This window comes from Panicum virgatum, chromosome 2N, assembly GCF_016808335.1.
Source record: "Panicum virgatum strain AP13 chromosome 2N, P.virgatum_v5, whole genome shotgun sequence".
Taxonomy (NCBI): domain Eukaryota; kingdom Viridiplantae; phylum Streptophyta; class Magnoliopsida; order Poales; family Poaceae; genus Panicum; species Panicum virgatum.
In genome coordinates, this window is record NC_053146.1 from 49,302,983 (window position 1) to 49,373,821 (window position 70,839).

The 70,839-nt window shown below is 49.4% G+C and overlaps 4 protein-coding genes and 1 non-coding gene across 5 annotated transcripts; 1 reads left to right on the top strand and 4 right to left on the bottom strand.

The window, feature by feature from the left end:
• The first annotated feature begins 1,564 nt into the window (after window positions 1-1,564).
• On the top strand, window positions 1,565-3,017 carry LOC120660937 (GLABRA2 expression modulator-like). Its single transcript, XM_039939601.1, has 4 exons — window positions 1,565-1,888; window positions 2,001-2,102; window positions 2,216-2,508; window positions 2,598-3,017. The coding sequence occupies exons 1-4, from the start codon at window positions 1,792-1,794 to the stop codon at window positions 2,784-2,786; spliced, it is 681 nt and encodes a 226-aa protein (XP_039795535.1). The 5' UTR covers window positions 1,565-1,791; the 3' UTR covers window positions 2,787-3,017.
• A 16,640-nt stretch (window positions 3,018-19,657) lies between these two features.
• On the bottom strand, window positions 19,658-21,366 carry LOC120660938 (zinc-finger homeodomain protein 1-like). Its single transcript, XM_039939602.1, has one exon. It carries the CDS (start codon window positions 20,958-20,960, stop codon window positions 20,133-20,135), a length of 828 nt encoding a protein of 275 aa, XP_039795536.1. The 5' UTR covers window positions 20,961-21,366; the 3' UTR covers window positions 19,658-20,132.
• Window positions 21,367-39,015: 17,649 nt separating this feature from the next.
• Window positions 39,016-40,701, bottom strand: LOC120658876. The gene is made up of 2 exons (XM_039937017.1): window positions 39,699-40,701; window positions 39,016-39,555 (listed from the first exon to the last, which is right to left on the bottom strand). The coding sequence occupies exons 1-2, from the start codon at window positions 40,686-40,688 to the stop codon at window positions 39,157-39,159; spliced, it is 1,389 nt and encodes a 462-aa protein (XP_039792951.1). The 5' UTR covers window positions 40,689-40,701; the 3' UTR covers window positions 39,016-39,156.
• Window positions 40,702-44,325: 3,624 nt separating this feature from the next.
• On the bottom strand, window positions 44,326-46,113 carry LOC120658877. Its single transcript, XM_039937018.1, has 2 exons — window positions 45,061-46,113; window positions 44,326-44,952 (listed from the first exon to the last, which is right to left on the bottom strand). The coding sequence occupies exons 1-2, from the start codon at window positions 46,030-46,032 to the stop codon at window positions 44,557-44,559; spliced, it is 1,368 nt and encodes a 455-aa protein (XP_039792952.1). The 5' UTR covers window positions 46,033-46,113; the 3' UTR covers window positions 44,326-44,556.
• A 13,865-nt stretch (window positions 46,114-59,978) lies between these two features.
• Window positions 59,979-60,085, bottom strand: LOC120663132. The gene has a single exon (XR_005670355.1). It is a non-coding gene; the product is annotated as a small nucleolar RNA R71 (small nucleolar RNA).
• Window positions 60,086-70,839: the final 10,754 nt, after the last annotated feature.

A 70,839-nucleotide genomic window follows, 5' to 3' on the forward strand; every position in this document is an offset into this window, starting at 1 on the left:
GCCGCCACCTTGACAATCGTTATAACACATCAAGTCTTGAGGATGAATCGCTAGGCGTTGTTTTATGATCATAGAAGGACCAGATCGCCCTTGGCAAGCTCTCCATTGCCAATGACGCCATTGTAAACACTCTTAGCCCCATGGGTAGGGATGTACATTACCTTCTTTGAATAAAATAAAAAAACATGCTTAAGGATGACTCACAAGTGTTTTTTTTTTGGCACGGGGAGGGGGACGTACGTGTTGTTTTCATTCTCTTCTGCTCTGCCCTTTAGATAAAGGAATGATAATCCAACCGCTGCATAAAAAAAGGGATGCACAATAGCCCTTCAGTACAATCTTAACCATAGCATATAGAAGACACAATTATAGATTTTACCCGTTAAGCACTAATATGTTGGAAACGACTTTGAATTTTATAGGCTGCATATGATTACAACTAGGAGCGGCTTTAAAAGCAAGCCCATACTAATCAACTGGTTGAAGCCTTTTTTAGACGACAGCCCGTGTGGAAAGCGGCCCACCCAGGCATCCACGGGCTGGTGGGCCTTCTTTCCTCAAGACCACAAGTAAGTCTGCCTATTTTTTCTTTGCCAACCAGACACAGATCATGAGATCGACGTCGTTGTTGAATGAATAGTAACTGAACATTTTTTTTTCCTTTGAAATTTCGCTCTTATCAAGTTTCAGACCAACGATATAGAGTCATGTAGTTTCAAGAGAGAGTTTGGCACTGAGCTTAGGAAATCAGCTTTGCTTCGTAAATTCCTCCAGTCAATCACAAAGGGTTATGCAGTAAATAATACTCCGTCAGTCCAGAAATACGAGAAGTTATATTTTGGAAAAGGCATCCTATGTGTTTTTGGACCAACACCGAATCAAAATGTATTTATGCTCATTGTATAAAATTTACAAGACTTCCATCAAGTTATAGAAAACAAACAACATTTGCAATTCAAACCAGTTTTCTTAAATCCAATACGAAATGTGCCGTGACAGTCCATTCATTTGGCATTATGGTTTTATTATATTTTCCAAAATTTAACCTGAATTATATAAGCTTAACTTAGGACAAAACTAAGATCTTACTTTTTTTAGGGCGATCTCTTACATCTTTTAAGAAGGCACACTATATTGATTTACTAGTATATTTGGCAAGGATGAAGTACATATAAAAAAAATCAAGCATCAGCAGACAAGATGATGCCAAATCCTGGCTTTCTTGAACCTGGCCGAGTCACGTAGCGTGTGACGTGAACAAGGAACGGTGGCAATGTCTGCCCTCCGCAACGTTGCATACGTCTCGACCGGCGCCGATCATTTTTTTTAACACAACAAAAGGAGCCGTGCCGTGCCGTTCCGGCCGGGGCCCGGGGGGCCGCTGCGCCCGTCACGTGGCGTCGTCCGCTTAGGTCCGAACGGCCGGCTCCGTCGAATCGGCCCGCGCCGCTCCGGCCGCTGCTGGCTGCCGAGCGCCGACCCCGGCCGCTTCCCTCGGCACATGCGGCCCCACACCCGCCTGCACACAGATACAGCCATACAGGGGAGCCGGTGCAACCGAAGCAGCGCAGCGAATGGGGTGGTTGATGGAAAGGTGGCTCGTCGCCGTCGCGCTCGGTAAATAGTGGAGCGGAGCGGGGCACCCTCCCTCAGTTTCCTACTCCGCCGTTGCGTATCCGTCGCGCCGAAGCAACCAGCCAGCCAGCCCATTTCGATACGCGCGAGGTGAACGGGAATCGGGAAGCGACGAGGGGACATTCCAACCAGCTGCTTCCTGCGGCTGCGCGAGCGATGCAGCCGGCCGCGAGAGGGTGGCGGTCGCCGGCGGCGGCGGCGGAGGCCAGCCCTTACGCGATGCCCTCGCCGGTGCAGCCGGCGTCGCCCAAGGGTGGGTGCGCCGTGCGCGTGCAGCGCATGACTCACCGATCGGTTTGGGCTCTGTGTTCTTCGCCGTCCAGCGCTTGGAACTTACCCGGTTTGGTTGCTGTTCCCGCGCCCAGGCACCAAGGAGGCGGTGAAGAATGCGCTGTCGCGGTGGGGGCGGAAGGTCGGCGAGGCGACCAGGAAGGCGGAGGACCTGTCGCGCAACACATGGCAGCACCGTGGGTGATTCTTCCTCGTTGCCCCGCGGCGCTAACCATCGCCGCTTTTTCTTTACTAGCTGAATGATCATCAGATTAGCACTGGTAGTTAACCATGCCTCCTTGGTCACCAGTGAGGACGGCGCCTAGCATCGCGGAGGCGGCGTTGGGGAGGATCGCGCAGGGGACCAAGGTCCTGGCGGAAGGCGGCCACGACAGGATATTCCGGCAGGCCTTCAGCGCCCCGCCAGACGAGCAGCTGCGCAAGTCCTACGCCTGCTACCTCTCCACGGCCGCCGGCCCGGTGGTGGGCGTCCTCTACCTCTCCACGGCCAGGGTCGCCTTCTGCAGCGACGGCCCCCTGTCCTACGAGGCCGCCGCCGGCGGCGACGGCGACGGTGACCGGAAGGAGTGGAGCTACTACAAGGTATCGAGGCGTTCTGCGCTGGTCTGTATGTACTCTCTAGTCCCGCGACGGTTTCTCCTTTGTTGGCTGATACGGCGGAAGGCGTGCAGGTGGCGATCCCTCTGCACCGGCTGAGGGCGGCCAGCGCGTCGGCGAGCAAGCTCAACCCCGCGGAGAAGTTCATCGAGCTGGTGTCGGTGGACAGGCACGAGTTCTGGTTCATGGGGTTCGTCAACTACGACGGCGCGGTGGCGCACCTGCAGGAGGCGCTGAGCGGCTTCCACAACCTGCAGGCTTGAGGGGGGTGGCTCTGTACTCTGTACTCTGTTCTCGCTCCCGTAGCACCATTGTTTTGCAGCGTGCTGTTTAGCTGCGCTTTAGTACAGTGTACCCATCTCCGGATTTCATGGCATATTTTGGTACAGTTAGTCAGCAAAGAGAACGATTGAGCATTTTCTATTCAGAGAAGGCCATGATTATTCTGGAAGATGACCTTGAAGGTGATCACGGACAAGATTAACCTCTGGCCCTCACGATTCTTGTCTGAAGCGATCTTGTCGTTGCAGAAATAATGTGCCAATATTCGAAGTTGACACTTTGTTGTGGATCGTTGAATGCAGTTGTGGGCCAAATCACTTCCGAAGGAAACTGGGCTATTGCTGTCTGAGCCGGCCCAACGAATCGTCAAGCAGAGAATGAGATGCTCGGCTGGTGGGCAGCAATATTAGTGGCCTGGTCCAAATCTCTGCATGCTCCCCTAGTCCCTGTGTACGTACACGAAGAATATACCCCTACAAAAAACGTACACGAAGAATATGCCTCTGAGAGAGAGAGAGAGAGAGAGAGAGAGAGAGAGAGAGAGAGAGAGAGAGAGAGAGAGAGAGGTGAGAATCTCTGAAAGCTTGAATACTCTCGTAAGAAAAAAAAAATAATGGGAGAAACATCGAGCAGATCATTGTTCTCGATGGAGCCACATTAGCAGGCGGAATGGTTACTCCAACCAGACCGTGTTATTACAGCCATTGCGCCGCCACGCAACCAACCAAATTCTCGGACTCACTTTTGGCAGCGGCGAGCAGTACGTACCGGGAGTAGGGGGCTGGGCGGACCACGAATCCGCGCCAATCATGCGCGCACGAAAAAGCCCGGCCACGCACGCACGGCCGGCCCACACGCCCGACCCCGGGCGCCACAAGCAAAGGCAAGCGGCAGACATAGCGCCAGCGGCAAGCAACCAACCGGCAACCCGACGCCGGGCGCGGCAAAGCGGCGCGACGCAAAGCCGAGTCGCAAGGCCGCGCTGCCGTGCCGGCGGCCCGCATGTGACGCCTGCCTCTCCCACTCCTCATCCGGGAACCTCCAGCTCCAGCCTCGCGATCCAGAGCGACGCCTCGTTTTGTCCCTCTCACGCGCGCCTTTCCCCGCCGATACGTCCCCATCGGAGCGGCGGATCGAGCGTACCCGCGGCCGCGACCCGGTCCCGGCCGGCCGGTCGCGGCGACGGGCGCTTTCCCCTTTGGGTTTGGGAGGAGGGAGGGATACGGGTGGTGGCCGGGTGGTGGCCGGGTGCGCCGGCGGCCCGGCCGGTCCCAGCCCCCGTGCGTACGTGCTCGCATGTGTTGGTTGGTGCTGGATGCATGGCCGTCCGCGCGATCCTGGCTTTGGCGCGGGCGGTGGGCCGCCGTGCTTTCCCCCTGCCGACGACGGAGTTTTTTTTTATTTTTATATTATTTTTTTCGATTTATCAAAAAATATATGTCGTTATATTTTTTTTCAAATATGTCATCCTGCCGCCGGTTCGTTTGGCGGTAAGGAGATACCGCCGGATGAACCGGCGATAAGCCCCGCCTGACAGCATTTCGCCGGATCAAATGGCGGTAGGAGGCCGGCCGATGGGCCTTGGTGGGCCGGAAACTTACCGCCAGTTGAAGCGGCGGTAGCTGGAGCTTACCGCTGGCTCATCTGGCGGTAAGTACCTACCGCCGGACCAACCGGCGGTTAGACCCCCCACTTATCCCCGCCCGGCTCCGCAAGTGCCGCCGCCCAGCTCGCCACCCGCGCTGCCGCCCGCCCGCTCGCGCCCCCGCCCGCCAAGCGCCGCTGCCCGTTCGCTCCGCCGCCCGCTCCTGCGCCCGGCCCCCGCGCGCCGGGATTTGGCCGGCCGGTGCTCCCCCGGCCGCGGTCTCGCCACCTTGCGTCGCGCGCCTACTCGTGTCAGGTATATTTTATAATTTAGTTTTATTAATAATAATTGGTAGATTAGTATTAGAAATATTATTGATTTAGATATAGTTTTAGGTGTAGAAATAGTTTTAATAAATATTAGTGATTTACAAATAATTGTTTTTAATATAAAATCGTAGAACATGAAATTGAAAATATTAGTTTACATACGAATATAATTGAAAATATTAATGAGTTCAAACAGACATATTAGTCTCATAAAAATATTATTAATTGATATTATATTACATAAAAATAGAAATTGTTGTCAGTAATAGAAATTGTAGAGAGACAATTAAGATAGATGTAAAAATAGCAGAAATATTTTTTAGCGTTGATTAAATTCTAAGGACGAGTAATTATTGTCGTAAATATTGGCAGGTATGTCAGATAATTTGTATTTTCAAGTGTTTTATGGGTTAGGTGAAGTTAGATATGGTCATGAAGGGGTAGATTTGTCAGAGTTTAGCTCGATCACAAAAAAGTACCCCGAGTTAGAGTGAGGACTTGGATTTCAATATCCAATTGACTATTTAAAACTTTCGGCCTTAGTCGAGATGAACATGAGATCTCTGTCATGACAGTGGTCAGTCGAAGGGAACCAATATTTTGGGAGCTATTGCCGCTTGAAGGGACGCAAAACTAGAGGAACTATGTCAATATAAGTAGTAGCCGAGGCTTACCGCTTGTGTTGTTTGTTCAAGCATTCGGGAAGATTAGTTTTAGAACTGAAGCGGGTGGAGATCATGAAGGGCAGGGAGATATAGTATCGGAAGAAACCGAAACGATGCATGAACCTCATGAAGAAGGTGGTGAACTCGAGATTTTAGAAGATGATAGACATGCTGCACACGAACCTCGTCAAGCAACTGGTCAGGCTGATGAAGGGGAAAACATTCCAGAGATAGTTGAAGAGTTTCAGAGGGAGGGTGAACAACAGCATAATGCAATGAATGATGACTCCTCGGATGATGATGATGATGACGATGATTATCATGTCCCACACAACTGGTCCGGGTATGATTTTTCAAAATTAAGTGTAAATGAAGGTGAAGCGGTCCCTTGGGAGTACAGACAAAATGAGGTATGCATCGGTTCGGTGTATGTCAACAGTGACAATATGAAGAAAGCTATAAAACGTTGGTCGACTCTCTCTTTGCAAAGACAGTTCAAAGTTATCAAGAGCAGTCCGAGAACATATGACGTGCGTTGTGTGAGAAGCTAATGTCCTTTCAAGGTGTACGCTTCTATGGCCAAGTGGCAGGATTTCTGGGAGGTCAAAATAATTGTGGAGCACACATGCCTGCTTGAGCAATTAGAACCACAGCACCGCAACCTCAGTGCAGGTTTCATAGCTAACTACATGTACCCTTTGATCATGGACAATCCTAGTTATGAACCTAAGTCAATCATTTGTGCTGTTGAGTAGGAGTTTAAATATAAAATTAGCTACAACAAAACTTATAGAGTGAAACAGAAAGCGCTGCAGATGAGGTGGGAGACGTATGAAGCTTCGTATCACAATATGCCGGCATTGCTGCACACTATTTGTCTTAGAAATTCTGGTAGCTACTACGACTTGAAAACGTATCCATGTGCCCAGAAGCCTGGAAAGCAGGTACTCCAACGGTCGTTCTTGGCCTTGGGCGCTTGCATTGAGGCTGTCGGTACCCCAGGACTGGGGTACCCCGTCTTGCTGTGTCTAGGCAAGAAGAGCTTTGTAGTTATCCTTAACTATGTCCAGCAGCCGAACCCCTGCGGTCTGGAAGCCCTGTTCATCCGTCAACGATTCGGGACCCGTCCTCTGGTTGGGAAAGGTCCGGGAACACCACGTGTTCCGGAAGAAGCAGACGCTCAGCCCGAACAGCCGGAGGCCCCGGACCTCCCGTGGAGGTCCGGGACCCCGCGGAATCCCGGACCCCCTTTGGGGTCTCGGACCCCCGGTATAGTAACCGGACCCCTCGCCAAGGGAAGGAATCGACACCCCGCCTCGAGGTGGTCCGGGGCCGCCACGTGTCTACAAGCGCAGAACTCGTATATAAAGCCGTTTGGTCTCCATATTAAAGTTCACCTACCGCCGTATTCATTGCGGTAGGAGGACGTCCACATTGATGTAGCAGAAGCTGAGGCGATTCTTTGACCAGGGGGTACTATTGATCGCGTATTACCAAGATGCATAGTGGGGCTGCTGGTGCCGCCCACGCCGCTGGCGCCGCCCACGCCGCGCCTGTCAGTCTGCTATAACTGGTGGATACGACGGCTCGGCTTCACCTATTATGACGCCTACATAATAGCCTCAACAGGTCACGCCGCAAGCTACGTTCCCCCAACGGGCACCTTGCTGACGGGACAAGAGAAGACCACCCTTCGTCAGAGGGCTAGCAGGGCATGGAAGCGTATCAGAGGAAAGATTCGTAACCACTGTAGCCATTTGACTACTCTGCGCAGTATGCTGCACAGTCACGTTGGGCCCACTTGTCGGGGCCCCAACGTCCTATGTATCCGCACCCCCTTGGTCTATAAAAGGGGGCGCCCGCTAGAAGAAAAACTCAAGCTGGTTAAGAGCTAAGACCTGGCAGAGGATAGATTCATACACAACAGAGATCAAAACCTCTTCCAGTGGACGTAGGGTATTACGCTCCGGCGGCCCGAACCACTCTAGATCGTGTGTTCTTGTGTGCCTATCTCAGAGCTAGATCAGCCAATCGCCTAGTACCTTCCCGAGCACTCCCTCTCTGGGAATAGGCGGGTGCGTTCCGCCACCCGGCTGTGGGTACCCTAGAAATCCCACGACAGAGGCGTTTCCGCACTGCCGACCAGTCATTTGTATAGATGGGACATTTTTGACAGGAAGGTATAAAGGCACAATCCTCACAGCTGTTGCAGCTGATGGTAACAGACAATTGTTGCCTTTGGCAATTGCCTTTGTGGAGAAAGAATCAGGGGATACTTGGTATTGGTTTTTGCGGAGGGTGAAGCAGATGATTGTCAAAGATGTAGAGAACGTGTGTTTGATTCATGATCGGCACAAGGGTATATTACAAGCAATCGATGACATATAGAATGGTTCTACTGAGCGTAGTAGGACTGCACTTTGGCAGGACCTAAAGACTAGGTGGTGCATGAGGCATATGGGGGCAAAATTTCATAGCCAATTCAAGAACAAAACTCTTATGAAGCTATTCAAGCGGTTATGCAGTCCGAATCAGGAAAGGAAATTCAACTTCCTATGGAAAAAATTGGATGAGCTAACAAAAAAGCAAACGGCGGAGCTAGCGAAGAGATCTGTCAATACAGAGGAGGACGACCAGGTCTCACTTGAAGACGTGGGCTTGGACGGTCCGATTGTCAAGCGCAAAAGGAGAAGGGCAATTAAGATATTCTCGGAGTGGATTGAGCACGAATCAAAAGAGAAATGAGCTTTACTGTTTGATGAAGGAGGTGCTAGGTACGGTTTAATGACTACGAACCTAGCCGAGGTATACAATTGGGTGCTGCGTGGTGTAAGATCATTGCCACTTGTTGGGATCGTGGAGTTCTTCTTGTATCGCACTTGCGAGTACTTTAGGGACCGTTATGCTATGGCACAAAAAGATATGGTCGATAATCGCAAAGTTTACGGATACAAGGTTACGGAGTATATGGAGGAAGCTTTCAAAAAGGCACGTTTACATCGAGTGACTCCAGTTGGCTCTATGGAACGTCGGTACGAGGTGATGTGTAGGGACAAAGGCCGAATGGGGGGCCGGCGTGAGAAGCATGTGCAGGAGTGTGTTCTCCGTCCTGATGCTTGTATTTGCTCATGTCATAAGCCAAAGCTGCTGCACCTGCCGTGCACACATGTCATTGCTGTCTGTTTTGAAGCTGGTGGACTACAGCCTCGTATGTATGTCTCAAATTACTTCATGAAGGAAACTATTTGGATGACTTGGAGGCACGATATTTATGGGTTCCGCATCCTGTGAGACTTCATAACTGATCCTGGACACAATGCAACTTACATTCCGGATCCAGATCCAGAAATGTTTCAAGGGGTGGGCCGACGCAAGAAGAAACGCATTAGAAATAACATGGATCGATTGGAGGCTGGTTGAGACGTCCGCCTCTGCTCGAAGTGCCATGAGACGGGTCATACGTATAAGGGTTGTATGGCATTGAGTTATGGTGGCCGCACAGATGGAGCGGGCCCATCAGAAGTTGCTCCAAATCCGGCAACACAGGCAACGGGTCGTCGTGGCCGCCGTCCGAACAACGATGGCCTTATGTGATCGATGACGATTGTCATCTGTGTCATTCGCTATTGAATCATGTTTGATGTTAAATTATGTATTATTAAGAACTAATATGACGTAAACTGATTTCATCTTGGCGTACGAATATTTGTTGTAATGTGTGGCGCAAACGTATGTTCAACTTTGTTGCTGTAATTGGAAATTGAAGTTATATGATATGTAATTTGTTGTGCATCATTTATTAGTTTATTACATTATGTTTTATTTAGTATTTTATTAAGTATTTGTTATATTACTTCATGTTATTATGCTTAATATTGTTATTTATGTTCTGAAATTTTTTCTAATAAATCTTATTATACAGGTATGGCGCACGAGGAAGGAGCCACCCCTGAGTTGCTCGATGCTCTCGTCGACAAGCGCCACCGGTCGTACATGTCTGCGGTCCATGGCATAAGCTTAGGGACGTTTCGGGCTCGTGTGCCCATGTCGACGATGCCGATACACCGTCGCATGGTTCCTAGGTATGGGTTACATTTGTCACATATTTTAATTGTTTCCGTAACCGTTTGTTCTAACTTGATGTTTCATTTTCGCGATGCAGGCTACGCGCTTCATGTCTTCACCCGATTGTGCGACTTGTGGAGGGAGATATGACCGACCCTGCACGTCGACCTATGGACAGGGCTCCACGGTTTCAGTTCGACATGTCCCTCCTCGCGGCACGTCGTTGTTTAAAGTGGGATGAGTGAGCGGTGTTGAGCGTGCGAGGGTAGAAGTCAGGAACGAGAGGTCGTGTCCGTGTTTAAAGTCGTAGCAGTGAGCGTTGTGGAGCGTGCGAGTACTGAACGTAGGAGCAGTGAGAGGTCCTGTTGTGGTTTAAAGTGCAATGAGTGCACGCTGTGGAGCGTGCGAGTGCAGAAGCGTGGACGACTGTGAAGCTGTGAGAGGTAATATCTGTGTTCAAAGTGCTTGGACGATGCAAGCAGCCCTGCGTGTATAAAAGACCACCTTGTGGTTGACGAGAGCACAGACTTGCAATTCAGGTTTCACTTTTTTTAATTAGCCCAAACAAACAGTTATGAACTCCTCATTCTCCCGGGCAGCTTTCCGTCGGGAAATGGAGGCTAATTTAGGACCCTCTCCTAACGATCCCAATAGATGTATTACAGATTGCAAGGTATGGCCGAATGATGTAGAGCCACCCGATTGCTATTGCCAAATGCATTGTGTTCCGAACATATCTCGTGATTATGAGACTTTTGGCCAGAGGAATTGGTGTTGCAAGAATATCGAGGAAGTCCAAAAAAGAGGTGCAACATCACAGGTATAGATTAATTTATAAATATGATTTTATTATTTTTAATAATTTTGAATCGTTTCTTGTTTGTAAAAGTACGCTGGTGATGACACGCATACTCATTGGTGTCATTTCCATGAGTGGATTGACACGTGGATCACTCGTCGTGATCAGCAATATATGGAGTGGTTAAAGAAGGTGAATGGAGATTTACGCAAATGCGAGCGTGCAAAAGCAGACATGGCGGGACGTGATAAGGGTACTGCCCATGAATGATTGATGTTGTACTGCTCCGTCTGAATAAATAATATAACGTTTGTTCGAATTATCTAAGGCATGTTAGGTTTAGTCTTGGACCTCGTTACAGTAGCTTGCAACAGGTCCTGACATGCCATGTCATGTGTTGTGTGCGTTGAATTGTGTGGACCACTATTTTATTTGTGTTCAATGTATGAACGGTGATTGTTTTGTTTGTTTTTATTGTGTGTACTGGCCGATATATGCCCATGGAGTTGTCATCACGTCGGTCTGAAAAGTTTATTTGTAGAGCAATGCTTCTGAAAAATCTAGTTGTAGCTCATGTTTTATGAAATGGGTACTTGTAGTAGAAAGTACACAATGCAGATTAATTAGACATTCAAATTACAAAAACAAATGCACTGGCATGTACATGGAACACGCTAACGTCGTGTTCCATCTATACCTAACATGCTTTAGGGAATATGAAATTCAAACATTACAGGATAGTCATCTACTGAGTGCACCGAGGATACTTCCCCTTCCTAATAGCCTCGTGCCCCGCCTCCTTCGCACGGCGGGCCCTCTCTCGCTTCCTCTCCTTACCAGCTTCACGCTCATCCGCCTGCCGACGTTCCACATCTGCGAACCTCTTCTGGATCTCTTTATCTTTCTTGCGCTTCTCCTCTATTTTTTCCTCTTGCAGCATTCGCTGCCACCTTTCCGCAGCCCACCTTGCTTCGCGCTCAACGTGTTCCTTAGCTTCGGTCGATTGCTCCGTGTCCAGCCACTGTATGAAATCACAAAGAGGTGGTGGACTCTATTTCCAAGCCGAGTTAGAATTAACTTACTGAACTCCGAAGGCGCAAACTAGATAGGGCGAGGTGATACCTTCGCTTTGTCCTTGTCGTAACGCTTTGGCGGATCGTACTCGTAGTTCTCACACATGAAGAACCTCATGCCGAAGTCATCGCCCAAAACTTTGGACTCCATCAGCTTGCAAAACGAACCGCAGAAGCATATTGAAACCTGCACTCCTTGAGGCACAGGTTCTCTAATCTTGTTCCACAAAATATAGGTAGAACCAGAGAAAGACATGGTGGTAGTGCGGGGATGGCTAGTGACTTCGTATGAGATGGGGCGATGTTCTATTTATAGATGGAGCTATTTGGTCTATAGGCATGGTTCACGCATGTCTATCGCCGTTTCGAACGGCGGTAGGTCCTCCCACATTTTTAATTATAGTGGGGGTGCAGAAGAATCTGATGCAAGGTGACAGGACATCGAAATCGTAATTGAAACTTATGAATATCTCATAAAAATATATTTTCACATTCTATTAGAGTTAAATCTAATTTGTATTAATTTTTTTAAAAATATTACCCTAACCTCCGCTATCTCTATTATTTTCTGAAATATCTCTAAACGTAAAGAAAATATTTTCTGAAATATATCTAAACGTAAAGAAAATAATTAAGTTCAGACAGCCTATAAAATAATTAAATAATTATTTACAACAGTGAGAGCATATAAAATAATTAAAAAAATATGGGAATACCTACCGCCGTTTTAAACGGCGATAGGACACTGGGCGTCTACAGTCCGGCTATAGCCGGCTATAGCCGCGCTGTAGCCCGGCGGTACCACCTACCGCCGGTTCATCCGGTAGCTACCGCCGGATGAAACGGCGGTATGTTTGATCGGCCGTGGGCCAATGAACTTACCGCCGGTTCATCCGGCGGTATCTCCTTACCGCCAAACGAACCGGCGGCAGGGTGACATATTTGCAAAAAAAAAATATAACGACATATATTTTTGATAAATCGAAAAAAAAAATATATAAAAAAAAATCGACGACGGATCGTAATCATGAGAGGCCGCGACCGGCCCGGGAAAAGGCTGGATGGATTCTCCGGCCTGCCACCGACAGATCTTACCGGCCACGGTCAATCGGCCCGGTCAAGCGCCCCAAGGATTGGGTGGTTGACGCGTGCGTGGATAGCTCATAGATGCCACCTTGCCACCCGATCGGCACAGCATACCGACCTTGATATAGCTACGTTACGTGCGTGCCTGGCCGCATCCGTTTTGGTTTATGGATCGCCATGTTTCATCACCTGCCTCTACATTTTGTAATCCGGCCGAGCCCCTGTACGCGTGTTGCAAAGTACCATACTGCCAAGTCGACAAGACGACAAAGATACTAACCGTGCGAATGCGCGATAGATAGTGGGGGGGGCATGATCGTGGCCAGGGCACGCACGCTAGCGCTCGCAACGCGACGACGCCTATCGTGGAGTGGGTGTGTGCCGCCTAAAGCTGCCGGCTTTGCCGAAAAATCGATCCTAACCGGCCTTTTTACAGCCCCGCCTAGTGCTCCGATCAGAACTCCATCGGAGAGAACCTTGCGATGACAGGGTGATGCATGCAAGCTTTTGCAGCCAATGTGTGTGTGCGTGACGAGTCCATGTCGAGCTGCTAGTGCTCTCCCTTTCCCCGTCGCTCGCTTTTACAGTTCCGCTCGAGGCATCAGTGGGCAGCGTCGTCCCAGCAGGCTGCCGCTGCACGGAGACGAAGCTCATTATCCAAGGCACGCGCGCACGCACGCACGCAGCATTATTGCCATATGCCATGTCTGTGGCAGCGTCGCCTCTGTTTCGCTTTTGCACTCCTTCGACCAAAAGAACAAAAGGAAGAAGGCCATGCCCGTGCATGCATGCACGCACACAGTCTTTTGCACTGGCAGTGGCAATGCTCCAGTTCTCAGCTCTGCACTGCTTGTCGCCTCCAAAAGACATCAGCAGTAGTTCTGTACCGGCCGTGTGTTACCATTTTATCTGTGTTTATTTCGACGGCCAATAATCTAGTACCCGGGTGATGGGTCTGAGAGATCGGGTGTTTTAACTCTCATGAACGCTCGATTTTAGTTCGGTAAGCATCCGGCCGGACTGAGGTCGTCCAACATTGAATTGAAAATCCCAAATCAAAATCTCAAACCCCAAACCTCACCGGAGACTTGACGGAGTCCTCGAGGAAGATGACCGGAACTCAAGTGCTGGTGCAGTGCAAATCAGACGCGTGGCTTTTGAGCCCGGCAGGAATTGAACCACCAGAATTCCTGATATCGGGGAGCCTTAAAACGCTGAGGTCTGAAAACTTGTCGGCGTCAGTCCGTCAGAGTCCTAGCAAGTACAGATGTTATTAGCATCGTATTATTAGCAGCTAGCAACCCAAAAACCATATCAGAGATGGGATGGGACTACCGACCGATCCATCTGGGGAATGGCTCAGCCATGACACCTGATGACCCACCTGATGCTAGTGATTAGTAGGGCCTGTGACGGGACATCTCGAACTCAAAGCAGCAATGAGTACTGTAATAGCATGCCCTAGCATGACTGTACGCTTGTACCCACCCGCATCAAAAGTTGACCAGCGCACAATGGTTGACTTGCTGGCTCTACCACATCCACATCATCTACCAGCGTGCAGCAGCAGCAGCGGCAAAGTCATGCACTCGGTCAGAGATTCAAAAAGTCAGAGACTCACTACTCAGGCTAGCTGACCGACCGACCGTCGGCATCAAGAGGGTTTGGGTTTTGTTGGGAGCTAGCCAGTTAGCTAGGCCCGTCCGGACCGAGCTCTCGTGACACTGTACACTTGTACAGGATGAGCGACCTGCACAAAAGTGGCAACGACGCGTGAGCGAATTCGTGCTACGACGCCCCGCGCTCTACGCATCGTGCTGTCGACCGCTGCTACTGTGGCGGAGCGTGGCCTGGGCGTCCTGCTGCATGCCGGGCCGGCACAGCGTCTTTGACCGGACCCGCGCGGCCCCTAATCCTGCCGAGCCATCGGTGTCAAGGGAAAGAGGACGACGACGGCGTAACAGTGGCGGCTAACAGCGCCCGAGATGCGTGCGGCTATTGCTGTGTTTAGATTCGCAAAAAGATAAAAAGGGTCGCATCGGATTCTGTAGCACTTTTCATTTGTTTGTAGTAAATATTGTCTTACCATAGGTTAACTAGGCTCAAAAGATTCGTCTCGCAATATACATCAAAACTATGTAATTAGTTTTTTTATTTACCTATATTTAGTACTCCATGTATGAGACAAAAGATTTGATGTGATAGGTGAATAGTGAAGTTTGTAGAGAAAGATTTTGCAACTAAACAGAGACTAAGCCCTCGGTCACGTCTTGTCATCGCGGTCTCTGTCTGCTAAACCTTCTCCGGATCGATCGTTTGCGAGGAATGGGGATGGGTCCTGCTAGCATGTGAGTTCAGGGTTCAGACTGTCACAGGCATGCACATTTCTTGTCAATGAACAGCGAGCGATGCCAGATCGGGCCTACCGTGTCTGATGGCACGGCGGCCTACGTAGCTGGTGTGGTGAGCCCATGAAGATCTGGCTACTACCAGTGCTGCAAGAACTGCCATTGTTGCGTGCCCAGATCTGGTCACCACCAGGCAAGGGCCGAGGCTAGGTCTGTGCGCCGACTGTTGTGTGGGATCGATCGATCGGCGCTACTTCAGCGAAGAACTGGCCTGCAGCTTCTTCTCAGGTCCGACCGTCTGATGCATGAAACATTGAAACATTGCTGGGGCAGTCCATTACTCCGTTTGTTGCCGCTCCTGCAAAAAGGTCGCGGTCCTGCAAAAAGCTCCACTGCTGAACCATTAACCCGTCCACAAAAAGGTTGCGACTATTTCCTCCGTTTCGAAATGCAGGGCGCTTTAGTTCTGTCCTACTAAGTTAAAGCTTTCTAGCTTTGACTGATTTTACTAAAAAAATATGTTAATTTCTACATTAGCAAACAAATAATGTTTTAGGAAAACTGCGGCAACCATAGGTTGCTTGAACTTTTAAAATCAAAGTTAAAAGAAGTTTGACTTGAGACAAACTAAATATCTGTAATTTTGGAATAAAGGGATTAGCTAAAGTGGTATCAACATATATACAGGCAAAGCTTATAAAATAGTTTATGTTGAGACAACACATCTCCTACAATTCAATCATCTAAAGTTGCGCTTCTATCTATCAGTCGACAGGCATGAAAATGTGTCGATGTAAAGATGCAATTTTCCGGCTTAGAGGAAATTCACAATGGCAGCTTGGATGGACAGTACGAGGTGCGCCATCCATGCAACAAATTGTTGGTTGCATGGTTTGGTCTATATCCAGTGTGGCCGTTAGAGCATTGAGAGGACCCCACAGGGGTGGAGCTACGGCTTGCCGTCAGGGTTAGCCGACCGCGACATAGTTCCCATAATTCTATTCAAAGATACTATTTATTACTGTTTTTAGCGTTGATGATCCTGTCCTAAAATGATGATGACCCAGGTTGCCGTAATTTCTAGCTTCACCCCTGGTTGCACATGATAAGGCAAACACGTGCGTGAAAGAGTAGCGGGTGAAACAGAAAATAAACAATGTCTAGGGCGCCACCATATACCCGGGTAGAAGCAGGGACAATAAGATAAGTAGAGGCGAGAGCAAGTTGACGATAGACAAGGACTTGAGGAAGAAGGCATGAAGTGACCGGAATTTTTTTAGAAAAAAAGATAGATATGCAACATTTTCCATCATCCAATGCATATGGTCATTGTCGGTTATTACATCATCATGCCAATGATATATTCTGAATATTATAAAGCAACCGGGATGGCCTGAACTAGCTAGAAGAAAGAACACCATCTGCTAAATCTCGACGGGATGGTGGAGAACACATGGACCAAACAAAGTTCCAACTTCATTCACCTGACAGGTATCCACAATGTAAGAGGTCTTAAAATCGAAATTCTATGATACTGCATCGCCATTTCAGTCGTCGTCCCTGAAGTCTGAAGCAAACAAGGTTGTTCAAAGGACCACAGGACAGCAACGGTTGTTCAAAGGGCCACAGGACAGCAGTGGGATTCCATAAATGCCAGTGAACGTCTAGTACACTGTACGACGCACATCGCACCACTGATCGATCCAGCAGCCGCTGCTGGCAGCCTAGCACGGCGAGCTTGGACCAGATCCAGCGAGCGGCGATCACCTGGAGGCTGGAGCGCCACCGTCTAACCCTCGGCTGCCCGGCCGGCTAGAGTAACCAGGACGTACTACGACGAGGGGGCGGGGGCGTGCATGTGTTGCATTCCCCCTGTCGGCCGGGCGCCTACCTGCATGCGCCACGGCACGGTTCCGTGGCGCCAGGTGGACACCCAGCGCCCGGGCCCCCACCTGTCAGTCCCGCGGCCCAGCTGGGCCCCGGTTCCGCGGTAGAGAACAAAACTTTGTGACCCCGGCCGTCGCCAGATTCTCCCTGCCACCGCCCACGCATAGCCTAGAATAGCCTAGCTCACACTAGCTCAGGGCACCTAGCCGGCGCCGGATCGACGGCGTTGGCTTCCACCCACAGCTGGAGCGCAGATCCGGCGCAGGCTGCTGGAGGAGCAGAAAGCGGAGCACGATGCGAGGAGGAGGAAGACGAAGAGGGGAGGAGGCTGTGGCCCGGCCGGCCCGGAAGGCCGCTGCATTTGCATTTCCGGCTACCGCGCCCACGACCTTTCCTCGCTCAGACGCTCGCCGCCTCGTGGTCGTGAGACTCGTGACTCGTGTGTGCGCCCTCCGGGCAGCCTCTGGCTCTGTTGTGCTGCGCGCACGCGAGGCGCAGTGCCGTGGCACGCGGCGCGGCGCCCAAAAGCAAAGGAAAGGTCGCGTCGCAGCAACTGGCGTGCTCGGCCGGGCTCTCCTTTCCGTCCCGGACTTCCACATAGCACCCGGCTAGCAACTGGCAAGGCTTTGCCTCGTCGCTTCCGATACGGCGGTCGTCGTCGTCGTCCTTTCGCAGGGGCAGCGAGTGACAAAAGCTCACTGCACGACAGCACGAACGGAGACCAGTGCTGCTACTCCGGCGAACTCGTCGTAAATACGTGCGTGAGCTGTGGGGAGATCATGCAACTCTGCAAGTCTACGGCGAGCCGCCATGAATGCCAAACCGCATCGGCAATGTGCCCGAGAATTGAAGGCGAGTAAAAGTGGAAAGGCCGCCAGGAGGCGAGGAGGAGGAGAGTAAATGGCACGAGGCCGGCGCAGCGACACGGCGCGCCTTGGCCGGGGCTGGGGCTGGATGATGCCATGCATGCTTTAGCAGGCGAACTCCATGTCTCCATGCCGTCACCATCCATCGGGCCTCGTGTCAGGCGTCAGGACAACCTTAACACGTCTCGCGAAACCGGGGGAGGAGTTAATGCGGGTGGAGCTCTATCTCGCGCGAACAGTTGCAAGCGCATTGATGAGCCAGGCGGAGAGAGAGACCAAAAAGACAAGCGAAGAACACATCATCATGTGCACAGTGCCAGTGCATCTGCACAATATGCATGGGTCTCCAAGTGACTGACTCCAACAAGCCAATGCAAAATGAGAATCGTTGATTTGCCTCACGCACAGAAAATACATCGTCATTGCAAAAAAAGTGACCTCCAACAGCGCACGCAAATCTACCACTCCGTCCCTCGCTCGGCCTGCGCCCCATCCCTCATCCTGCGCCGCACCTCCTTTGCTCCCTACCCTTGGAGCTCACCGCCGCCCCTTCCTCCCCATCCCGCAGCCCCCTGCTCCCCATCCCGCCGCGGGGCCGGTGCGGGCGGGGAGCTCGAGCGTGCTTGCGCCGGCGAAGGCGGGCGGGGAGCTCCAGGGGGCGGTCGCGCGGCACGGCGGTGGGCGCGCAGCCCTCGAGCTCCGGCCATGGCGCGCGGCCCAGCTCGAGCTCGAGCTCCCTCGCCGGCGCGCCCCACCTCCGGCCTCCCTCGCTCCTCTCTCTCCCTCCGCCACCGCGTCGGATAATCCGAATGTGCCAGGTCGGATAAACACTTCAAAGCAGCTGGATTATCCGACACGTTGAAAACACAGGTCGGATTTTGAGTAAGAGTATTCTGCAGAGAGCATGTTTTGAGGGGATGAAAATTGCCTATGGGGTCGGATTATCCGACGCTATGCAAGCTAAAGGTCGGACAAAGGCTCGGGTGATTCTGCAGAGAGCCTGTATTCTCAAGATGGATTTTTGGCTTCAGGGTCGGATGATCCGACGTGGCAGTCTCTGAGAGTCGGACTAATGAGCAGTGGCAATGATCAGTGACCGTTGTTTGGAATTCAAATATGGCAGTTGCACCGGATGATCCGACGCGTCATTTACAGAGCGTCGGATTAATGGGTCGGATGAATGACATCAGTAGATCGTTTGAATTGTAACGGCTTCAGGGAATTGACAGTGGGGTCGGATGATCCGACGCCCTTGGGCAGGCACCGTCGGATTATCCGACGCCTACGCAGAAAAAGCGGTAACGGCTCAAAATGGCTAGTTCGACTTGGTGGCCTATATAAGCGCCTCACCCCGGCCATTTTGGAGTTGCTGGAGTTCAGAGAATTTCCACACACATCCTCAACACCTCCAAGCCAATCAAAGTGCTTATTGATCACATCCTTAGGTTTAGCACTAGTTTAGCTCTTGAGTGAGTGAGTGTGCAAGGTTGTGTGTCTTGTGCCTTGATTCTAGGAGAGAACCATCTTGTACTCGGTGAGCCGGCCATCCTTGGAGTCTTGGTGACTCGCCGGCACGTCTTCGACCCTACGGCTTGGTGTGGAGCGGCGACGACGAGCTTTGTGCGGGGGACGTGGCGACCCCCTTCCTTGGTGGAGAAGCTCCTTAGTGGAACCCGTGGCCATGGTGACCGTAATGTTTACGGAAGAGACTTGATGGCCGAGAAACAATACTCTTTATGAGTGCTTCAACAATGTGGATGTAGGTGTGTCTTTGTGGCTAACCGAACCACGGGATAAATCCTCGTATCACAAGAGTTTTCGTTCTCTCATCCCTCTTTAAGCTTCCGCATTTATTTATTGCAATTTTTGTGTGCTTTTATTTTCTAGAGTAGAATCTTGATAAGATTGGCTATAGGTTGCATAATTTTTTTGGGATGAGGGTTTTCACACTAGAAGAACACTAGTTGCACAACAACTTAGTATGAATTAGTTTAATTCATATGCAAATAGTTGGAGTTTGAGGTTAATTTTTTTTGTTTGCCTAATTCACCCTCTCCCCTTTTAGCTACGAGCACCCGATTCCAATCGCCCGGCGTCGAGTAACCACAAAAAATATAAGAGGACGCGACACAGAGAGAGAGAGAATCCATGCAGCCGCAATCCCCAAATACATCTCCTCGCCGGCAGACGGCAGCCGATCCGTCGATGGATCGGCTGCGAGTGGCAAAGAACAAGGACATTCCCATGGAGAAGAAGGAGAAGAAGCAAACAAACATACAGGCAAATGGCAATGCCGCAGGAATTAATTAATAAACAACGAACACAAACAAGTACGGTTAAATGACAAATGAAAGAACCGCCTAATGAAGCCAAGAACGACTATCGATCGAGCCGCTCACTACGAGTTACTACTGCAACTAACCTACGCCGCCGCGAGGGCGCCGGACGCCGGAGCCGGATGGATGCTAACGAATTGAATAAGATACGCGGAGTACCTACCGGAGGCAGGTCACGGCCGCCGTCCAAGGGCAGCTAGCCGCACTGGGATCGACCGACCCGGTGGGCATGCGGCGGTGGGGATCAGCCGATCGATCAGGTGCTGCTGCTGCTGCTGCTGCGGGGCGCTACGGCTTCTTGCCGAGGGTGTGCTTGTTGTTGTGCATCCACACCTTGAGCACGTGGCGTTTGACGCCGACCTCGTCGCAGAACTGCTGCACGGCGGCCTCGTCGTGCTTCTGGAGGCGCCACCCCACGCGCTCCGCGAACGCCAGCATCCTGTCCTTCTGCTCCTGCGTGAACTTGGTGCGGAACCGCTTCTTGCCGGCGGACCCGGACCCGCCCGAGACGGAGGGCCCGGCGCCGCCCAGGGACATGCCGCCCAGCGGGAGCATGGCCGACATGGGCCCGGGCATCCCGGACAGGTCGTCGCCGTCGTCGCGCCCGCTGTGGGAGGTGGACGGCAGCGCCAGCGGCCGCGGCGCGTGCCCCGCCGCCGCGGCCATGTGGAGCGGCTGGTGGTGGGGGAAGTAGCCGGCCGGGGTGCGGTAGTAGGGCGGGAACTGGTGGTGCGGCGCGGCGCCGTAGGCGACCAGCGCGGCGGGCGAGCCCTCGGAGGTCGGGGACCCCTTGCGGTGGAAGTTGCGGTGGCAGCTGCACGCGGCGCAGCGGAGAGCGTCGAGCGTGCCCTCCTCGCCCGCGGCCATGAACTCGCCGCACCCGTCCACGGCGTGGCCGCCGATGCCGACGGCGTGGTTCTTGAGGCACTCGCGGTACCTCCCGCCGCCGCCGCCGTGGCCCCCCGGGGCCTTGGCGAGGGGGACGGGCTCGCCGGGCGGCTTGGGCTGCGCCGCGCCGCCGCCGAACCCGGCCGCCAGCGGCGGGGTCTCGTAGCTGGAGCTGACGGGCATCGGCGCCATCTCCTCGTCGCCGTCGTCGTGGTCGTCGAAGTCCATGGCCGTCGTCGGCCGGCGGCAGGTGTTTCTTGTGCCTGGCCTGTGTTCACTCGAGTTAGGGCAGGCGAGGGCTAAGAGGGGCTTAGCACGGTTAAGAGCGGGATGAAGAGATAAGAGAGAGTGTGGACACGGTCCGGCTGCTAGTTTTGACGCGCCGCGGTGCTGCAGGAAGGCTGCACCAAGCCGCTAGTGCCTCGCTCCTAGGGTGATGATGTAACCCTACCCCGTCTCTCTCTCTCTCTCCCCTTGGTTTCTCTGATTCTCTCTCACCCGTTCTCCGGTCGCATGCCTCATCGATCGATCAGGGTCGCCCTTTGTCTGATCTGATCTCTCAGCAGCGGCAGGGCCGCGGCGTGAGATTGTGCGAGCGAGGCTCTCTCGCGTCGCGCTCATGTCTTCGCCGCATGGCACGGCTGTCCCCCTCGGCGCTGCCCTTTTCAAGTGGTTTTGGCTCCAGCGCCTTTCGAATTGCGGTTTAGAATATGTGACCGACCGTGACGCCCGGTCTTTCTTTTCTCCCGGGCCCTTTTCCCCCCGAATCTATGGATGAATATGGACATCCGCGGTGAAATTCACGCGGAGTGGCAGTACGGTGCCCTGATCAGGTGCCAAAATAAACTGTAATAAACTATAAAAATGTCAGCAATCTTTGGGGATTTGTTGGGGGCCCTTGATCAAGCCTAGCCGCGGCGTACATAGCACGTAGCACAGCACAGCACAGCACGCACAGGCGCCTAGCTAGCAAAGTCAAATCTCTCCTGTTTCCAGGTATCGTCACCGCACTAACTGAGGGTGCTTTCAGTTTCAGGTTGGTAAGGTCTCCTTCCAGGAAGGTTAATAATTCAGTCAATGAGTGAGTGTGGCTGTAAGGATCCTTGCAGCCTATACCTCTCAGTCTATTTTTTGTAGTAGTTAGCTTTTCATCATTAATATATGACTCACTTATCTCTTTCATATGAGTAGTTTCCTGGTTCTTATGTCAAAGACGACTGTAAACTTACAGTCCGCTACTTCTCTCTTCGTTTCTCTCATCTCTACTCCACCTTAGCATTCAGCCTGTTTGTATCCTGTCAGTTGCTAGCTTATACATTTGAGAGATAGTGTAAGAGTATATTCCACCAAGTGGGGTGAGACACTAGCTCAGTACATCTAGAAAAGCTCACATATCAATCTCTCTAATTCAGGGATGTGTACCTGAGGTAGGTCTTGTTTATCTCTCTTCTATAGGTAAAACACTGATGTGCCATAGTTATGACTTGGGTGACCCGTCACCTTTGGATTGGAGGAGGTTTAAAAGTGGACGTTGATTCCAAACTAGGCGCTTTCATTGGCTGGTGAAACAAACATGATTCATCTATTATCTTATTATTTGGCCAACAAACGGAGCCTATACGTTCGCTCTCAAGGTCTAGAAATTTCCACGTTAATCGGAAAAAATAAGATAAAATTACCCACCACTGCCATTACGAAAAAATTAGCCTAAAATATCCATATACGTGTTTATAAATTACGCAGCAGTGCCATTAAAATATTTTTCTATTTATAAATATAGATCTATCCATCGTTTTGCACATCAAACTACATATCGTGCATATCTAAGATACTAGCAGCAGAGAAGCACTCTTGATCGTTTGATGAGAAAGATTTAAGTTTATGAATAATAATTAGATAAAAAATACGAAATATATTTAAAATATCAATACTAGCCGCGCAAATGCGCGGGTCACCCCGCTAGTTCCTATATATATGATCAGACGATGTACTAGTAGTACTAGTAGCTGTGTTTCCTATGATCAAAATCAAATCCAGCTACAAGCTAGACAGCATCAAGTCGTTGATCGGCTGGTTCGAGTCCAAGTGATGTAAGGTGCACCGTCACTTTCGAGCTAGGGGAGGAGAGGAGCAAGACACCGGCGAATACGCACTGCATTCAAACGAACCGCGTACGAGCATACTAGTAGTATTCGAATGTATTCCTCTAATAAGTAATATATTATATCCGTTGTATGTATTTGAAAAAATAGGGTCTGGTCAGAGCTGAAGTAGTGAAGTGCTTGCTGTTTTACATAAAGATACATTAGTATGTTGTTTTTCTAGAGAAAGGTTCCACCCTGCTTTTATAGAAAGCAAAGATACAGTATGTTGTTTGTACCTGTCTTGCTTCTTCATGACTCGATTAATTAGCTGTACTTGCATGCGTATGTCTTTACGGATCGCTTTGCAGCTGGAACTACGGGAATCCAATCTAGTAGTACGATGAACTACTGAAAACATGGGAGGAGTGCGAGGTAGTAGTCGCAGACACTTGACATGTTCTCACGCGCACGCAGTAAAAGCGTACTACTCCTACGAAGTAGCGAAGCAAAAAGAAAAAAAACTAGAAGAAGAAAAGAAAAGAAAAGGAGCCCGGGCCGTCGGGTCAACTCCCCGGCCCCCTGTAAAGATGCGTCGACTGGAAATGACGGAGGAATAAACCGGCCCGAGACATAGCAGCTGCGCCTATCGTTGTTTTTTCTTTTTCTCTTCACGGTCCCCGTCGTGCTGGCGCCAAGGGGACGAAAAGCATCGGAAATGGCAACGGATGGCCGGGCTACACTGGCCTCTCTCGAGCCTCTAGCGACGCACACGACACGACCACCACCCTAGCTTGGGACGCTGCATATTCGCGCCCGGCGCATGCCTTGGTCCCCCGGACGCAAAAATCCTTGTCCTCTCGCACTCGGAGGAAGGATCAACGAAACCGCCGCCTGCCTGAACAGCCTGCTCGACCCATGCACGCGCGAGGTCCGGCCGTAAGCAAACGTTGGCCGCCGGCCGCTTAACCATCCACACCAGCACCGGCTAGCAGTCTCCGATAGTCCGATATCCCGGCCGCGGCTAACAGCTGCTTGTCCCGTCCGGGCATCGGACGCCCATGTCACGGGCGTTGGTCCGTTGTCGTCCCGCGCCAGGCCAGGTGGTTGGCGGCCGGGGCGCACGTGTCCGGGCCGGCGCGCTCGGGCCCTGCATGCGCGGCATGCCTCGCCACTTAGAGATGTGAGGACGTCACGCGCCGGCCCGGGCGCCCGCCGCCTGCGCTAGCCCTAGGTCGTTTGCCGTCCGCGTACGTTGTTTCTGGAAACGGCAGGCATCCGTTCGACGACCGTCGTTGATTCCGGCGAACGGGGGAGAAAAGATAGAGGCGAGCGACGGGGGGAGGAGAGCCGGCGGCGACGGGGGGCTAGCAGAGGACGCCAGTCGGCGGAATTACTAATTAGGGCCTTGTCCTTGGGCCACCAGGGCCTTATCTCTGGTGCGATAAGGCTATGAGCGCGTCACTCAGGGGTACGGTTAGGCGCCACGGGCGTCGTGTCGTGGCCACAGGCTGTTGCCCCCGATCCGCCGGAGGTCACCATCCATCGACCGCCCGAGCGAGGGCGGTGCCCGTGCGTCGCGGTCCAGCCGTGGCGTGGCCGTGGAGCGAGGTTCGGCAAGCTAGCGGTTACGGCGGGCCGGTAATCCTGGCGGTCCGGCCGTGCCGTGCCGTTCCGTGCGTGCGTGATCCGGCACCGGAGCCAGTTCGCGATCTCTCTTACGACCTGTAGCGGCCACCGGATCCAGACGACGATCAGGACAGGATCACACGCAGACACGCCACGCCCTCGCTCGCTCCATCATGGGTTGCCTCCGACCGTCGCGACCGACCTGGGACGCATGGAGAGGTTCATATCCACGGTGGCGCGGCGGAGCGGCAAAAGCGTACGACTATGCGCGAGCAGCGACAGCGCCGGCCATGCCAGAGGCCAGCTGAAAAGACGGGTCGCACATTCGTGCAGGTGCATGCATGGAGATGAACGGTGGAGGCACCGAGGCAGACAGGCAGCCATGCATGCATGGTGGCAGCGCGGCGCAGAGCCGAGCGAGCCCAGCCATGCGCCGTCAGGTGGGCGGGGGGGGGGGGGGGGGGGGGGGGGGGGGGCAAGCGCGGAAGGGAACAAAAGCGCGGCACATAGGCCGCCCCGCCATTGGCGCGGACTCTCGCGACATTCGGACTGCGCGCGCGCCGGTTCGCTGCCCGCTGCTCTGCGGCGGCGCAGGGCGGCAGGGGGGAAGGGAAGGGAGGGAGGGGAGGGATAGCGCCATGCGTTGCTGCGTGCAGGTATGGGAAAGCTAAGGCCGTGTTGAGATGTTTTGCAAAAAAAAATTGCGATGAAATTTTACTAATTTGAAATACTAAATGAAGTCTATTTAGAAAATTTTTTACACATATGGGTTGTAAATCGCGAGACGAATCTAATGATGCTAATCAATCCATGATTAATTCATAATTAGTGGATGGTTACTGTAGCATCACTGTTGCAAATCATGGATTAAGTAGGCTCATTAGATTCGTCTCGCGATTTACAGCCCATCCATGCAAAAAGTTTTGTAAATAAAATTTATTTAGTACTCCATGCATGTGTCGAAACATTCGATGTAACGTTTTTTTTGCGTTTACGGGGTTTACGGGTTGTGATCTAAACAGGGCCTAAAGCTTCATCGACGCAGTTGCTTGGGATGGCGGCCCCCGGCCCCGAAGCAGAGCCGAGGGTGGGGGATGGCCCCCGGCCGGGCCGAGCGAACGAATGGAAGGAGGCCAGGACAGGAGGGTGGTTAGGCTGCCCGCACTGGTATACGGGAAAGCCTCTTTCAGGAGATTTTACCGCACCGGAGAACTGCAGCGGCGCCCTGTATCATCTCCGCTATCGACGCGGAGCGCCCCTCGTCCTCCAAATTGAGCGGAGATAGCGAGTGTGCGCTATCCACCGACGTGGCACAGGCTCGCCTCTCGATGCTGCCTCGCCTCCACCGGGTCCACGCCGCCGCTGAACGAGCAGAGCTTCCGCTATGGTCGCCGCAGGTCCCCGCCTCGCCTCCGCCAAGTCCGCGCCGCGCGGCCACGAGCAGAGCCGCTACCTTTGCCCGCCATAGCTGCCCCAGGTCCCCTTGCCTCCGCCGAGTCCAAGGCGCACCTCCGCCGAGTCCAAGCCGCGCTACCATGGCCGCCGCCTGGCCCTGCACGCCGCACTCCATCCTCCGGCCACCCTCCGTCGATTCCTCTTGCAGGAAGCTGTTTGATTGGAGCCCGCAGTGAGCTTTCTCACGTTCTCCTCTTCCTCCCCGTCCTCTTCCGCCTCACCTTCCGGAGCCGCCGCTGCCGAAACGTCGCTGCGGAGCTGGCCATCGTGCCGAGCGGGCGCGGCGGAGCCGGCTGCTGCGAGCACGTGCGGCGGGGCCGGCCACGGCGAGCGCGCGTGGCGGTGCTGGCCGTCGTGGCGAGCGGCCGAGCGCGCGCGGCGGAGCCGGCTGCGGCGAGCCCGCGTGGCGGAGCCGGCCGTGGTGAGCGCGCACAGCGGAGCCGGCCGTCGTGGCGAGCGGCCGCACGCGCGGCGGAGCTGTCAGTGGCGAGCTTGGCCGTGGGCGGCGGTGGCGGCGAGCTCAGCCATGGGCGGCGGCGCGCTTGCCGGATGGGAAGAAACAGGAGAGGAGAGAGGGATGTGGGGAGAGGGGTGTGGGAGATAAGGTTAGAATGGGTCCACTTGTCAGTGACTATAAAAGGGATGGGTAAAGTTGATTTTAGTATAAAATATAGATGACTAGGATATAGAGGACGTGATATAGAGTATGACGAGCGCGGAAGAAATTTAGATAAAGAGGAGAATCTCGATGACTAGTCAAGAATATTCCTTATAGAGGATGAATTTAGAGGGTGACGAGTACAGACAACCTTAAGGCTGTCCCCACTGGGACATGGTAAAGCTCCCTTCAGGAGCTTTTACCGCACGAGAGAGCTGCAACGGCACACTGTAAGAAGTCCGCAACCATTGCGGAAGCATGCCATCCCTTCAAATCCAGCGTACTTCCCGTTCCTCCTCTACAAAACCACGTGGCGTGGGCCCACCCACCCGCGCGTGTCCCAACCGCTCGGCGCGAGGGAGGCGAGGCCGGACGAGGAGCCAGAGCGAGACGCCGAGGACGGCTGCCGCCGCTGCAAGGGAGGGAGGGATCTGCCCTGTACCGCTCGTCTCCCGGCGTCCGGCCGCCTCGCGTGACGAAGGGGAGGGGGCGGCGGACCGGCGACGCTCGGGTCCGGCGAGGGAGGCGCTCGGGTCTGGCCTCCTCGTGCGAGGGAGGGAGGTAGCGCTTGGTCTGGCATGCCATGGCCCCGCGAAGGCCTCTGCCGCCGAACGCCAGGGAGGAGAGCATGCGCCGGGCCAAAGGCTAGAGGACGCGGCGGAGGACGGCGTCCGCACCTCCATGGCCGAGCTCGAGTTCCACCATGGAGGGAGGAGGAAGGGGTCGCCGATGATGAGGTCGAGATCCGCCGGGAGAAGAGAGAGGGAGGGGCGGACGGCCAAGCGGATCTAGGCCGGTGGAGGTCGAGGCGGAGCTAGGCGCGCCGTGGAGGAGGGACGGCGAGCGGAGAAGTCGTAGCGCGGGCCATGGAGAAGCCGTAGCGCGGGAGAAGCCGAGCTCGCCATAGAGGACGAGGAGGGAGCCGGGGCGCCGCCGCCCACGCCAGGAAGAGGTGGAGGAAGGAGCCGGGGCGCCGCCGCCCGCACCAGGGAGAGGAGGGAACCGGGGCGCCGGCAAGAGAGAGAGAGATAGAGGGGAGAGAATGGGAGAGAGGAGAGATAGGGTGCAGAGGGGTAAAAAAAATATGATGTATGGGTTCCACTGTTTGGTAGTTGAGATAGAATAGAGATATATAGGATGAATGTGTGTGGAGAAATTAGAGATAGAGGAGAAAATTTTGATGACTAAAATAAAATATTTTTTTAGAGAATGAATTTAGAGTAGAACGAATGTGTGAACGGGAGGCTGCCGGCCAGGCGGCCAGCGGCTAGGGCGGGCATGCCTGCCTGTGCACGTAGCGCCGCTGGCCGACCTGCAGATCATATTCACGGCTCTGGCTCTGGGCGTGCACTGGGCTCGAGCGAGGCGCCAGAGGCGCGCAGCGCAGAGCAGGCGGTCGTCAGCTCGTCACATGATGCACCTGCCAGGGGTGTGTTTAGAACTTTAGATGCCCCAAGAACCCCTCAAAATCTAAATTTTTCATCATATCTCCATCACATCGAAACATTAAATATAGCAAATGACTCATACATGGAGTACTAAATGTAGCTAAATAAAAAAATTAATTGCATAGTTTTGATGTACGTTGCGAGACGAATCTTTTGAGCCTAGTTAGGTCATGGTAGGACAATATTTACCAAAAAACAAACAAAAAATGCTACAATATACTACAATTTCTAATGTGACTTTTTCTCCCACTCCTCCAGGGATCCAGACACAGCCCAGGAGGAGGGGGCCGCGCCATGCCGCCTTGGCTCTATTTGCCCATACGTGCCGGAAAGGATGGGCCCACGGTGTTTGCCACCTGATATTTATTTACCCATCACACACCTCCTCCAATTATTTTTGAAGGATAAAGTCCATTTTAGGTATTCTGCTATCATCTGAGTTTGTTTTTGATCATCCATTTCTAAAATCGGGTATTTTTGACCATCGAACTATCAAAACCATTTATCTTATAATCAACAGTAATACATATTTTCCATAAATTATAATACAGATAGTTCAAACATACTAGTTCGAATGAATAAAAGAAGCTACTTCTTGTCAATGAATATCCCGGTCAATGAATATGACAAAACAATCATCCAAAAGAGCATCATCCAACTTATTTCTTTTCTTAATTTTTACTGAAACCATTACAGAAAATACCCTTTCAACACTTGCCGTCGCCACCGATAGAAACACTACTAATTTGAGAAGCGTGTAAATCATACAATACAATGTGTGTCTATTTATTTGAACAAACTTTATTGAGAGGTCAACAAGATTCACAAGGCCTTTGAAGGTATAATTTTTTTCTCACATCATCAATATAATTGTCAAGTTGCAATTCAAGTTTCATCAAATTACAGATTTTAATGTTGTTAGGGTAGAACTCAGCTAGTCTACGTACTTTTTGTGCATCAAAAGAATTAAATGAGTTGGAAGAATTGAAGACCACATACAAGAAAGCAACTCCATATTTATCTCAACAAATCAATAATCATGCACTTGATTACTATTAGGTGGGCTAGAATATTTAGGTATGCCATGCCATATGTGGCCCACCCATTGGGTCCGCCGGTTGCCGTGGCACCGGTTCTTTCTTACCCTAAGACAATCGTAAGTGGCCAGCGGGGATCAAATTAAAGATTGAAAGTTAACTCGGCAAACAGCTATATGTGTCAAGCTTTGCGCGCGCACCGCTTCACAGTTAGGACCCAGTTAACACTGGCGTGCCCCGTGTGGGTCATTTTTTTCTCGTGTCAGTAACAGCGCGCGAAATGTTACTCGACGTGACTAGCTAGCCATTGGGCACCCCCTAGCTACCCACCTTTGTCCTGCAGGTGAATGGGCTTCTCCGATCACATGCTTGCACGTCCGGCCGTGTACGTGGGCTCTCCGAAACTCTTCGTCGGAACGAACCGTCGAACCTTAACACACGCCCGTACGCCTACGTGTGTACATGCATGGACGCACAGCGCCGTCATCAATTGATGCATGAGGCACACCTGGCACCTGCCGGGGGGGCGCTCTGTGCGTCATCGGCGAGGCGTGCCCGCACTCGGTAGCGGAAGTAGGGTGGTGTGCGTGGGGGCATGCCGTGCGTGCGCGGGGCCGCACAGATCGATCGACCAGCAGCGGCCGGGCCCGGGCGTCCAAGACAGTCCGTGTTGCTCTGACAACGTGACCTGCGACCAAGGGCCCTGTTGCATCGGGGCAGTGGTGTCGGCAAGTACGCACGTACGTGCGTTGGCCATGCATGTGACGGATCGGCGCCCTACAGCGGTCGCGCGCGCACGGCCTCGCAAATCGCAAATAGCGACCGGGAGGTTGCAGGCCATTCGATCGCATGCATGCTGCCGCAGATCATGGAGTACGGGCGCACGAACAGCCCATCATTGATATCCGATCAGCACGGAGCGTCCGTGGCATACTGGCATGCACACACTGATCTTGGCTCATTGGCTGTGCACTGCGTTGGCGTGCATGCATTTCCGTGTCGCGCTGCTGATGCCGCCTGATGCCACGGCCGTCGTGTGCTAGCTCATGAGGCTCCGCGGCTGCTAAAGTGACCTGTGAATTTCTGGTTGGCCTCGGTGCGGACGAGGGAGAGAGAAGGTTTGCTCGGCGATGAAACTGATTGCGGGACGGTGACAATACGACACGATCGAGGTAGCAGGACCGGACGTGATTTTTTTTTCTATTTATGTTTCTTGTTGAGGCTTTTGTTACTGTGAGGTGGAAGTACAAATGTCGAGTAGGCAGAGTGGCACCCATTTCAAACACCTAAAGTCGATCAGCATCTTGCCAACGATTTTGAAATGGTTGAGTAGTGCATATGTATGTAACACAGAGCATCATATCGTTTATTTTTTGTGACTACAAGAATTAAAAGAGGCTAAAACTTTTCTGCCTTTCAAGGGGGGAAACCCACCATGGAGTTTAATGGTTACATTTCTAGGCAAAAGTTTGCGTACTACGAAGTGCATTATCACTACTTTACTAGAAAAAACTTAACAATTTTGTTTTTTCGAACCGAGGTCATCCCCATTTCCATTGCTAGAACGGAGATTCAAAATGTTTACCGTCGTAGCAGAAAAGTGGGAGGAGAGGGAGGACAAAGGGGACAGAGGAGAAAAGGACTAGAAGCTGACCTTCAACCCCCAGCTTTTGTCGCAACAGAAACCCGCGACCTAGGTCTCCCAAGTCTGCACCTAGAACAGAAAGAGCTAAACACCACTGTCTGGAACAAAACGAAGGGGACAACACAGAATTTAAGCAAGCTACATGACTAGATACCATCATCCGTTGGTCAGCCTCCTTCGGATCATCATCATCCTAAGGGTCCACATCAGTAGGTAGCAGACGCGAAGTTGAGCAGCTTGGCTGCACCGTCACCTTATGTTCGCAGGAGAGGAGAAGCTTGACCCCTTCCATGATTTTCCCTTGAAGCTCCAGACTGTACAAACCTGCCAAATAAGATAGAAAAGTGCAAGCATGTGTTATAATCTCTGCAGGGTTCTGCAGATCCTTATGTTTGAAGCAGACTTTGTTTCGCCGCTTCCAAATGAACCAGCGAATAATAGCAGCCAAAATAAGGGTATGAACAGGGTTCACCCCTAGGGAGCCAAACTTTCATCCAAACATAACTGGGCAGTATTATTTGGAGTATCATTAGCCCCAATACAAATTCCACATTGACAATTTTGTTACTAAATATTCATCCTTGTCTCGATGATAGGTCCTTTTTAATCATGGAGATATGAAAAATAAAATTATTTAGGCATAGTACGATAATTAAAAATTCTTACATCGCCACTAATATGGTATTTAACTTGGGAGTTTGTGACCTTCCATAGGTTTTGATGTAAATCCTGAGTCATAATATGTCAGACAGAGCTCAAACCTCAAGCTAAATTTGACTCACACATCATTGGTAAATCAACTCTAGCTGCCAAACCTTTAGGCTCCCCTTGAAACCAACTATACTATAATAGCGCGGTTAGCATGGATTCGACTATCCCAATAATAGAGAGAAGGTTCTACAATGAAAGTAATTGCGAGACAGTGATATACTAGAGGTACGGCTTACTGTGATTTTTTTTCAATTTATATTTCTTGTGAAGACCTTTCGCTACTACAAAAGGTATCATCATAAACACGACATCACTACCGGTTGGTTCTCTTTGGAACCAACAGTGATAATGGGCACCTCTGCGTCGTATTACGACCCGGCAGTGATGATCCCCCACCATATTTTTCTTTTCACATCTCTCTCTCTCCCTCTCCCTCTCATTTCCCATATCTCTCTCTCTCTCCCTCCCTCCCCTCCCCCCCTCCTCAAGCCTGGTCCTCTCACCCTCCCATGTCCTCTCCCTACCCACCCCACCGCCGCTCCCCTCCCCTCTTCTTCTGCCGCTAGCTCCCCTCCTCCCCTGCCGCCTAGGCCCTAGGCCTCATGAACGAAGCGACGCGGAGGCTACTCCCTGCCTTGGCCGCCCTCCACTCCTCCCCTCGCTGCTCCTCCCCTCCTCGGTCGCCCCTCCACGTCTGAGGGGTGGGTGCTGAGCAGAAGCAACAGGTGGGTGACCCCGTGCGGCGACGGTGGCAGTTGGTGACTTGCGGGACAGCAGCCACCTCCTCTCGATGGCGCACTAGTGAGCTGCAGGGCTCTACAAGCGAGCGTGCGGTGCGGCGCGTCTGCAGCACGGTGCGCGAGGCTGCTCATTTTTTTTTGTTTTGTGAAAATAACATCATCGCCTCATGGCCCTACTCATCACTATCGACCCTAATCCAACGGGTCTTCGAACCGGCGGTGATACCATTTTTGGGTCTTCGTCTCTGAAGAGGATTAGTGTTTTTTTTCATATCAGTATTACTGGCTAGTGTTACTAAAGTGGAAGCACAAAGTTTGAGTAGGCAAACCTAGTGGTACCACATTCAAACATGAACTCAACACCTGGCAATTGTTTTTTAAATTCTTGACTACACAAAACATAACTTATTTGCGGTGATGATCTCCCGTGAAGCTAATGGTAACACCTTCCTCTGCACGTCCAGACTCCATCCAATATGCTACACTAGGAGAGGAAGAGCCTTGAATGAAGATGGTGGAAACACCAGCCGCCATAAAAAATTGATGGCACCACTAACACAAGCAGAACGGTGACGGAGCAGAGGCTCCAAATGACAGACTCGTTTTGAGCTTTATTGCTAAGGTAATCACCCATCTGAGACTTGCTTCACACACTAGATTATATTAGTTGCAGCTCAGCTCAGGGATGTTGTTCCGAGGACGACAGAACAAGGACTCCCCCATTGCCCTAAATCTCGTGGGACGTGTTCAGGTCCAACGTTGATAGTTGTTCCTTATCGAAAAAGCGAAGGTGACTCACCACGGTTCGCTCCCTGTCGGGGACGATCCTGGTGTCGCACTAGGGATTTATCCCGCGAGGGGGTGTTGGGGCTCCTTTATACGTGATTGTGGGTGTGTGAGAGCCCTAGTAGGCGTGTCCCTAGACTTATTGGTAATCCATCCGTGTTTGAGCGCGTGGTCAACACTAGTGTCCATAACTAAGTTTTTACGTGATTCCCCCGTGTAACTGGATGCTTAAAAAAACCCTATCAGTAAATACCGTGCTCGCCGCTCGCTCTCACTGTCAGCGCCCAATCTGTCGGACTCCCGCGCGCTCCCGCACCTTCAACCACTGCCGGTTCTTCCCGGCAAGCGGCAGCATCGGATCCCACGTCGGCGTCATTACACCTGTGCGTTTCCTGCCGAATCTCTGGGCCTTTTCCTAACCTTGCTCGCGGCCGCGGCAGACTCCAAGCCTCCAACTCACACGAAAAGGGTGGCCTACAGCCTACTGCATGCAGGCACCTACCTTGGCATTGGCCTTTTGGAACCGATGGATAATATGGGATTGGACTCGACTTTGAGGGGGAGCTGCCCTTTCCAGCCTTGTTTGGTTTGGCGTTACGTACAATCCTAGTGATAGAAGAGAATTTTTCCCGCATGAAGGACTGAACGAAGTTTATTTGCAAAATATTTTTAGGGATGGGTGTAACTTTTCGTGACAAATCTAATGACGTTAATTAATCACTGATTTGCTACAGTTATGCTACAGTAACCATCCTCTAATCGCGCGGCCAAAGGCCTCATTAGATTCTTCAAGGTCACTAGCGCGGGAGTTCTGAAGTTGGTTTTGTAAACTATCTTTATTTGACATCATAATTAGCGATCAAACTGTCACTATTTACTAGCACCCTGCAAACCAAACAGGGCCAAGTGTTGTCCTAATCATCCCATCGTTTCATCCAAGCAATCGAATACGTGCACCTCCTATTCTCTCTCTCTCTCTCTGCGCGCTAAGCTGCATATATTCTTCAGCAGAAAACACAAATGCGACGGGCAATGGCAGCCAGCGAGAGGCAACCTCGTCGGTCCAGCGGGCAATCAAGCCGGGAACACGACGCTGTCCGATCAGTCTGCGTTCATCTTTGGAGCCGCAATTGGCTCCTTCTGCCATGGCATGATCGCTGGAACGGAGGCACGGGCGGGAGCACGGCGACAGATCAGACAGGGGGCCGGGCGCATGCAACCCTGCGCCTCGTCGCCGTCCGCCCTGAACCTGAAGAGGGTTGGTGACACCTGACAAGGGGCGCGAGCGATGTGATGAGGCTGAAACAACATGCAATTGACTAATCACGAGTCACCAAAGGACGGATGCGGCCAAACAAGCAAAGAGCACCGTGATCGAGGGGCACGTCGCTCTCGGATCAACTGATGATGCTATCCCCTCCTGCACAGTACCTCACCAACTTGCTGCTACAAGCTAGGTTTGTCAATGATTCATCTCAGGTTTTGAGTTATCAGCAGCCAGTACATTAGATTTTTTTCATAACAATTAGCAAATGCGATTGCCCATACGGAAACGGAATGCAGATGCAAGCCTGTAATGTATGCTCTCTTAAAAAAAAAAGAAGCCGAATGCATGCAGCGCGTGCAGGTGCGGTGCACTGCTTCAGGCCTTCGGGAGTTCAAGGTATGATCTCTCTCTCTCTCTCTCTGAAAGAGAGGTGTTAGAATTGCCAAATTAAACATTAGAGGCACATAACCCAGGAACTTTATATAACCTAGTTCATGACAAATCAATCTAATATGGAATAGATTGGTAAACATTATACCAGCGTTAGCCGTTGCAGTAGCCATAGATGTCTCAGCCGTAGATGAAGCAGGCATTCTTGTCGGTGTAGAAGATGCAACAGCGTAGCGGCGTCGCACCAACGGCACTGACCGCGAGTGCTTGCCCTTCCAAACCCATCCAGTGCCTTTAGTGATCAAACTTAGGTGGCTAGGGTTTTAGAATGGATTGAATGGTTGATTAAGGTGCTAACCATGACCTTATATTTATAGTCACTGTGGGGCTGGGGTCAGCCTCTGGAAACAGGTCTAATGGGCCTGCTGATCACAGTCCATTAAAATTTTATCATTAGATTTCCTTAATTGCATTTAGATGGTTTAAACGCTTTCTTAACAGTGAAGATGACATTTATCTTAACTAAAATTTATTTCCAACAAGAGGCCCTCTCGTGGATTATGACTGTATGAGCTAGCCGCAGGCAGTGCCGACCATGGGTGGGTGCATGTGCATAGGGTATGAGCTAGGGGAGGAGGCAGGAAGAAATTATGGCAATGATGAGGAGGACTGAATGGAGACAAGGCAGGATGTCTTGCCATGCATCGAGAACAGAGCGAGTGGGGGCACTGAAATCTGCTACGTTTCTGTTTGTGCACGAGTAAATAATGACCGGTCGGCGTGCCACTGTACTTCTGCTCCACTTCCGTACCGTGACAAATGAAAAGACATCTGGAGAACAAAGCAAGGTAATCGTACCGTAAGCTTGGTTAGAACAAAGAAATTCATATTATTTTGCACGATTCTAACACGGTTAAATACTTTCACAAAATTACAGCTATTTGTCAGATCCAAATAAAACTAGCTTTAATAAGCTTTAATCTCGAAGTAATTTCCATATAGATTTATTGGATGCCACATTTTCTTCAGCATATATATATGTTGATATATTGGTCGGTTGAACCATAAAAAGGTCATGTTTTGGCAGGAGTCCATTTTAAAATATCTCGCTGGTCTAGTGGTCTTGTTACTCTTTGCTGTCAAGCTTATTTCGATGCATCCAGGCTGGAACAAAAAAAAAAAATCCACCTTAGATGAAAGTCGGAGGTCCTGATATACCTCTTTAAGAGAAGTACGTGCGACTTCAGCTTGAATCAAAAGAGAGAGAGAGAGAAAAAAAAGCCACCCAAAACATAGAATTGGCAGGAGCACACATCTTTATGGTAATGCAAGAGTAGATAAGATGCATGTTCTCTGAAATGGTCAGCAGAGGGCCAGAGGTAAACCGTAAACAACGGAATAAAGATGCAAAATCAATCTGCTGACAGGTCACACTGTCGACGACACTCGATATGTTGCTCCTAAGGACGGCACCAATAATTTGATTTGTGACCGTTCACTCGGGGACTTGTTTGTTTACAACGGGAGCAACTTGCCCGTCGCATAATGATGCATATGAGGCCACTACAGTGGCGCCACTTTGTTATAGACAAAACGTACGACCCTGCTTTTTGCGTCACCCTCTCCGTGATCTTGAGCCACGGAGACACTTGGTCAGCGCAACTGTTCTGGATTTGCGAAGAAATGAATCACTCCACATGCCCGTGTTCTCTTGTAGTGCTGTGGAAGTAAAAAAGAAAGGAAGGTGGTGCTGTTCCCTTTATTATTTTGCCAGCCAAGATGAATGCGTCCAGAAATGCTCTATCCTTGGGAGTTTTACTGTCAAACAAGAACTGCATGCAGTAACTTTCGATGTTGCAACTTATAACCAGCTTAACAATCACCCCGGAAGGAAATGAACTTCTCGATGAGCAAGGTACGTAGCAAGAAAGCACGTGCAACCCGTTCTTATGATTATAAATTTATTTGCAAAAATATTCATAGAATAATAATTTCTGCCGGTTAGTTAAATCCCATCGTGTTCGTATCAGCATGTACAGCACGAGCCATTCAAAATTTCAAACTCTGCTGCCTCGTGCCACAAAATATACCGCTACCAGCAGCTGCAAGGCCGGAATGAGCAGCAACAGCCGTTTCCAAACAAAAGCAACAACACGTCATACAATATTTTCCTTTGCGACGGACATCAATAGTTCGCACCGCGCACGTTGGTTTCGTCTCACTGCAGCAAAGAAATACAGCTGCCATGGCTACCGGAGCAAACATTGATCCCAGCTCTTCTGAACTTTGCACTGCAGTATACAGCCCAATTTGTATGGGCCTTATAGGCCCAGTTACTTTTGCAGTCGGCCTATCGCATCAATGTTTACATAATCATCAATGGGCTAGCTAGGTTATGCCTCCGCCTAAGTCGGATAAAGCATTTAAGTTTCCTTGAGGCGTTTAAAGTGTGCTGCCGATGAAGGTTCTACCGCTGTGATTTTAGGTTTGCCTATTCAAGTGTAACAGTGCAACAAGCAAGTAATACCATCTACATACTTGCTAGTACATTTTCATCACGACTTGCAGACGTTCACACGCATAAAAACCACTTTAACGCAAGCGCACACTTTACCTGTGTCTGTCTACGGGAGACTGGACCGACAAATCTGGACCTTTAAATTTTAGAGGAAAGAAGCCAATTAATTAACTGCAAAATTGATTTTACATGTTGTTTCGGTTAGCATGCATGCGGCCATGGTCGCAGGGAATCTACCATGGGCTGGGACCCTTTTTACTCGGAGATGGTTCAATTTCGATCTACTACACGCACGTTACATTTAGTTGTTGTCATGTTAGAATAAAAAAAAATGTACGAACATGCCATATTTTAATTAGATCTATTTTTTATGATGGCTTGGAGAACATGCCATATTTTAATTAGATCTATTTTTTATGATGGCTTGGAGAAAAATCAGATAGACTGATTCCATTGTATACACTACTACAGATTCGGCCTTTTATCCCGGTTCCAAACTGGCTTTTGTCCCGGTTTTGGAACCGGGACATGATGGCTTCCGGGACAAAAGCCGGGTGGCAGAACCGGGACAAAATATCCCTGACGCTAAAATTTTTTTTGCACCCCGCGGGATTCAATCCCAAGACCTCTTGACTAGCGTATGGTTTCCTTGCTAACTCACCTAAGTAGTACATGTGACTCAGTATAGAATAACTTTCTTTTGAACTATCACGTGGAGGGGCCTTTTGTCCGGGTTGGTAACACCAACCGGGACAAAAAAGGGCCTTTTGTCCCGGACAAAAGGATCACCCTTTAGTCCGGGTTGGTGTTACCAACCGGGACAAAAGGTCCCCTTTTGTCCCGGTTGGTGGCTCCACCCGAAACAAAAGGCCCCTATCCCCCCTGGCCCGGCTAGCCGTTGGATCCGGGACAAAAGCCACATTTTGTCCCGGGCCAAAAGGCAACCGGGACAAATGGCCTGGAACAAATGCCTGTTCTGTAGTAGTGATATATACCCTTTCAAAAAGAAACAAATCATGCATATCTTTCAAAACAATTGCCATGTATATAACAAAAAGATGACATCCATGTGACATGCATATCACCTATCTATTATTTTCATTGGAAATAAAAAATGCACCTTTTGCTAATTACAAGATATTTCGCCTATAATAGATCTTAACTGTAAGATATCATGCTGCGACAGGCAAAATCAGCAAACGTTACTTGTCATGGGTGTACGACGTGATTTGAGCTAGGGATATGACTGACCAGGTGAATTCTTTTCTACCTAATCCATGTCATGAGATAGGATTTGCAAATGTCGCGTGATGAGAGGGGAAAAGAGCAACCGTGTGATGTGATTTGAGCTAGGAGATGACTGGCCAGGTGATGGGAAAAAAATTAGAAATATTAGATCTCAACTAATCATGCATGGAAGTTGGATCTAATTCTCTACTTTTGATTTAAAATAAAATTATAACTATTACCTCCTAGGAGGTAAGATAACATTAGATCAATGGTCCATAGTCATTTCGGTGTACCGTAGCAAACCCCCAAACTTAAATATTTGATCCTCACTAGGTCGACCATCATAACCATTATATTTGATGGCAAAAGAATTTCGTGTCATTTCTCTCGATCGTAATAACTTAATTTGACTCTAAATCAAATGGTTTGGATTGGGTCAAATCCACTTTTGGAGTTTACGGGGCAGGCACTAGGAGTGGTGAAGGGGCTTAATTTTTAGTCTAGATAATCTAAGGGCTGGATTCTAAAAGGGCTGGCTCTAATCTTATTCAATTGAGGTAAAAAAATTAAAAGCCAAGTTGGATTGTGAAGAGAGTATTAGAACCATGGACATTACGTACCACCCCTAGGGGCAGCTCGAAGAGATACACACAAGAATGAACTCAAGGTGGCAACTCAGATCAAAGCCACACATGCATAATACGGTATGCAAATATGTTGTTATTCATCTTATATCTATGACTTATTACTTTTTTTCCTATGCAAATTATCTCTCCATTTCCAACATGGACTGGTCACAACTCGCAAGTCCACAGCATGCAACACACAGCTAGCTGCAGTTGCAGGTCGCAGCCTTTCGCCGGCGCTCCCCGGCCGACACCTCGGCGGCGGCACTCCTAGCCTTGCGCTCCTTGGCCGCGGCGAAGACTCTGGCCGCCCACTGCGCGAAGTAGGCGTCGTCGTGCCCGATCTGCCTGTTCTTGTAGCAGCTGAGGATGTCCGGGGAGCGCGGGCACGGCTCGCCGTTGGGGTCCCACCAGGAGCCCTCGTGCCGCATCCCCGCCCGGTCCGCCATCCACCGGTACACGAACTGGCCGCCCCCCGCCCTCTGCCTCCACCCCAGCGGGTAGAACTCCATGACGCTGCTGTTCCTGTCCATGAACAGCATGTTGGTCATCTGCGCCCCGTGCGCCGAGATCAGCACGTCCGTCGCGCTCAGCAACCTCACCTGCCAAGAAAGGAGGGAAAGACAAAAAAAAAAAATTGCATTTCAAACGCACGCGCACTTGCAGGGTCAGCGATCCCAAACCCTTGGTGCGCCTTGAACGCCTGCATGCGCCCCAAGGTCTTGCACGGGACTTGGAGACAGACCTGGTCACAGAACGTCGCGTTGTCCGAGTGCGCGGCGGCGACCGTGCACCCGGCCACCCGCGCGCACACCTTCTGGAACACGCGCGTGACGGCCGCCTCGTCCTTGAACGCCCGCCCGCCCGAGCGGAAGAGAAGCGTGACGCGCAGCGCCGGCGGCGGGTCGGCGGCGGTGGCTCCGGCGTCCGACGTGCCGACGCCGCAGTAGGCCCTGGCCTTGCACCGCATGAAGTCGAACGCCCCGAGCAGCCGCTCCCTGCTCAGGCCTTCCAGGTTCCGCCTGAACACCACCGCCTCCTCGAAGCACACGGGGCCGGGCGCGTCGAACGTCTCGACGGTCATGTTCGCGCCCGTGGCCGCCTCGGCCAGCGTTGCCAGCCACCGGCTCATCCCCGCCCGCACCTCGCCGTGGTGGAACAGCGCCCACCTCGCCGGCCGCGCCGCGCACCCGCTCCTCGCGTGCCACGACGCGAACGGGACCAGCGTCGTGAGCCCGTGCCACAGGTTGCTGTGGTCGTAGGCGGTCTCGGACACGAACGCCAGCCCCGGCCGGAGCGCCGCGCCGCGCGGGAGCGCGTCGCGCCACGCGAGCGCGTAGGCGTTCTTGGTCCCGTCGTGGCGGGAGGGCGCCGCCAGGCACAGGAGCCGGCCGTGCGACGCCGCGGAAGGGAAGACCAGGTTCTTGGCCTCGTCGTCCGGCTCGGAGACGTCGGCGAGGGTGCTGAGGAACCAGGTCTCCGAGCGCTCGCGGGTGTCCTTGAGCGGCAGGAAGGTGGCCGACGCGCGGAGGCGGTCGACGAGGTCGTCGATAGCTGCTGGCTGGCTGACGATTCTGGAGATCGAAGCGAAGAGGCCGGTGGCCGTTTGGAACTGGAGGTAGAGGACGGCGGCGAGCAGGAGAGGAGGGAGAAGGAAGACCGCGCGCTTGAAATGGCGGCTTTGGTTGTTGTTAGCGGTCGCCTTCTTCTTCTTCTTCACGACGAGCTGCTTCATGATGCATGGGTGGGCGAGAGACAGTTTGAGCAATGGCGGCGCTCGTGCATGCATGGGTGATTATGTACTGCTGTGAAGTGGACAACACTCGTTGACCTACCGGTTGCTAGCGTGTACTAGCAGTGCGTATAACGACAAGCTTGCAACTCTGGCACAGGATGTTCTATTCCGATCCGACGCCTCCGGTCCAGCCGGAAGAAGTGGAAACAAGTTGGCCATGATATCTGTGCAGTCATCGTATTAAACTGTACAAGCAGATGCGCGCGTGTAAGGAGAATCTGAATTGGGCGTTTGGATGAGGTACTAATTTTTAATCCGGATCACATCGGAGGTTTAGATGCCAATTAGAGAAACTAAATATGAGTTAACAATAAAATTAATTGTATAAATGGAGACTAATCAGAAGATGAATTTATTAAAACCCATCGTAAGAACATGTTTACTGTAGCACAATATTATCAAATCATGAACTAATTAGGCTTAATGGATTCATCTCGTGAATTAGCCTCCATTTATGTAATTACATTTAAAATTAAGATCCTATTTGGTAGGGCTCCTCAAGTGGCTCCAAAATCCGCTTCGGCCGGAGCCCGGCCAAACGGTGGTTTTGGCACCATCTCCAGATCAGGAACCCCCGCTGGAGCCCCTCGCGGCTTACACAGGCGAGAAGGAGCCCGAAAACGTGGCTCTGTCCGGCTCCATGGAGCTTCTCCATGCCGCCTGCCCCCCCCCCCCCCGCGCAACACCTCCTCGCGCCATCTCGTGGCAGCGGGTGCAGGGCCGGCAGAAGCTCTTGGCCGGCGGTCGGAGGCGCGAGCGGCAGGAGGAGGAGGCGGGGGTGGAGGCGGCGGAGCGGCAGGTGCAGGGTCCTGTGGGAGGAGGCACGGGCGGCGCGAGGAGGAGGTGCTGACGCTTGCCGATGGGAGGAGGGGCGGGCTGCCGCGGAGGAGGAAGAGGCACGAGGCCGCCGCGGAGTAGGAGAAGGCACGGGGCCACTGCGAAGGAGGAGGAGACGCGTGCAAAAGCCAGCAACAGCGGCGCGGGCGGAGCTCGGGAGGTGGCGGCGGTGGCCGGTGGGAGGAGGAGGGGCGGGCCGCCGCGGAGGAGGAGACGGCGCAGGCTGCCATGGAGGAGGAGGAGGAGGCGCAAGGAAGGCGATGGGGACAGGGTGGGCGAATGGATAAGAGGAGAGGAGAAAAAAAAAGAGAAAGAAAAAGAAATAGAGAGGAGAAAAAAGGAAAAGAAATGAAAGAGAAAAAAGAAAAAAAGTAAAAGAAAAATATAGAGTAGGGTAATTAAGATATTTTACAACCTCAATCCAACAAGTGAAGTTGTTTTGCCTAATATTTTGCAAAACAACTCCAATTTCACCAGAGAAGCAGTAGCCGAAGCTGTTTTTGGAGAAGCTAGAGATCTGCCAAACATACCCTAAATATCCGATGTGATAGTCTGACGGGAACTCAAGTTTAATCACCCCTATCCGAACGGGGCTATAGTGCGAAAATTGGCGTTGGATCGGAGTTGCGGTGTGCTGAGCGGTGTTGTACTGGTGATGTTTGTACTCGTAGTTATTTTTTTTCTATTTCCTTATATTGCCAACTTTGAGGTTTGTTTCAAAAAACAAAACGAAACTTGAGTTATCATATTTGACATTCTTGTTCAAGACCCCCCTTTTGCTATCCGTAGCCTAGCGTCCGTAGAATCTTAATTAGCAAAGCCACATCATGTTTGTTCTCAGCTCGGGCGTGTAGAAGGTACTTTTGTACCTAGCGTAACATGACAATCTCAAACAAAATTGATGGCCATTCTTCCGTTCACCAAGTCCACTATCTAGCTTCGCATGTCTTACGTCTTACCCATCGTTTACATGGTATAATGGATCGGGGGAACAGTTTTCCTTCAAGGACACGTCTTTGACCTAGCTAGACAAAGTTGAAACACTGCCAATCTTATATTTTGGTACCATGTAGTAGATTTTACTCCTATTTGCTTTTGCATGCTGTAAGCTAAAGATTTGGGATGCTAATCCAGTCGTTGTGGACTTGAGCTCAAAGTTGAAAAAACGGGGGAGCTTTAAAATTAACTTATTGAGTGCTGTTGGATAACTGGATTCGGGGGCTTGTATGGTCGTTTTGCTCTTCCTCTTAACTAACCTATCAACTCGTGCTCCCGCACAAGCTAATTAGAACTAAAATAAAGATAAATTTTATAGCTAATAATTTTAATGATTTATCTCATGCTCTCTTTCATCTATTAAATATTCTAACACGTACTCTAAAATATATATTTATTATTATATAGTTGCAATAGATTTTATTTTACACCTCCATGTGTGTTTGATTGAATTGGTATTCTTATCTCTTCCATCATACATGAATACATAGTATTTTTAAATTAACATACATGAATGAGTTTTTTATGTAAACAATATTATAAATAATATATTAATAATAATAGAAATATTAATTATATTGGTGCACTTTAATATTTTATTATAATTAAAAAATGATTAGGGGTTACTTTAACTTATAATAATGGTATAATTAGATAATTTATGTATAGATTTAGGGACTTATTCGTATCTATAAAACTTATATAGTTGGTCCCCACTAGAGATTTCTGTCCACATGCAAATTGTCCATCTCAGCAATCTACTATCACATGCAATTAAAACCCACTATGTCTTCCACCGATTTTCTGTGAATGTTGCAATGCAATCACCTTAGTGTTTATAATTTCAAATTTCACCTTAAACTTTTATTTAAGAAATCCCGCAGCAACGCGCGGGGTATCACCTAGTTATTTTTATAATGGTATAGGTGGGTAATTTATACAAAAAATAAGAGGTTTATTTTGGATTTTTATAATGGCAGATGTGGGTAATTTAGATATATGTTTATAAGGTTAATTTGGTCTATTATCATAATGGTAAAAGTGGATAATTTATTAGAACATATAACAGACCTAATGACTATTTACTATTTGAGTTATCAGATTGATGGCTAGATGTTTCTGATTTTTATGAGAATTTCTAAGATTTTTCTATTTTTTATAGAGTGTTCACATAAGATCCATATGAAGAATTCAAATGAGCCTCCAATTAGTACTCCAATTAGTAAAGTAAGATGCAAGGTACGTATGTGGGGGAAAAAATTAACTTGCTGAAGATCCTCAAGAAGTCAAGAGCCTCGCTTTTACGGAATCAAGAAAAGAGTTTACTTATGAAAACCAAATATTCTATATTTTGTGTATAAAACCATTTGCCTTTATTAATCTTGGTAAATTGTACATGTTTCTGCACACATTTTTCTCATACTTTTCTTAATATTAGCATGAATTTTGGATGATTAACGTTAACTATATAGAGGTCATTATCCATTATGGTTGTGTTTTTGCAGTAAAAATGCTCAAATTGGAGCAGATTGTGCAAGGGTCAATGCGCGAGTCTCCATCATGAGAAAAATTAAGGCCCAAAAGAACCCAAACGGGCTTGAACTGATCGGCTCAATGGGCCTGAGCTAATCGGCATGGCCCAATTCTCGGCCCTGGGCATCCAAATTCGTTGAATTTTGTGGGATGAAACATGCCAGGTCTATGGAAATCTCTCCCATGATCAAGTCATATATCAAGTGAAGAGTGGGAGGTGCACTTTGTTCTTATCTCTCTAAAGCCAATCGCGAAGATTTCAACATGAAAGAACCTCATGCAACTGACACTGGCCTTCTAGATACAGGGAACCAACCTTATCCAATAATTCATGTATTGGACATTTTATTATGGGTTATGGCCATCCAAAATCGCGAAATTTTCTTAGCCTATTCGCCTGCTGATATCCACTGCCCATGCCGTTCCACAGCAAGCAACGCAACTAACTGCACCTGCATACTGTCGCTTCCGGCGATCGCCGTCCCGCCGGATCCCCGACGGCATTGCCTCTCTTGCGCTCCCTGGCCGCGGCGAAGACTCTGGCCGCCCACTCCGCGAAGTAGGTCTCGTTGTGCCCGATCTGCCGGTCCTTCCAGCAGTCTAGGATGTCGGGGTTGCCGGGGCACGGCTCGCCGACGGGCTCCCACCACGAGCCCTCGTGCCGCATCCCCGTCCAGTCCGCCATCCACCGGAACACGTACTGGCCTCCCCCCGCCCTCTGCTTCCACCCCAGAGGGTAGAACTCCATGACGCTGCTGTTCCTGTCCATGAACAGCATGTTGGTCATCTGCGCCCCGTGCGCCGAGATCAGCACGTCCGTCGAGCTCAGCAACCTCACCTGCCAACACAGCACAGAGACAGAGAGAACAGAAGAAGAGGATGGAATTCAAGATCTGCTCGCAGTCACAATTCGTACGCACGCTTGCTCACGGGATCGGGGCAAGACCTGGTCGCAGAACGTCAAGTTGTTCGCGTGCGCGGCGGCGACGGCGCACCCCGGCACGCGCCTGCACTCCTCCTCGAACACGCGCGTCACGGCCGCCTCGTCCTTGAACGCCCGCGCGCTCGTGCGGAACAGAAGCGTGACGCGCAGGGCGGAAGCGTCGCCGCCGCCGCCGCCGCCTCCGGCTTTCGACGACGCGTCCACGCCGCAGTAGGCCCTGGCCTTGCACCGCATGAAGTCCGCGGCTCGGAGCATCCGCTCCTTGTTCATGCCCGCCACGTTCGCCCGGAACACCACCGCCTCCTCGAAGCACGCCGGGCCGGGCGCGTCGAACGTCTCGATGGCGACCGCGGCGCCCGTCGCCGCCTCCGCCAGCGTCGCCAGCCACCCGCTCATCTCCGTCCTCACCTCGCCGTGGTGGAACAGCGCCCACCTCGCCGGACGCGCCCTGCACCCGCTCCGCGCGTGCCACGACGCGAACGGGACCAGCGACGTCAGCCCGTGCCAGATGTTGGTGTGGTCGTAGGCCGTCTCGGACACGAACGCGAGTCCCGGCAGGAGCGCCGAGCCGCGGGGCAGCGCGTCGCGCCACGCGAGCGCGTAGGCGTTCTTGGCGCCGTCGTGACGGGACGGGGCTGCTAGGCAGAGCAGCCGGCCGGCCGACGCCGGCGAAGGGAAGACGAGGTTCCTCGCCTCGCCCTCCGGCTCGGCGGTGGCGTTGAGGGTGCTGATGAACCATGTCTCCGCGCCCTGGCGCGTGTCCTTGAGCGGGAGGAAGGTGGCCGACGCGCGGAGGCGGTCGACGACTGCGCCGGGGGCGGCGGCAGGCAGGCTGGCGCACCGGCAGGTGGGGGAGAACATGCTGAGCTGTGTTTGAAAGTGGAGGTAGAAGACGACGGCGAGCAGGAGAGGAGGGAGGAGGCAGAACAAGGTCTTGGCAATGACATGGTTCGTTTTTGCGGCGATCTTCGCCATGGCTGGCGGCTGGCCGTGCCAGTGCCAGTGTTTGGGCGAGAGAGTTTGTCTTGATTGGTAGAATGTTTGTGGTAAACAAACGCTATGATCAACTGGGGAACATATCTGGTCGAAACCACAACTTTCGTGAAAACCCGTGCAAACCATGGCAAAAAAGTCATCTAAATTCATGAAAAAATATCACACATGTACATGATATGATGATACACAACCTTGTAAAATATCTTGTCCAAACTCGATTTTGTTTGTGAGATATAAAAATAACAAATTTCAAGCCAAGAAGCTGTCCAGATGATTTGTTAGAAATTTGTTATTTTTATATCTCACAAACGAAGTCGAGTTTGAACAAGATATTTTATAAGATTGTGTATCATCATATCATCTACATGTGTGATTTTTTGGTGAATTTAGATGATTTTTTTGTCGTGGTTTGCACGAGTTTTCACGAAAATTTAGTTTCCACTACATATGTTCCCGATCAACTGTGCCTCAAGCCGCAAAAAATGGGAACGCCGTTGACTACATGTGCACTCGTCATTCGTGGTGTGCATTGGGAGTCTGAATTACGAATTCAGCGTTGCTGCATCTGAAATGAGCCCGGGGAAGCACGTGGAGATTTGGAGTAGAAATGAAGCAAAGCTGCTCCGTATTTGTGACTGGGCAAGTAGATCCTAGCTTGGCCACCACTGCATTACTTTTCTAATGATAGCATCAACTACTGCATCAAGAACATTATTCACAGTGTTCAAACTCAGACAGATTTTCACCGTGGTCCATTGCAAACATGAAACCATGCATATCTGTCTGCTATACGTTTAAACAAAAAAAGTAATAAACTTTGCTCAAGGACAACTGGCCTTTTAGTAGGTGCTTCCTTCATGGAGGATCGAGGCAACGGTTCAGTAGTGAGAGGTTGAGAGCAACTCCAGCAGAACTTTTAAATAAACCCTTATCTTAAATTAGATGGATTAATAAAAAAATCATACTCCAGCAGACTAGAAAGCCCTATCCACTGACAAATAGGTTCAACCCTAGATCTCTTCCTCCACTTTCTATTCCTAGGGTCTCTAGATCTCTTCCTACAGAGTCTCTATCTAGGAGGCCTCTAGATCTCTTCCTCCACTTTCTATTCCTACAGGGTCTCTAGGAAGCCCTATCCACTGACAAATAGGTTCCACACTTTAGATTAAAAATTTAAAGAAGAGGTTAAGATTTAGAGACCACGGCTGGAGTTGAGGTTAAAAAAAGTAGCTGTCAAAAAATGAGGGAGCCCTTACTCAAGAAGTTGAGGGTCTAATTTAAGGGCTATTGCTGAAGATGCTCTTAAAAATGCTAATTTTCAAATAACCACCAAGTCGATGAACTATGTTTGCTTCTCCATATCCATATGACCATATGGATAGCCGGAGGAATTAGCACCATGCATTCATCTTTTTTTTTTTTCGTTTTTGAAACGACCATTCATCTGGTTTAGTACATATAGTATTATAGTACCTCTCTACACCTGAGAGCTGTGTACCATCGGCTGAGGAAAAATGATTTACAATGGCTACGAAGGGGCGTACAGATCACAAATTACATTCACACATATTTCAACTTTGACTGTTGAAACACTTACCAAAATCTCGAAATAATCTCTAACCATGCTATGTACAAAATCTACAGCGACACTAATGCCAGAAAGATCACTTCAGAAGCAACTTGAGCGCTTTGTGGCGGATCTTGATACTCGCCAATCTTGTGATTGGTCAGTTTATTCTGTCAAATTAGTCTTTCAGGTACAAGGACGAATCCAGCTAACATATGACGAGGAGTTCATCTCCATTCTCTTCTTCTTCATTCTTTCTTTTAAAAAATGGAGAGGATAACTTAGGAGGTATCAATTGATTTGGGGAGTTAGGGGAGCTTGAGCCCCCTTAAGATCCGTCACGGTTCAAGTGTGCTCGTAAGATAGATCTGCATGCACATATTCTTCACCATGTGAATGTTTGAGCTTGATGTAAGCGTTTAGCAAACTAAAAGTCATTGACGGGAAAAAAAACCCACTACACACCATGTCTAGTAAGCCACCTGTTCACTTGGACGACACCAAGCCGTCCAGAAAGCGAGTGACTGCAGAAAGTGAAAGACACACTGTACCCAGTTGAGGCATCGGAACAGCCCAAGCCCAGTACCATGCCGTAGGTCCTCGTATCTTCTTCCGGCTTGGGATTGGCGACCAGTGAATGGCAGCTCAAGGTGCGTACCGCAGCACCAGGTGAGTTCGCTTTCCATGACGGGAGTCTTCTTCCCGCTTAGATACTTGCCATTCACGGGGTGCAGGATGTCGTACTGGCCGGGGCAAAATGCGCAGCTCCTTCTGTAGCGGTACAGCGGCTCTTCTGTTGTCAGGCGTGCATGATGCATCGATCAATCATATAAAAGAGAAATCATATAACAGAGAAAGGGAAACCAAAAAAAATGCCACTTATTGCTAAATAGTGGGATCAAGAAAGGGAGTTCTTACCGATTATGGTGCACGTTTCAACGATTGGGTCATGGTCTTGCTTGTAGCGCAGCTCAGCGAAGAAGCGCTTGATCTTGTGAGGCGTCGTCCTCGTCCCTGGGATATGCTTGCTGCGGCTGCGAGCCCAGAAGTTGACGTGGTACCAGGTGTGGTTCCTAAAGCACACGCGGGATTCCATCAAGGGCTTGACAGGATCGAACTCCCCACCCTGCAGCCATGTCGATCGAGCACGCGCGTCTAATCTTTTATACCACACGAAGATCTGGTCTACTCATGTACGGAGTACTCGATCAGGATTGAGGACGTACCGGGTGCCTGGCGTTGTAGTGGCGGAGTACCGGAAAACGGATAATTGCCGAGTGTCACTAGCTTTGCCGAGTGCCGAAAGCACAACACTCGGCAAACTCAACGCACACGGCATATGCAAACTTTGCCGAGTGTCGGCCGTCGGCAAAGCAGGGGCACTCGGCATATGTTATCTTTGCCGAGTGCCGCTGGGCCCACACTCGGCAAAGACCGCGCACATGCCCAGCATGCGCGACAGCCGTGCCGGCCGTTAGTCTTTGCCAAGTGCCGCCAGCTGGCACTCGGCAAATACACCACTTCGCCGAGTGCCGGCAGCGGGCACTCGGCCAAGACCCATCTTCACCGAGTGCCATCTGGTTGCACTCGGCAAACAACTTCAATTTTTTTATTTTGGCTTTCAAATTTTTTTATTCTCTACTTAATTTTGAGAATTTAACCCTGGTAACGTAAGGTACTTTTAATGATTGGTTTACTATATTCTGTTATTTTTCTTGTTTGCGGAGAATAATTGGTCAAAGTTAATTTAAAATTAGATTTGGGTCGAAATTTTAAAATCAATGAATGGAAATGTGATATTCATGTACTTGAATCAAAACTGATGCCATATGCGCGAAAGAACTGAAAAGTTGAAGCATCTTTATCACAAAACTTGATCGCAAGCCTGTGCACGGACGTTCGAAAAAAACAAAAAATAGCAACTAATGTCTGAAAATCATGGGACTTGTTGAAATGTCATGGTTTCATGCGAGGATAGTGTGAAAAATAATTAACAGCGTTTCGGACAAGTGGTAACGTACGCTGCTTAGAAACCGGAGAATCTCCGAAGAAGTTTCGGAGAGATGCAGAGTATCCGGCAGGATTTGTAGGCAACATGAATGTCATATTGGATTTTGAATATGAAACTTTTTGTATAGACAAAGAACAACGAAATATATGTCCTGTGAAGATTGGGTTAATTTTTGATTTTATTATATATATATTTTGGCAGTCATTCAAAATCAATGTATTTAGTTTGAACCATAGTTTTAAATGCATGAAATAATAGAATTTTCCACGTGAAATCATGAACCATAAATTGTCAAATGATTTTGGCAAGTTATTTAAATAAACTTCCCAAAATTTTATTATACACCTAATCAAAAAGAATTGCTCGGTATAAATTAAATTGTACTTAGAAACACATGAAATAATAGTTTTTTTGCATAGAATCATGAAACATGAAATATGCCTTGTTCTAAATTGAATTTGAAATAGTAATACTTAAAATAATAGATTTTTCTTGAATTCAATTGTCAGATACAATTTTTTGTGCAAAAACTTGATTTCCTGCAGAAAATAATGTTTGCCGAGTGCCAGCTGGTCAGGCACTCGGCAAAGAGTTTTTTTTTTGTTTTTCTATAGAGTCTTTGACGAGTGCCGGATCGGGGGGCACTCGGCAAAGACGTATTTTTTTTAAAGTGCTTTGCCGAGTGCCGTATTCAGGGAACTCGGCAAAGCCGATGCGGCACTCGGCGAAGACCGGGATCCAGGACTTATCCCCGGCGCACTCTACACACACACACACGCCCGCCACACACTCCACACACACGCACGTCCGCGCCGCCACCGTCCAGTGCCCGCCGCCGACCCGGACCGCGCCCCCGTCGCCGCCCCGGCCCCGGCGTCCCGCCCCGCCCCGGCGACCCTCCCCGCCCCGGGCCGCGCCGCCGCCGCCGCGGGTCCGTGCCGCCCGGGCCGCGCCGCCGCTCGGCGACGCCCCGGCCCGACTTGCCGCCGCCGCGGGTCCGGGCTGCCCCGGGCCATGCCGCCACTGCTGCGGGTCTGTGTCGCCCCGGCCCGCAGCGCCGCCCCCGGCCCGCAGCGCCGCCGGCGGCCCCTCCATGCCGGCAAGGTAAATTTTTAAAAAATTCATTTAGTGTATTTTGTTAGTGAATATTTTTAATTGTTTATGGTATATAGATTGTATATTGATATTGATATTGTATATATAATTTATTTTATATTGCTAGCAAATATTTTTAATTGTTTAGTGTATATAGAATTTAGTCTATAAAGAATTTAGTTTGTATAGAATTTAGTTTGTATCGAATTTATTTATATTTTGTTTATATAGAATTTAGTTTATTTAGAATTTAGTTTGTATTCTTAGTGTATATTTTTAATTTGTTAGTTTATTTAGTGAATTAGATATTTATTTAGTTTATTTTAGTTTACAACCTATATATTGATAAGTAAATTAGAGTTTAGTTCATTTGGATATTGATATTTAGTTAGTTTATTTTGTAAATCATGTTCATAGATCGCGTAAACCAGTTAGACGTCTCCCGTTCGGAAGAGATACGACTGGAGATATGCTGATGTTTGAATATCTTTAATCGTATCTGTTTCGAATTGTCCACGCTTTTTTGGACAGCCCAAGGATGTGTAGATAGGGTCAGTTTCTATCATTCGCTCCGATCCGAGGTAGAGTTCCGGCATCATCTCCCTGTTGTTCTCGGGATACACAATCTCCCTTTCGGGACATGTATCTGGGGAACAGCGGGGAGGTGTTGCCGAAATTCTGTCTTGGATAGGAGTGGATCATGGAAGCTGACCGCATCTACGCATGGTCGGGTGGGATTAGGACCTATCTTCACCTACTAGAGTCTAGACCCAATGTCTACACGCATTTAATTTTTACAGTAGTCGCTGATATCTTCGAAGATGGATGACCGTGAGTGGATGTACACAGCCCGGGTAACCCGAGCTAGCATGACCGATGAATGGATTGAGAAGACCGACGAGTTCTTGGAAGGGGCATGGGCGCAAGCTGAAGGGTCGAGTTTCATGTGGTGTCCCTACAGCAGTTGTGGAAACCAGAAACGAAAGACAAAGAAGGTCATGGGCGAACATCTTGTCAAGTATGGGTTTACTCCAGACTATACCCGGTGGATCTTTCACGGTGAAGCCCATCATTTGAGGGACGAGGTTGTTAGCCAACGCATTGATGAATGTGATGCATGTAAGAGCCAGAAGTTTAAGAATTCGAAAATTGAAGCTAATTCGAAATTAATTTTGCAAGACCGATCAGACCGGTGTTCTTCTCCAGCGACCATTTTTTGCATCCTGGGCTGCCGCGTGGCGGAAATCGGCGCCGGCGGCGTAAGCCGCGATGCACCCCCCTTTTCTGACTGCCTCCGGCGTCCTGGACAAGCGGCGGTGCAGCCCCCTTTTCCGACTGCCTCCGGCGTCCTGGACATCCTCATCTACTCCCGTAGCTCGAGCCCTATCTCTCTCACACCCGAGTTCATCTTTCCTCTGTTCCACCATTGTTAGGGTTTGGGCAGCTCACGTTCGTCGGCCGAATCCGCGAGCTCCTCTCCATGGATCCCAAATCCATCGCACTTGAAGCTCATCCACTTCCCTAGCTTTCCTCTCGACCCCTCCTTCGCGATCCCCATCGACCAGGTTGCCAGGAATCAAGGATTCCCTAGTCGCTGGTCAGTAGGGCGCCCAAGAGCCCCTCACCGTCGAAGTCCCACTTCCGGCCATCATCTTCTCCGCCCAGCAGCTCAAATCGACCGTAGGTGACCCGGTGATGCTCATGCTCTCATCGTTCCTTGACGTTCGCATGGTTTCCACGCCTGTTTCGAAGCCTCGCCGCCGGTTGGCGCCACCTGCATGCCGCGGTCCATGGCTGGCAGGTTTTTCTGGTGCATAGCACCCATGCTTAGATGTTCCTTGTTACCTAGATCGCGTAGACCTTGCTCTCACCGCCAGATGGCTTTACCGCCGGCGGGAACGAGAACCGCACCGCCGGCTCTGGCACTGGCCGAGCTCGGCCTGCTCGGTCGGTCTGACTGGGGTGACTACCGGTCTGACCGGTCATGAGCGGTCTGACCGCTCGCATGGGCCGGTCCGACCGGTTCAACAGGGTTGACTGCTGTAATTTCTGTAGATGGTTATTAGTTACTCTCGGGTGATGATTTGATAATTAGAGGTTTTGCATGTGTTTCTCATGTCATATGCATTCATGTAGAACCCGCAACAGAAGAAGTCGTGTACGAGGCGATCGCGGAACCGCAGGAGCAATCGAGCAAGCCCAGCAAGAGGTCAGCAAGAACCCGGCCCTGTTGATCCTAGTGCAGAACAGCAGCCTGAAGGCAAGCCCCAGAGCATAACCTATTATTTTCACTTATGAAATGTTATCTATTTACTTGATTATGCATTAAGTTTCTAGGCTTTGAATGAAAACCTAGTTGCATGATCCTTAGGTTTCATCGGTTGAAATACTAGCATGTGTAGATCGTTAGCGTTGCCATGCTAATCTGGATTCGGTAGAAGTCGAGTAATTTCCTGTTACTCGTGAGATATAGGATGTCTCTATAATTCGGGTATATGGAGTATTGGAAGATAGAAGAAAGGAAGGAAATTGGAGACCGGGCGGGGATTGTTTAGCCCGTCTGTGTCGATTAAGTACCGTACCGTTGTCGGCCCTGCTGATCATGTTGGAATTGTACTAACTGCATGTTGAGAGTAGGAGGTAGTCGAAACCGGTAAGCCTAGTACTGCCCTGACTCGAAAGTACAGGACTTCAACTCACCTCCTGGGGTAGTCGAGTGGTCGCAGAGAAATGGGGATGCATGTATTTTACTTTTGGTGGTCTCTGTGGGGCTCGGCTGATCATATGATGGTGGGACAGTCACGTAGTTCGAGGCGGGGAGGGGAATGGTTGGTTCATATAGTCCGATGGGGCTATTATGTCCCGTGTTGGTTAGGTTCACCTTGCAAGGTTAAATCGAATCGATTCGCCGTGACTCGCGGTTATGATAGCCTTGGTCTCTTGGTCACATCGTAGTAAAGGATTGAACGAATCTGAGATGGTTAAATGTGATGTTATCTAATCAATTGTTTTTCCACACTGATTGCTCTAGAAATGCCAACTTTAGAGGAATAGTCAATCAACTCTAACCTTGAGGTAAAATATTGAAAGTAAGGATCCACTATTAGTCGCTCTTTGGCAAAATGAACCCACTAGCCAAAAGTCTTGCATACTAGGAGTCGGCTAAGTATATACCAATAGTCGGGTAAGACTTGCTGAGTATTAGTTGCTCAGGGTTTATTGTTTACCCTGTTTCAGGTATAGAAGCTAACTAGGATTCGCATCGATGGGCTCGATGTGACGTCCTCATGTTTTCGTAGTTATCATTTTGTTTAGTTGGTTCTCAATCAAATTTCCTTCTCTCAGGTTATATTCTCTTCCGCTGCTGTCGTTTATTTTATGTAAATTCTAAATTTCAAGCTATTTTTTGGTAAATACTTATGTTGTTATCTACTTTGTAAAATTGTATAATGCTGGTACCGTCTGCGCTCGCCGTCGTGCGAGACTACTGGTGATGTTTTGATCGGGCCGTGGGTTGAAACAGACTGTCAAGTTACGTTTAATTAAGCTAATGCGCCTAATGTGTTCAAATGATGGCCATTACGATTAATTAAGCCAGTTTAACTTGGCGATTCTATCACAATGCAGCTGGTGGGATTGGAGATATGTTAGACGACTATGAGGAGGCACATTTCGGTGAAGGACCGCAGGAGGAGCCAGAGGCAACCACAAGGGTGTTTTACGAGATGTTGGAGGCGGCACAGAATCCCCTTCATGGCCAAACATTTCTCAGCTGGACGGTATTGGACGCCTTATGGCATTGAAGTCCCAGTTTGGGCTGAGTCGAGACGCCTTTGATAGTATGTTGAACGTTTTTGACAGCATGCTTCCGGAAGATCACATTCTGCCCAAGACAATGTATCAGGCGACGAAAATCCTTGGTGCACTGAAGATGCCATATGAGCAGATACACTCTTATCCTAATGGGTGCATCTTATTTAGGAAAGAGCACGAGGCTAAAACTTACTGTCCAAAATGCAAAGCCTCAAGGTTCTTGGAGGTGGATGCTGGTGACGGTCAGCCTAAGAGGCAGCTCACGATTCCTGTGAAAATCGTTATGTTACGTTCCGTTCATTTAGAGGATCCAAGGACTCTATATGACCGAGGAAATCACGAAATAGATGAAATGGCACAAAAAAGGTGTTCGATACAACCCTGATAAGATGGTGCATCCCTCCGACAGTGAGTCATGGACTCATTTTGATGAGATTCATCGTGAGAAAGCTGAAGAAGCTCGTAATGTATGTGTTGCGCTGGCAACCGATAAGTTCTATCCTTATTGTATGATGGCCACATCATACTCATGTTGGCCTGTGTTCGTTATCCCCTTGAATCTCCCCCTCCCCCAGCGTTCTCTTTCAACGACATACCATATTTGTGTCGTTGATTATTCCTGAGCACCAAGGGAATAAAATGAGTGTATACATGGAGCCTCTAATCGAGGAGTTGATCAAAGCATGGCAGGAAGGGGTGTGGACGTACGACCGAGCGACAAAGACAAACTTCAAAATGTATGTGTGGTACCACTACTCCCTGCATGACCTTCCGGCATATGGCATTTTCTGTGGATGGTGTACTCATGGAAAGTTCTCATGCCCAACATGCAAGGCAACTCTGTAGTTCATTTGGTTGAGAAAAGGGGGCCAATTATTCATCGTTTGACAAACATCGACAATTCCTTCTTGCTGACCATCCATTTAGAAGAGACATTAAGAACTTCACGAAAGGTGTCATCGTTATAGAACCTGCATCGCAGATGCTGACGGGTGTCATGTTGATGCTTACCGCCAAGCCTGCTCAGGGATACCCTTAGTAGTAAGGTTTGTAGTAGGGATCGACTGCTCTAGAACTCGATGGTACAAGGAACACAAAGATTTAGATAGGTTCGGGCCGCGAGTTTGCGTAATACCCTACGTCCTATGTGGTTGTTTGTATTGCCTTAGGTGTTGATTGTTTTGAGAGGGTCCCTGCCCGCCCTTATATATCCGGGGGGGGGGGACAGGATTACATGGAAAGTCCTAGCCGAGTACAGTTGGAATCCTACTACAACACAATCGGGTAGTTTCTTTTGTACTGCAGCTAGTTCTATGCCTATTCGGGTAGTTACAAAAGATGTAAGGTACATCCATGATCTATCCCTTACTCTAGAACATTCTATGCCTATAAGCAGTCCCGCTGCCCCGGGTCTGACAAGCCCCCCGAGCTCTTCGTAGCCGAGTCCTGTTGGCGTCGAGTACTTGGCTGGGCGCCTTCAAGTACTTCAAGTAGTCAGCTCATCCTTCTAGTTGCCTTTGGTCCATTCTTCAGGTACGTCGAGTAGTCCTCCAAGTACTTACGATGGCTTCGAGGCTTAAGCCCCAAAATTCATATATGGTGCGCGAAGTACTCGCGCTCCATATGGATTAGCCCCCGAGCCTTAGGTTGAATCGCAGAATTAGGCTGAGGTTCACTTCAGTCTTTTTCCTTCTTTATTTTCCAAAAAAATTGAAAAATAAATCTCTGATGCACATATCCCACAGCCCCCGAGCCTTAAATCAAAATCCCTAATACTACGGGTAGCCCCCGAGCTAAGATTTGGAATTAAAGATTTAAGACGTGGCATCAGATTTTGTTCTTTAGAATATTTGCAGGATTCATCAGATCCGGTATCCAAAAAGACCTCTTTTTCGGGTAAAAAATCCCAGAAAATGATACAATTGGATACGCCACACTGATTGCACCCGAAATAACTTCAGAAATAAAACCCGGAATGTCCGGCTCTTTACTGTGTGCTCACGTGGGATGTTACTGTATGGAGAATCTGCATTATTGCATCCTTGAATGTGTCCATGAATGCGTCCGTGAATGCTATTACTATAGCGTCACGGGTTGTCCTCTTGTAAGGTCCGTTGTGGCTATAAAAGGTGGGAGAGAGGCCTTTGCCAGAATCACCAACAAGTAGAAGCCATGGCTTATCTTTGGTATTCTTGCTCTCGCCCTCCTAAAGTTTGTGTAGTCCTTTTCAGCAAAAGATGCTAGAAGAGAACTTGCGAGTGACAAGAAAAGTCCCTGCTACCTCATCCTGCAACCCTGCTTCTCTTGACGGATCCATGCTGGACATCATGTCCTTGCATATTCCAATGAGGCAGGTTCTCTGTCGATGGGTTGAGTCTTGTTGTGTCACATCCTTGGGGTTGCCTGTTTTTGGGTGCCCAAGAACTGACATCTCTGGTAAGGAGACATAATCTTGTCACAACGTATTCAGGGAGAAGGAGAAATTTCTCTGCAAGATGCTACAAGAGGACTTGCGAGGTGATTACTGTAATCTGCCTCTATACTCTTGAAACTTTTCTCCCAGAATACGTGTATCATTATTCCCTTGATGAGAATAACAAGTTTGTACTTTGTCACGGCCTCAGGCCGATCTAGCTGCAGCAGGCTTCTCAGGAAGCCAAGAAGTGTGGATTAGACCGAGTCGCTGTAAAGTTAGTTAGGAAGAAGTACTCGAGTTGTAATATCGAGTAGTTGTACTGTGTCGAGTACTTTTCCTTGTTCTGGAATGTAATCCCAGTCTAGAAAAGAGGAGTCGAGTAGTTGACTATGGATGTGAGTGTTTTCTTTTTCTAGAATGTAGTCTTAGAAAAAGGAAATGTCTCAGAAAATCCCATATTTTTCACGATTGGCATCAGACTGTTGGCTTTTTGGGTGTTTTACCATATTGCCACCGCCATTATAAAATGAAACGGTAACTAGATTTAACCCCACTGGCCGCCATTCACTTTTACTGCATAGATCTGTTCTTGCCCTCAAGCCCTCAGATCTAAAATTTCTTGCTCTTTCTCGCTCCCCAACTCCGCCTTAGGGTTTAGCCAGTGTATGCGCGTGAAGCGCATTGTTGATTTCCGAATGGCCCCCAAGAAGGCAAGCAAGGGGAAAGGTGCGGCTGCAGAGCCAACCCGGGAAGAAGGCTGGGAACCAAGTAAGTGTTCCAGATCTGACTTGGAATTCTTAGTTAAGCAGGGCTTTTTGCCATCAAAATCAGTAATCCAATGGCGTCCAGCAGTTGGTGACTGTTGACGCTCACTAACGACCATTTCCAGGTGTCAACTTGATCAGAAAATCATGAGAGTTTGCATTTCTTACATGCATCCTTATCCAATAAAGTTCCTAAATTACACTTTACCTTTTAGAATATGCAAGTTGTGTTTTCAAGCTAATATGCAGGTTACAAGCACACTTTGGCCCGACACAAAATCACAGAAAATATCAGAGTACCGATTCAGGCTCAAATGGACCAAGTGAAGCCCAAGAACTGAAGCAAACCCAGCGGGGCAGGCCGTGCCTCAACTTTAGGACAAGGGGAGACCAAGACAAGCCCACTCCAGGTCGGCCGGCCAGGCCCGTAGGCCCCACCGCCTCAACCAAGGCACGTGGCGCTTCTCTGTTGGCTTGCAACATCGGTTTGGGGTGCTGCAGTCCGTGGCTCCCTGCTATAAATAGAAGGGGGTGGGGTAGAGAATAGAACACACACACACACACACACACACAAACACACACACACACACACACAAACACACACCTCTTCCTCTCTTGCATTCCTTGCATAGTATTTAGGCTTAGTGGAGTTTAGGAGAAGTCTAGGAGTCATCGGATCGCCGGAGTTGCTCGAGAGTCTGGTATGGGTTCATCTCTAGCTCTCTCTTGTAATATTCGGTTGTTTGTAATAGAATTAGACTATGGTTACTGATATCTGCTTGAAGTATATTCTGAGTTATCGAGTATATGCTTCTTGTCATGGTTGTGTTATTATTCAATGCTTGCATTGCATGATCGCCCTGTGCTGGAGATGGTTAGTCTTTTGTTTTTAGAACTCTATCAACTACTCCAGTATTCGTATGATTGCTCTAGTGTGATGTCTATCCATCCGGAGGGTGGGGGCTCCGCGCGGAACACTAGAGTATCTCTTACTAGTGTAGACATGATGTCTAGATTAGCTAAGAGTTGCTGGATGTCAACTATACCCACGGTTTGTAGAGGTAGCCGGCATGTGGTGATAGCCCTGTCCGTGCCTTTTAGTAATCCTCCACATTCGGTATGGGGGATAGGAGGTACATAAAGTCGCCGGGGTGTACGGGCTCCTCCCGTTACTTCGATAGCGATCTCCCTGTTGTGTAGTTTAATCTCTGACGAGCTAACTAATGAGAAAGTGTGGATATAGCTAGCCTAGCACAGCTGACTTGAGCTCTGACTTTTACCTTGCTCCCGGCCTAAAGTAACCTTTATTCTTTTATCCAAGAGAGTAGTTTGTGTGTGTGTCACACTACCTCCTACCATGTTATTATCTTACCCCTATTTATGCATGAGAATATCCAATCTAGATAGAGCTCACCAACTGATCTATATATTCTCTCACTCATCGCCTTCCCTGCGGAAATATAAATGACACCCCGGTATACTCCCGGGTAAAATGCTACAGCGGTATTCCGTGTGCTCGCGGATCTATTCGTGGTTCATGAAATACTACTGTCCCAAATTGGCGTCTGCGGGCGTCATCGCTAGGTGACATTGGTAGGCGCCAACAAGCATTTTTGGCGCCGTTGCCGGGGAAGGCACAGAGTGAAATATATAGACAGAGTTGTGAACAAAATCGAATTTGGTATTCGCTTGCTAAACAGGCTAACTTGGCTTTGTTTTCTTGTCTTCATTGATACGAAAATAGGGTAGTGTATGACCAGTTTTGACTTGCCGCAAAACTTTCATTCCGATCCAGAGTCACTTTTGAGGAGGACGCAAGCTCGTCTTGTATCACCTCGGAGATCACTCTCGGCAGTTGATCCAGTCATCGCATCATCGTCAGCTCCTAGAGCTATGGTCCAGAAGACACTCCGTGATTACTCTGCTCCGTCTGCTAGCCAGTTCCCGACCGGACCCGAGGTTAACACCGGAGGAGAAAATTTCGAGATCAAGACGGGTCTCATTACGATGGTGTAGGCTAGCCCATTTTGTGGCAGGGCCAATGAGGATGCCAGCGCTCATCTCCAGTAGTTCCTGGAGCTCTGCGGTACTTTTGTTATCAAGGGTGTATCGCAAGATGCAATCCGGCTCCGTCTGTTTCTATTTTCTCTCTCGGGGAGAGCGAAGCAATGGTTTTATGCTAACAAGGCTGCTGTGGATACTTGGGACAAATGTGCCAAGACGTTCCTCTCGAAGTTCTTCTCGATGGGCAAAACCAATGCTCTTCGTGGTCGGATTTCGAACTTTTAGCAGGCATCAAATGAGTCAATTCCGGAAGCTTGGGAGAGGCTTCAGGAGTATATTCTGGCGTGTCCGCACCATGGAATGGATAATTGGCTCATTCTACAGAACTTCTACAACGGGTTGACACAGTCATCCCGTGATCATGTGGATGCCGCTGTGGGTGGAGCTTTCTTCTCGCTGTCCATTGAAAGAGGTACATCATTGATCGAGAAGATGGTTTCCAACCAAGGTTGGAGCGATGATCGCCTCCAACTGCGCCAGCGAGGTATGCACTCCGTCAAGGAGGCCGACATGCTCGCTATGAAGATTGATCTCCTCCTCAAGAAATTTGAGGATTATTCCCAAGATAAGACTCAGATGCAAACACTTCAAGCCTTAGAAACTCGCATGACGTGCGAGGTCTGCGGGAATGTTGGACATTCGGGCGACAATTGCCCAGAAACCCAAGAAGAAGCTCTATTCCTCAATGGCAGTAATGGTTTTCGTCCACAAGGAGGTCAGGGGTGGAATCAACCACGCCCATATTGCTAAGGAGGTAATGGGAATTCGAATTCTTTTGGTCCTAACCAGCCTACCTTGAGAGATCTTGTCTATGGCCAAGCGAAGATCAATGAGTCACTTCAGAAGAAGTTGGCCGCTACAGACAAATCTATGGAGACCATCCATGCCAAGATGGACGGATTCTCCACTGCTATGAAGAACCAGTTGAGTTTCAATAAGGCGCTAGAAACTCAATTGGCTCAACTAGCTGCTACACCTGCTGCTGAACTAGAGAAGATTCCGGGGCAACCCGAATCAACTCTAGAAAGCGTGAATGTCATCAATGCTATGTGGAAAGAGCCCCTTAGCAAGACATCCCTCAGCTATGCAGAGAAGCTCACACGCCCAAGAAGAGGTGCGTGGGGCGAGTTGGCAGCCACAATAAGAGAAGATCCCGGAACCCCAATGATCAGCTGCTCAATCTTTGATTATGAATTTGATCACGCCCTTTGTGACCTTGGAGCTAGCGTTAACATCATGCCCAAGGTGACTTTCGAGAAGCTAGGCTATCCATCAATTTCTCCTACCACTATGTGTGTTCAGCTGGCAGATTCCACGATAAGGTATCCTGAAGGAGTTGTGGAAAGGTTAAAGGTAAAAGTCAAGAATACCTATATATTGGTGGACTTCGTAGTCCTTGATATGGAAGGAGATCTTGGAATTCCACTCATACTTGGGTGACCATTGCTCAAGGATGCAAATGCCAGAATTGATGTGGGGAGAGGAAGAATCAGCCTCCGTATCATGGGAAAGACCATGAAATTTAAATTCCAAAACAAGAAAGAGGTATTCCTGATTCATGAGGATAGTAAGAAACAAGGGCTATGGGCAGAGCCCGGTTGGGATGATCAAGACTATCACCCCTCTTCCAAGCCAGTTTGGGAGGATTGGAAAATTCATACTCCACCAACCGAGCTAGTAGAAGGTGATCAGAAGATTCCTGATTTCATCACCAATACAGTATGGAAAGATCTGGAAATCGTCTATCCAACATCCGAGGATCCTATTCCTACGCCGCCTACGCCACCAAAGAAGACCAAGAAGGTGTGGCGCAAGAAGAACAAGACGTCATCGACCGCTACTACTTCTCCAGGTACGGACGAAACGACCTCAACCTGATCAGGTATGGAGAAAGGTCCAGCGTTTTGACCCTAAACTAAGAGCTAGCTTGGGGGAGGTTCCCTCCCCCTAAGTCAACGGTATCCCTTTATTTGCTTTCAATAAAAAATTGATAAAAACTTCCAAAAATAAAATAAAAATTTACTGCTTTGTTTCCTTTTTCCATGATGCGCGGTAAGAATATTTTAACTCACTTTTGATAAGTTGAAAGGATGAGTTTTGCTTTGCTCGATCATGTCTGTTGTGCCTAGTTTGAAAATAAGAGTTCTCTTGAGTTTATATTCGTTGGATATACAAATATGTTGCCAATAAACCTGAAAGTTCTGTGGGTTGCATATGCTTGATCCGAGTCTAAGTTGTTGTGAGTTTAGATATGGTAAATAAGGTTATGCAAGCTTGTTCTAGTGATGCTTGAAGTCTGGAGTTGTTTTCGAAAAATTGAAATTTTAAAAAAAAATTAATTAAAAGGCAAGCTTCCCAGCGATATGCAATGTCCTACCAGAGCCATATGTCATACTCCATGAAAAACCCTTATACATATCCTGCTTGATATTCTATTGAGTTTTGTCAAATTGGGTGACCCTGGTAAGATGCTCTTCATGCTTTCTCGATCATAAGCACGTACACGTCCCATCCATTTGTTATATTCCTACACTGGGAATTAGCACCACCATCCACTTCACATCTATAAATACTCCATGTCGTGGTGATCTCTCTCGTAGAACATTCCTAAAATAAAATAAAGTCAGATTATGGTTGCCCTAAAAAGAAGAGAAAAGATGGCATGCCAAAGAAGCATGACCCAAAAAAAAAGAGAGAAAAATGGGGTAACCATGTCTCAAAAAAAAGGAAAGAGAGAGAGAGAGAGACATGGATAATTCGAGAGAGAAAAGCCATTACCTCAAGGAGTAAGCCATATTCAACCATCTATCCATCCATTCACACACTTGCACCTTTTGATCGAGATTGCAAGACTTGTTTCTCTATGGATCCTCTCTTTGACTTTACAATAAATAGAATACAAGTGTGCTCTGTTCTTATCCTACCTTGAGCTCCACAAAGGCTTGTAGTAGTAGGGAAGATCAAAGGCAAACACTGCCCTGGTAAGGAAATACAAGATGAGTGCCTCGAGAGAGTTATCCTGGAGCTTTGCCATTTTTTCAAAAAATCTTTCAAAAAAAAAGTGTCTCCAGATGGATTGAGGATCTATGAACAAGTAAGTAATGCTTTATGCACCATTGTAACTCTCAATAGCCCAAGACAAGGAGACAGCTAAAAAGCCCCATGAGGGAGTAAGGTAATTGAGCAAAGGTATGCTAACCAACTTATTTAAGCTTATAGATGAATCTCTTTGCTTCAGACTATGACATGACAGGTAAGGTATGCGTCAAAGTGATTTTCTGATCAACAACCTGATTTGTCCTACTTTGCTCGGGACGAGCAAAGGACAGCTTGGGGGATCTTGTTGACGCTCACTAACGACCATTTCCAGGCGTCAACTTGATCAGAAAATCATGAGAGTTTGCATTTCTTACACGCATCCTTATCCAATAAAGTTCCTAAATCACACTTTACCTTTTAGAATATGCAAGTTGTGTTTTCAAGCTAATATGCAGGTTACAAGCACACTTTGGCCCGACACAAAATCACAGAAAATATCAGAGTACCGATTCAGGCTCAAATGGACCAAGTGAAGCCCAAGAACTGAAGCAAACCCAGCAGGGCAGGCCGTGCCTCAACTTTAGGACAAGGGGAGACCAAGACAAGCCCACTCCAGAAAGTTGGGGGCGGTTGGTGGCCCGGGCAAGCCGACCGACCTACCTGGTTCGCCGGTCAGGCCCGTGGGCCCCACCACCTCAACCAAGGCACGTGGCGCTTCCTTGTTGGCTCACAACGTCGGTTTGAGGTGCTGCAGTCCGTGACTCCCTGCTATAAATAAAAGGGGAGGGGGTAGAAAATAGAACACACACACACACACACACACACACACACACCACACACCTCTTCCTCTCTTGCATTCCTTGCATAGTCTTTAGGCTTAGTGGAGTATAGGAGAAGTCTAGGAGTCATCGAGTTGCCGGAGTTGCTCGAGAGTCTGGTATGGGTTCATCTCTAGCTCTCTCTTGTAATATTCGATCATTTGTAATAGAATTACACTATGGTTACCGATATCTGCTTGAAGTATATTCTGAGTTATCGAGTATATGCTTCTTGTCATGGTTGCATTATTATTCAATGCTTGCATTGCATGATTGCCCTATGCTGGAGATGGTTAGTCTTTTGTTCTTAGAACTCTATCAACTGCTCCAGTATTCGTATGATTGCTCTAGTGTGATGTCTGTCCATACGGAGGGTGGGGGCTCCGTGCGGGACACTAGAGTATCCCTTACTAGTGTAGACATGGTGTCTAGATTAGCTAAGAGTTGCTGGATGTCAACTATAACCACGATTTGTAGAGGTAGCCGGCAAGTGGTGACAGCCCTGTCCGTGCCTTTTAGTAATCATCCACGTTCGGTATGGGGGGGTAGGAGGTACATAAAGTCGCCGGGGTGTACGGGCTCCTCCCGTTACTTCGATAGCGATCTCTCTGTTGTGTAGTTTAATCTCTGACGAGCTAACTAATGAGAAAGTGTAGATATAGCTAGCCTAGCACAGCTGACTCGAGCTCTGACTTTTACCTTGCTCCCGGCCTAAAGTAACCTTTATTCTTTTATCCAAGAGAGTAGTTTGTGTGTGTGTCACACTACCTCCTACCATGTTATTATCTTACCCCTATTTATGCATGAGAATATCCAATCTAGATATAGCTCACCAACTGATCTATATATTCTCTCACTCATCGCCTTCCCTGCGGAAATATAAATGACACCCCGGTATACTCCCGGGTAAAATGCTACAACGGTATTCAGTGCGCTTGCGGATCTATTCATGGTTCATAAAATACTGCCGTCCCAAATTGGCGTCTGCGAGCGTCATCGCTAGGTGACGTTGGTAGGCGCCAATAGTGATGCCCGTCTGTACGAAAATATGTGCGAGATTATTGGATTTGTTCCATACTTTGAGCGAGGGTTGGGTCTTCCCAGCTCTAATTTCTTTTCTGGACTCTTGTATTATTATGGGATCAAGCTTCATCATCTTACCCCCAATTCTTTAGTTCATATATCTATCTTCGTACACTTGTACGAAGCTTTTCTGGGCATCGAGCCCCATTTCGACCTTTTCCGCCACCGTTTTCATCTTAAGCCCCAGCCAAGTTCGGCTAGATTAGATGTAGTTGGTGGGGCAGGAATTCAACTGCGATAGAGGATGGATAGGATTTACATACCCTATAAATTGTCATAGAAGGTAATCGACTGGAAACCAAGATGGTTTTATGTCAAAAATTATGAAAACAGCCTTCCACCCATCCTAGCTGGCCCTCCCGTACAGCGAGCTGAATGGCTAAAGAAGCCTCTTGACATGAGTCAAATTCTAGAACTTCTGGAAATTATTGCAAATCTGAAGCAAAAAGGAATAAGTGGAGAGGCTGTGGCCTTTGACTCGATGAAGCGTAGAATCCAGCCTCTTCAAGCTCGAGTTACTTTTGGTTTCGAATATCGGGGGAAAAATGATCCGTCGCGGTGTTCAGAGGAAGAGATTTCCAACGGAGAAGCTCTTCGTCGAATACAACGACTATTCGAGAAGGCGGAACATGTTCCGCACCTCCTCAACACCTTTTCAGTGTTGAATCCTCCTAAGGAGTTAAGTGATAAGTAGTCGATTTGTATTATCAAGTACTTTTTTTTGCCACTGACAATTTTTCCATTCCTTTTGTAGGATGATGTGAATGTATATAGGAGTAGTCCTCCTCTTCCAGGCATATTTTGCCCATCCCACCTTGTTCCGAGTGCTCATGCCAAACTTTTGCCCGATTCTAAAGATTCTTTAGAAATTGAAGGCTTTAGTTCTGATGATGGACTTAATAATGCAGAAGCTGGGGAATCAGCCATGGATGATGACAAGGCATGTAGTCCTAGTCGAAGCGATGATACCCGTGCGGGTCACCCAATGAGTACTCGCTCGACTGTGAGGAAGCGAAATAGCTCCTCACAGGCTACTAGCAACAGGTAAGTAGCTAGTTAATTTGCAATCGAGTACTTTTCGTTTTTGAGTTGCTGGTTTTGATTTGCCTTTGTTTAAGTCTGATGGCCAAGATGCTACGGACTGGGGATGATACTGTGGTGGGATGAACTATCCTTTCCACCATAGTGGACCCGTTAAAAGGGACTGGGACTACTCTTCCTGCGAGTAATTCCAATGTAGATAAAGCCAACGATGCGGGGAAATAGGCCCTGATTGTGAGACCTCCCCGCAAATTTGGCGTCAAAGCACTTGCTCTGAAAAGAGCTCCTACGTAAGTTCCTTAAAACTTGTAATTTTAGGATTTGCCTTTATATTGAGTAGCTAATTTGTTATTTTTTCAGTGACACGCTCCTGGGGACGAATGGGGAAACTGAGGATGCCGCAGGCCCCAAATCGGCAGTGGAGAAGCCTCCGAGTACTCCTGATATGAGTGCCTGTGAGACTGAAGACATGGTGAATTCCATGCTTCGGGATTCTCCGTTGCTTGATACCGAGAGGAGCGAAGAAAAGCTCCCAGAGGATGGTGGAAGTGATAAGCTTCCAGAGGAGGAGGATGGCCAGAAGCTTCCTGGGGAAGGCGACAAGAAGCTACCTGAGGAGGCCCCTGCAGGTAAACTTGTACCACCCTATACTTAGAAAGTACTTTTCCTTGCTCTTAACTCAATTAAGTAGCGTATTTTTTCGTCAGATTCCCAAAATCCAGGGAATACTGTGATGATGACTCAAGATGTGCCGGAGAAGGCCATCTCTGAAGTGCGGGCGAGTACTTCCTCGGGAAGTGTATTGCCACAAGAGAAGTTGAAACTTGCATTCAACCTGATGAGGGTAAGTAGTCGAATACTTCAAGTACTTGAGTACAGAAGGTTGCTCTCCATGGGAAGCTTAAGAAACTTTCCCAATCCAAGAAAGGTTAGTCTTTAGCATATGCTATGCGTTCGACTAGTTGTTCTGCCTGGTGTTTATAAGATTTTCTTTCAATCGAGTACACAACTTGTACAAAATCTTTAAAGATTCAGGAAAGCTTGGTACTGGATCTAAAGATACTTATGTACCGAAACGCAGATGAAATAGAGAAGCTCAAGAAGATCAAGGAGGACTCTGACCGGGAGGCAGCGACAGTTCTTCAATAGCTCAAGACTTTGTCAGAATCCCGGGACTCGATGCAGCGAGAGCTCGTAGAGCTGAGAGAAGTCAGGGATGCTGCCCAAGAAATAGCCGAGGTTATGGAGATTCCGAAGGAGAATGAGGACGAACTACTTTCTTTGGCGGAGAAACTTCATAAAGTACCCGAAACCTTTGAAAGGTATGTCTCCACAACCACCCGTCAGTACGTGGGTCATCTACTCGGGTTGGTGAATTCTTACGGGCCAACCACTCGTCTGGATGCACTTGGGAAGGGAGCCACAGCTGATTGTACGGAAGAACAATTCTGTCAGTATTTGGAAGAAACTTCCATGGTGGCTAACCAGATAGTGGAGTCCTTGAACAAGCCTGAGTCCCCTTGAACTTTTGGTTGTAGGCTGATTGGAGTGTGGCCACAAGTACTTTTGACAAATGTAGAGTATTTGTGTAATATTTAAGTACTTGTTCTGTGTTAGGATTGTGAAATCCTTTGATGTGTCGAGTAGATGTACTTGAGGGTCCTGAGTGTTGGCAGCATCGTGCCTACTCAGTTGTAATAGTAGATACGAAGAGTTGTATCCATAGGTGCCTCAGGAGGCAAAGTATTCTCGAATGGGGTCGAGTTGTGTGATTCTAAATCAGAATTCTAGTGCTGACCGATTAGGATTGAATCCCGCAGGATTAACCAAGTGGGAAAAGCACCATAAGGATGTTGAAAAGCCGTAGCTTAAAGCAGATTTCCTTTTTAAAGGAAGTGCTTTGTTGGAGCGAAGCTCATGTGGACTTTGTTGTCCAAGGGGTGGGGGATTCTTGAAGAGTATTTGGAGAGTCGGGATCTTTAAGATGTTCCTTGACAGATAGGTGAAAAGGAGGCTCTCGACATCTACTCGGAATACTAAGGGAATACAAAACTCTTTTTGTATCTCGAGCAAGCGAGTAGCACCCGACAAATACTCGAGGCAAAAAGATTCTGTAGTGAAGATTTCCTTAGTAGACTGAATAAACAAGAGATTCGTGTTAACCTAGTTTAGAGTATCGAGAATTTGTTTATTCTCCTTGAGGGATTTTTGTAGTTGATCAGTTAGGATAGACCTCGTTTGGTCACCCAGGTAGTATACAATTTTATGAGAATATCCCAAACTACTAGATCTATCGAGTAGTATGTGCTATACCAGGATTGGATTGATTTCTAAAATAGAACTGTTAGGATTTAACTCCGTCGAGTTAACCAAGACATAAATATTCTAGAAATATCCCAAACTTACTCGAGCAAGGCGAGTAAGGTGTCCTACCCAAGGACTGGAGTAACTCTTCAGACAAGTCTGTTAGGTACGAACCCCGTCGAGTTGCCCAAGATGAAAATATCGGAAGAGTATCTAAAACCTACTCGAGCCAGCGAGTAGGGTGACCTTTAACCAAGGACTGGAGTAATCCTTAAGATAGAACTGTTAGGTATGAACCCCGTCGGGTTATCCAAGACGTAAATGTTGGAAGGATATCCAAAACTTACTCGAGCGAGGCGAGTAAAGTGTCCTCAACCGAGGACTGGAGTAACTCTTAAGACAAGTCTGTTAGGTACGAACCCCGTCGAGTTGCCCAAGATGAAAATATCGAAAGAGTATCCAAAAACTACTCGAGCCAGCGAGTAGGTTGTCCTTTAATCGAGGACTGGAGTAATCCTTAAGGCAGAACTGTTAGGTATGAACCCCGTCGAGTTATCCAAGACGTAAATACCGAAAAAATATCCAAAACCTACTCGAGCCAGCGAGTAGGGTGTCCTAACCAAGGACTGGAGTAACTCTTAAGACAGGTCTGTTAGGTATGAACCATGTAGGGTTATCCAAGACGAAAATGACGAAAGAGTATCCAAAACCTACTCGAGCTAGCGAGTAGGGTGTCCTTTAACCAAGGACTGGAGTAATCCTTAAAACAGAACTGTTAGGTATGAACCCCGTCGGGTTATCCAAGACGTAAATGTCGAAAGGATATCCAAAGCATACTCAGGCGAGGCGAGTAAGGTGTCCTCAAATGAGGGCTAGTGATTCTTAGGACAGGTCTGTTTGGATGAACCCCGTCAGGTTACCCAAGGTGAAAATGTCGTAAGATCACTCGAAGTAAACCGTAAAGACTACTCGATTGCTGCTTCGATGCAGCTTTCCGGGTAGTATTTGAGATGGGGTACTTGCCGTATGAGCGAGAGCCAAGTAGTCGATTTGTGAAGGAAATTGATGGAGGTAGATCTATGTATCTCCCTGCTGAGTGGGGTCCCCGAACCCGGGAGACTACCCTGCTCGGTGACTCGGTTGCAACTACTCGGCGTACAGGACTTGGCTGTGCGCAGAAGAGGATCCTCAGAGGATTAGGATGAGAGACTCCAACTAGAAGCCCGCATACCTAGGGATCTTAACCAACCTCCTTCCTTGTAAAACAACCCGAGCATATCTTCCTTGTACCCCTACACCTCCTGGACTATATAAAGGAGACATGGGAAGATCCATAGAGGGGCTCCTTTTCGCAGCATTACACAAACCCTAATACAACCCCGAACACAGGATGTAGGGTGTTACGCTCATTGCGGCCCAAACCTGTCTAAGTCCCTGCGTCTTCGTGTTACCATCGAGCTCTTGGTCCTGAGATCCCCATCCTGAAACTCTACCGCCAGGTACACCCCTGGTGGACTGGCCGGAATAACAATCCGACAGTTGGCGCACTAGGTAGGGGACTCAGGGCTCATACGTCGAGTTCAATGGCAGCCAACACCGGCGTCATCTTCTTTGCCAGTGTCACCACCCGGATGGAGGCGACAGTCGGCTTCTTCTTCGCATTTAGAAGCTTCCCGGAGGTCACGGTTCCCAGGAGCCCCGCTTCCGGCTCCCCCGCCGCCGGAGGCAATGTCTTCACTGGGGTTAGATCCGATCTAACTCCCCAAGCACCTGCCACCCCTCGGATTCCCGAATCCGAGAGCTTCGACGTGGCGATCACGCTAACCAGGGTGACCCGTCGCCCTGATGAGTCTGCTGACGATCTAATCTTCCAGATAGATCGCGTTAGTAGATCCATCGCCGAGTGCATTTGACTCGGCGAACTCGCGCTTCACCACCGAAACGACCCTGACCGTGTTCTCCGTGAACTCGGCAGTGCTCCCACCAGGACCAGATCAGATCTGGTCACTCCGAGATCTACTGCACCTAAGGTTCAAGAACTCGAGGTGGACTACGCGACGACCACTCCTTCCTGGATGACCCGTCGTCCAGCCAGATCTACCAACGATCTTATCTTTTAGATAGATCGAGTCGGCAGATCCATCGCCGAGTGCGTCAGGCTCGGCGAGGACAGTCTTCGGCACTGCAACTACCCGGATCGGATCCCTTTTGGGCTCCGCAACGCTGCTACGACATACTCGGACCAGATCCGAGTGCGACTACCCGACCCGGCTACCTTCGGTCAGATCCGATCTGACCCGACCTCGGAAGAGGAACTTGGCTTCCAACATGCCTTGTTCACCCTCCCGCCCAACCGCTCTTCTGCGACGGAGCATCGCCGGATCTTCGTCATCTCCGACGACTCCGACACTTGTGAAAACGAGACCGATGAGGAGAAGGCTCAATGACTCCGCCGCAACGAGGTCCGCGCCGACATGAGGCACAACGATGCGGCCATTGATCGGGCCAACAACGACCTAGAGAATGCCGATCGCCGCAACCCCAGGAATCGGCGCTCTACGATCCGGCCCCGCAACCTCGACGCCGCTTTGTCCTCAACTACAACGGCCAAGACATCTTCGCTATGCCGTCGGCCAACCTCGCCGCAGTGTTCCAGGTTCTCGAGGGTCATCAGGAGATCCCCGAGATCATCAAGGCTCGCGCTCGTCTGCATGTGGCCGCCATGCAAGCCCAGCAGCTGCGCGAGGACAACTCGGCCTACTGCGCCCAGT

Bases quoted from the DNA above. Each gene is read 5' to 3' on its own strand.
- LOC120660937 (XM_039939601.1), top strand. From the start codon at position 1,792: ATGCAGCCGGCCGCGAGAGGGTGGCGGTCGCCGGCGGCGGCGGCGGAG. The intron at 1,889-2,000 runs GTGGGTGCGCCG...TCCCGCGCCCAG, and splicing joins GCAGCCGGCGTCGCCCAAGG to GCACCAAGGAGGCGGTGAAG. The intron at 2,509-2,597 runs GTATCGAGGCGT...GAAGGCGTGCAG, and splicing joins AGGAGTGGAGCTACTACAAG to GTGGCGATCCCTCTGCACCG.
- LOC120660938 (XM_039939602.1), bottom strand. From the start codon at position 20,960: ATGGACTTCGACGACCACGACGACGGCGACGAGGAGATGGCGCCGATG.
- LOC120658876 (XM_039937017.1), bottom strand. From the start codon at position 40,688: ATGAAGCAGCTCGTCGTGAAGAAGAAGAAGAAGGCGACCGCTAACAAC. The intron at 39,556-39,698 runs GTCTGTCTCCAA...CTTTCTTGGCAG, and splicing joins ACGCGACGTTCTGTGACCAG to GTGAGGTTGCTGAGCGCGAC.
- LOC120658877 (XM_039937018.1), bottom strand. From the start codon at position 46,032: ATGGCGAAGATCGCCGCAAAAACGAACCATGTCATTGCCAAGACCTTG. The intron at 44,953-45,060 runs GTCTTGCCCCGA...CTGTGTTGGCAG, and splicing joins ACTTGACGTTCTGCGACCAG to GTGAGGTTGCTGAGCTCGAC.